General features: G+C 35.0%; 5 protein-coding genes and 1 non-coding gene across 11 annotated transcripts; all 6 read left to right on the top strand.

Moving 5' to 3' along the window:
• Positions 1–13,882: 13,882 nt before the first annotated feature.
• On the top strand, positions 13,883–17,994 carry LOC117904232. 4 transcript variants are annotated; one of them, XM_034816745.1, is made up of 6 exons: positions 13,883–14,276; positions 14,599–14,844; positions 15,335–15,416; positions 15,551–15,765; positions 15,880–15,996; positions 17,609–17,994. In XM_034816745.1, the coding sequence occupies exons 1-6, from the start codon at positions 13,912–13,914 to the stop codon at positions 17,679–17,681; spliced, it is 1,098 nt and encodes a 365-aa protein (XP_034672636.1). In that variant the 5' UTR covers positions 13,883–13,911; the 3' UTR covers positions 17,682–17,994. The 4 variants fall into 4 exon arrangements, with proteins under 4 accessions (XP_034672636.1, XP_034672639.1, XP_034672638.1 ...); XM_034816748.1 differs by having other exon boundaries at positions 13,884–14,276; positions 15,880–15,992; positions 17,630–17,994; XM_034816747.1 differs by having other exon boundaries at positions 13,884–14,276; positions 15,880–15,992.
• Positions 17,995–19,312: 1,318 nt separating this feature from the next.
• Positions 19,313–26,968, top strand: LOC117904697 (E3 ubiquitin-protein ligase SIS3). Of its 3 annotated transcripts, none has more exons than XM_034817443.1 (10): positions 19,313–19,588; positions 19,787–19,825; positions 20,294–20,360; positions 20,473–20,546; positions 23,279–23,417; positions 23,530–23,622; positions 23,827–23,877; positions 24,689–24,823; positions 25,239–25,352; positions 26,415–26,968. In XM_034817443.1, exons 1-10 carry the CDS (start codon positions 19,560–19,562, stop codon positions 26,817–26,819), a joined length of 1,146 nt encoding a protein of 381 aa, XP_034673334.1. In that variant the 5' UTR covers positions 19,313–19,559; the 3' UTR covers positions 26,820–26,968. The 3 variants fall into 3 exon arrangements, with proteins under 3 accessions (XP_034673334.1, XP_034673333.1, XP_034673335.1); XM_034817442.1 differs by having other exon boundaries at positions 19,318–19,588; positions 23,827–23,892; positions 24,704–24,823; XM_034817444.1 differs by lacking the exons at positions 19,787–19,825; positions 20,294–20,360; positions 20,473–20,546 and having other exon boundaries at positions 19,318–19,588; positions 23,827–23,892; positions 24,704–24,823.
• A 1,223-nt stretch (positions 26,969–28,191) lies between these two features.
• On the top strand, positions 28,192–40,754 carry LOC117904573 (protein EXECUTER 2, chloroplastic). The gene is made up of 11 exons (XM_034817249.1): positions 28,192–28,596; positions 29,414–29,530; positions 29,623–29,688; positions 34,938–35,044; positions 35,125–35,206; positions 36,707–37,405; positions 37,929–38,055; positions 38,144–38,313; positions 38,462–38,536; positions 40,050–40,142; positions 40,262–40,754. Exons 1-11 carry the CDS (start codon positions 28,264–28,266, stop codon positions 40,361–40,363), a joined length of 1,971 nt encoding a protein of 656 aa, XP_034673140.1. The 5' UTR covers positions 28,192–28,263; the 3' UTR covers positions 40,364–40,754.
• Positions 40,755–43,347: 2,593 nt separating this feature from the next.
• Positions 43,348–48,871, top strand: LOC117905051 (CASP-like protein 4A3). Its single transcript, XM_034817924.1, has 3 exons — positions 43,348–44,027; positions 46,814–46,949; positions 48,297–48,871. The coding sequence occupies exons 1-3, from the start codon at positions 43,414–43,416 to the stop codon at positions 48,489–48,491; spliced, it is 945 nt and encodes a 314-aa protein (XP_034673815.1). The 5' UTR covers positions 43,348–43,413; the 3' UTR covers positions 48,492–48,871.
• Positions 48,872–51,365: 2,494 nt separating this feature from the next.
• LOC117905169 (serine/threonine/tyrosine-protein kinase HT1-like) lies at positions 51,366–56,506 on the top strand. Its single transcript, XM_034818094.1, has 3 exons — positions 51,366–52,472; positions 53,814–54,269; positions 55,985–56,506. The coding sequence occupies exons 1-3, from the start codon at positions 52,104–52,106 to the stop codon at positions 56,234–56,236; spliced, it is 1,077 nt and encodes a 358-aa protein (XP_034673985.1). The 5' UTR covers positions 51,366–52,103; the 3' UTR covers positions 56,237–56,506.
• A 166-nt stretch (positions 56,507–56,672) lies between these two features.
• Positions 56,673–56,752, top strand: TRNAL-UAG. Its single transcript has one exon. It is a non-coding gene; the product is annotated as a tRNA-Leu (tRNA).
• The last annotated feature ends 13,871 nt before the right edge of the window (positions 56,753–70,623 follow it).

Genomic DNA, 70,623 nt, shown 5'->3' with positions numbered 1-70,623 from the left:
CCAAAGCCAAGGCATCTTTGGATGCATCCCTTTTAATTTAATTTTTTTTCCATAAAATTTTTCATTTCTTTTTAGTGGAGCGTGAAATTTTCCATTAGTGGTGGTGTGAATTTTTTTATACCATTTTTGTATCCCTTTTAATTTAAGATTAGACTGAAACTTTCATCAAGTAGTAACAGAAAAAAAAAAAAAACAATATTGATAAATTGTGTTACAATTTATATAAAGTTATTCAAGATTTACACTCCAATTAATTGTTGTGTGTGTGTGTGTGTGTATATATATTCTCGTCACTAGATTAAACAGGAAGTTGGTGTAGGTAATGATAACAATAAAGATGGGTCTTCTCGAAGAGTTAAAATCCAGATTATATTGTCCAACAGGATATCAAGCAAATGCGAAGAGCTCAAGGAGATAAAAACTTAATTACCTACAATGAAAATGCATTCATGGGTAACTATATTATATGATGGGTTTTGTTTTTGTAATTTGGTGATTTTGAGTAAATAGCAATGGTCCATATAATTTGTTTCAATGTCATAAACCAAAACCTTGCTAATCTTGGTAAAGAAAACTCAAGTTAGCCAAAATCTCAATGTGCCAAGACTCCATGTAGGTTATTTCCAAATTTCTTGTTTTGGCCATATTAGCTTCTTTCTTGTCTTATTGAAAACAATGATTTAATTTCCAATTGAATCATTAGAGAGTTTTATAAATATGACCAAAACAAAGAAAATAAAATCAATACACTCTGTATATTAGAAAACATGAAGGCAAAGAGGAACTTTCTTGAAACAGTGATAAAATATTATATATATATATATATATATATATATATATATGCATTCAATTAGTTTTTAAACTAGGGAAAGCCAACACAATTAAAGGTTCTTTTATACAAGAAATATTCTCTAAGAACTTGATTTTCTATTTCACTAAAAATTCAAATAAATGGTAGCAATACAGAAAGTCCTTATCACCCTTATGAAAATTGAGGAACATGCCATGCCTAAGTTGGACATTGAAATAATACATTACAGAATTCAAAAATCAAGTTCCTTTGATGGATTCCAAGTGCAGGTCCAATTGGCTTTTTTTTTTCTTCTTCTTGATTCCAAGTGCACATTATAGAGGGTTGACCCAATCTATACTACCATTGAAACCTAAATGACTAATGGAAGTGATACTTTCCCTATCTTGTGCCTCTTGCAAGAGTAAATTAGCAACCACAAAAGCTTTCTATGATTTTTTTTTTTTTTAGGCCTTAGATAGCAAAATTTACATTCTATATCTGCACCACAACCACATATAAATTCAGAGAGTTGAGAAAAAGAACATATAATTTCATCCCATAGCAAAATTGTCATAAGTCATTGAGAAAGAGAGTTGAGATAGACCATGCAAAATGCTTCATAGAGTATTTATCCAAGAAAAAAATATATGGGAAAGAATGTGATGCATAAATTCTTAAGTCCATCACTTTGTCATAAAATTTTTCAGTTTAATCCAAAAACATGGTATGTTGAAATATTTTTTGATAAACAAACACTTTATTAAAAGAGAAAAACAAAAAAGGCCCAACCAAAGTATACAAGTAGTGTAAGACAGCCACTAAACAACCAAGAAAAAAAAGGGATAAAACAAATAAACCTTCATCCCTTTAACTAGAAGCCAACCAAACGATAAAGTCTAATAACAACAAAAAAACTTTATAAATAAATAATATGGATAATATATAGGTGAATTGTGGTACCTTTACATTTATGAGTGATAAAAAACACACTATGGAATCCTTGAGTTGGTGTTGCACTATTAAATTGTTTGGAATGAACAACCTACAAAATATTGACAAAACATATCCTTTTTTCCCATTCCCTTTCAAAGAGAAACAACCTTATATTTCATTTCCAAGCAACTTAAAGGTTGAACCACATAAGGAAAAGATAGTACATAAATTCACAAAGGTAGTACTTGAGGTTCATAAAGGTAGTACCTAAAGTCCACTAAGGTAGTACCCAAGGCTCACTAAGGTAGTACCCAAGATCCACTAAGGTAGTACCCAAGGTTGAAACATCTAATACTTGAGGTTCGAAAGGGAAAAACCAATAGAAAATGAATGTCATGCTCAAATCTACCTTGGGTACTACCATAGTGAACCTTGGGTACTACCATAGTGAACCTTGGGTACTATATTAGTGAACCTTGGGTACTTCTTTAGTGAACCTTGGGTATTACCTTAGTAACCCTTAGGTACTACATTAGTGACCCTTAGGCTCACAAATGAAGTAATTAAGTCTCACAAATGAAGTTTCGAAGCTTCACACAAGTAATACCCAAGTTTAACTATGGTAATACCTAAGGTTGATTAAGGTAGTACATAAGGGTGATTAAGATAGTACCTAAGGTTCACTATGGTAGTACCTAAGGTTTTACTTACAAAGGCAATGAGTCTTCCTTCTTATATGTGTACTGAACCTAATCCAATAACAAAAGCATCACATATCACCACAAAAATCTTATCAAAATTGGGCATTGCAAGAACTAGTGTCATTATTTTAGTGTGTTTGAGCAAGTGAAAGGCTTGTTTTGCTTTAAAAGTCTAGTTAAAATTATCTCACTTAAGCATTATAGTTTGTAGCTAACTTATCTTTCCATAATTTTGAACAAATTGGTAATAATGACATTATTATATTGTAATTGGTTAGTTGATAGGACCCTTAGGTACTACCTTAATGTACCTAAGGTACTATCTTAGTGAACCTTAAGTGCTATCTTAATGCACCTTAGGTACGACCTTTGTGAACCTTAGGTATTACCTTAATGGAGCTTAGGTAGTTCGTTTGTGAACCTTAGGTAATTAGTTTATCAATCCTAGGTAGCACCTTGCTCAACCATAGCAGAATTTGTTTAGGAAAACATGGATTAGGTAGCATTAGTAAGATTTAGCAATACGTAACTTTGAAAAATTATTTTTTGTTTTTGTTTTAATTAAGTGTGTATAATATTCATGTAATCCTTAAGATTAATAAGAAAGTTTTTATATCCATTTTTTTATTATCTTCAACATATATTAGAGCATCTTATAAAACATGTGTGAACCTTACCCAATTATTGTTGCTTGTGAAAAGAAAAGAAGAATTGAATGATAACCAAAAAATCTAATATCATTGGTCTTTTGATTTATGAAGTTTAGTTTCCCCTCTATTTGAGGTGCCTTGGTTTCTTCCTTTGCAATTAAGGTGTCCTTCTAAGATGTCATGAGAGTTTTTAAGGGGCAAAGAGTTAAAGTTGATTTAAGGGAAGAAAACACACTTTTATGGGGCAAAGAGTTAAAGTTGATTTAAAGGAACATATATTTAATGCACAAAATTATAGTTGCATATAAAGAGTGTTATTTAGTACTAAAAAAAATATAATTCCAAGAAAATTATGAATTATTAGAGGTTATTACTTATAGGCCACATTATAGTTAGTAAGATTAGGATGTATCCCTAAACATAGACTTGGGAAAGGCCATAGAACTCACAATTTGAACGAGACCATCCTAGCTTCAAGTTTTCTCGGTCAAGCACCATCCAATATCCAATCATGAAGTTCTCTACATGGAAAATTTTCTTCTATTGTAATTCATATTTAAAAAAAAAAAAAAAAAAGTGGGATTAAATAGCAGATTTTGCAATGGATAAACAATGCACTTATGTCCAAGGTTCCAATATCTCCATCTATTGGTTGTATGGCTAAACAAAATCCAACAACTCCTTACACCATAAAATCTATCATATTAAGATTTTATCTGTAACAACAATCTATAACTAGTTTAATTACTCCTCCAAAACAACCGCAAAGGAGACATACATTTAAATATAAGAGATCAATTGTTTTACACTAAGTAAAACAATCATTGGTATTCAACCTAATCTATTGTACCAAGTTAGAAAAGGAATTTGTGGTTATTGATTCTTTAATTTGAATCAAGGAGATTGAATTATTATTATTATTTAAAAAAAAACTTAAATAGAGAATGGATATTACTTTCAAAATTAGGTAATGATGTAGTCCAACTCAAAAAATGGCATTGATTTGACTTTAAGAATTTCATAAATTGGCAAGACTAATGCTAGTTCACTAGTGAGACTATTAATCATTACTCCAAGACTAGTGTGATTGATCTTGGTTTAATTTTTTCCTTCTCAATCCTTGAGCACAATTTAGGGTTCATTCCACATATACCCTTAACTAGTCATTACATATATTGCCATATTTGATTAAACAAAACAAACAAAATGAATACACGACATATGGACCAAAGAATGGTTTAGCACTTCAAGCTCAGCTGAATAAAATCTAACAAAATCTAAAATTGTCACCTGATAGCTATGGACCATAAAAACATGGTTGTGAACCACAAAGTTGTTGTTTAGTGCAAACTTGAGCATCGTAGAGGGATTCTTTAACAACTCTTTTGAACTATTTAAGAAAAAACCACTTGAGTATTAGCATAGGAGGAAAAAGAAAGAGCAAAATAAAAGAACATAAAAAAAAAAAAAAAAAAAAACTTTAACTATGAGGATAGAACCTTCTAGTTTTCATGCCATGAAACTCACCTGGACTTCAGGCAAAAGCCAATCCCAAATTATTATAAAAAAATGCAGTTAAAAGAATTTCATCAACGATCTCCAAGCCTAGTTGTTGAGATAGGGATTGCACATCATTTTTGCCTAATGTAGGCCTATAGTTCCATCTAAACAATTAGAATGCCTTGGAAATCATACTAAGAATAGAGTGAAAAAATAAATAAATAAATAAGAAAAAGGAATGTACCCAATTCTACTCCCATAAAATACTTTGAGAAAATAAATTAATTAATTTTGGCTCCTAAGATGTTAAGGAAAATTAGAGTCCTTGATAAATTTCTTGACAACATCTTGAAATATTGGTTCTAAATGTTTTAGTAGTACAGTTTAAAAGATTTTGTACTGATTTTTTTTTTCCCAAGACCAATAAGGATTGATTTTTTAAAGGTAAATGACTTAAATTCCTTTGTTAGATGCAACATGAATTGTTCTTGGAATGTAGGAATAACCAATAAAATAAAAGATGCACATTCCTCTTTTGACCAAGTTCCAAAAAAATACTTTCTCCTATCGTCCTATGCTATCTAATTGAATTCAACTCAACAAAACCCTTAAAGATTGCAAGGATAGTTAAACATGAGCAAAAAGACAAAGAGGAATACAAGAGAGTTTAGATATTTTGATACACATCAGTAATATTAAGTTGTATCTAAAAACATAAAACAACAATAAAGATGAAGATTTGTTCAATCAGACATCTGAAGTCTTTGATATGCAAGAAGATAGTTTAACTGGCATCATATTTCTTTTCAAAATACAAGTGCCCTCATCATATGACCATTTCAACATAAGAAACAAGTACTATCCCATCAACTTCTACTAATAATATTGTCAATTACCTTATTAGAACATTAAGAATAGGTCAAATCCTTATTGGAGAAAGGAGGCTACATGAGAATGCTAATTTCCAAATCATACACAGGTAGCGCACTAGACACAAGTCACAGAGCAGGATAAGTACTTTCCATAATATGTCCTGCAAGTTCAGATTGAACCCTATTTTGAGACTAGAGAGAACCATGGTCCTAAATGTAAAACTCATCAAGACACAATTCAATTAAATTCAATTAGGTTGTTCTTATCATTGAAACTCTACATAGTTTAACACACAAACAGACTCATAAAGAGTGCAAACCTCATACCGAAGCAACAGAACAAAAAGACACATCATTCCAACATATTTAAAACCAAATTTCAAAATTTTGATATGTTGTTTCTAGTAATGCTAAAACATGATGTAATAACTTGACCAACAAGCGTTTGGGTATCAAATTATGAACACCAGGATTCCTTATACGATTCTCAACTCTCAATTTACAGAACTCAATGAGCATTATTCCATAGATGCTTTAAATTTAAGCATAAATTGCAAAATAAAGTAGGGTTTTGGCAAAGAAAGTACCCGATTAGTGTGAAGAAGAGGAGAAATTGAACAAGTTGTGGTCTAAGTTGCAGACAAACCTATAGACAGAGAAATAGAGAAAGAAGTGACATTGATCTACCCATGATTCATTTTCATCGTGATCCAAAATTCCTTTCCCATCTTCCACTCCTTGGTTGTAGGCCTCCTTGTCATAGGAAACAAAAGAGAGAGAGAGCATGCTAGTTGTAGGTGTGAGAGGTAGCAGAAGAGACATGGACGAAGGTAGGGAGAAAGAGAGACTCAAAGAAGTTAGGGTTTTTCTAGATTTGGGTTTTGAAATGGAGAAAAATAGATGGAGATTTTTTTTTTTTTTTTTTTTGGATTTCAGTATGTAGTGGAGAAGGTGAACAAGACAAATGTTTTAAGTTTTTTCGGTTTTTTTTTTTAATTCATATGTGGAGGTTGTTGACCTGTCAAGTAAGAGAGGGCATATTAGGCTTTAAAAAACACCTCAACCCATAGTGCATGAAACCCAAAATATTTTGGGTTTAACATTGTAAAATTAGAAATTGTAAAAGTGGGTTCTCATTTTCATGATATTTAGATATCATAAGCCTAAAAACCAAACTTTCCCAGGAAAATATTCTCAAGTAAGAAAAATTCTCTTCCATTCATTGTTTGACCATCTCAATTCTCCTTTATATAATATTCATATGTGTAGACCCCCCCCCCCCCCCCCCCCCCCCGAGGAGCTGGGAGCTCTTTTATTATTATTTTTTTTTGTGGCTTTCTAAAAGGCCTCTCAAGTGGTCTGCTCTCGGGTAGCTGGATAGGAGGGGGAGGCGGTCAGATTAGACGAAAGGCAGCTGGTGGTCAGGGATGCCAGGCTGCTAACGAGTGAATGATTACTACTCAAAAAGTGTTATTTGCTAGCTTCTAATTAATCCTTTTAAACACTTTTGAGTAGTAGTTAGTGCCTTTTAACCCAATTAGCATGTCAAGGCCCCTTTCAATCAATTCTAATCAAATTGTATAAGTTTTGGTGTTTTTGTTAGTATTTTGATCACCAAAGCATTATGAGATTGAGGAGAGTTATATGGAATCCTTGGCAAGCAATGGGAAGCTTAGAGGCATGAAGAATCAAAGCCTTGAAGCTCTTTTGCCATAAGCAAAGTGGAAATGCAAAGGGGAAGCAAAGAGAAATCAGCCGTGGAGCACTCTTGATGACAGTCACTGCAGCCACTTTTGGAGTACTTCCTGGAGTCCAAATTATGCATACAATATGTCATTTGAAAGCTTAGGAAGTCAACAATCCAATGCTTCAAACCGTGTGCAATTTGGATTTGAAATGAGGAAGTTACAGCCTTCGGAAGACAACTGCTCCAAGCTGAAGGAAGGAAGGCTTCAGAAAAGTGCTGCGAAATCACCATTTTTGTTGCAAAGTGATTTCGCAGCCTTTTTGCACAGTGCTATGGAGTTCCCCTGAAGCTTCACGCCGCGATGGAAGCCAAGCACCACAAGATGGAAGTCAACTTTGTGAAGGTGTTGAAGCAGCTGGTTGCTATGAAGAAATTTCGCAACCCTTCTTGTGCACCTGCGAAATTTCGTAGACCTCACTTTTCTCCTGCGAAGTGGTCCTGAGTACTTCCCGATATTTGTAACCGACACTTGGAGATATTTTTCATTAGATTTTTGTTGCCTAAATGCCTAAATTCTCCTTGTAGGTCACCAATGATAGATTTCCTTAGCTTTTAAGTTAGGAATTTGGCAAAATATCATGTAATAGCTGTAATTGTATTTTTGGTTTTAAAGAGAGCCCGAGGAGCCTATTCTGAGGGTGTTCTGGTTGTTGAACCTTTTGTAAGTTTCAAAAGAAAGAAATACAGAGAGCTTTAGCTCTTTTCTACCTTACCTTCTCACTTTGTATTTTAATATTTTTACCAAGTTATGCACTCTCTGAGGAGCTTTCCTCAGAGAATGAGTAGCTAAGCTTTTTAGTTCCTTGGAGTTAAGGTTGCCGGGAAAGGTTCCAAGTGCTTCAATCAGAAGCTTTGTGGTTTCAGCTATGAATGAAGAGTACGTGTGTCCCGTGAATGGTTTCTAATGTTTTTAGTTAACTTAAAACACCTTGGAGTCACCTGGGCCAACACTTGGTAAGGCAAGTGATCTCTAACCATGGAGATGCACTAGTTTACCCCTTGCGAGCCTTTGGTAGGTGACTTGAAGGTAGGATTTTCTAGAATAGCCAACACTTGGTAAGCTTTTGGACTCTTAGGAGACATCCATTAGTTACCTCTTGCGAGCTTTTGACGGGTAATCCAAGGTTAAAGATCACCTTGAATGGTAAAGGCTAATGAGAGGCTCAAACCATTGCAAGTTGCATCAGTGAGAGAATTAAAGCTGAAATCCAATTAAGGGATGCATTTGGGCAGCACCTGTTAGAGAATTGACTTTAAGTTAATTCTCTAATATGAGGAATTGAACCAAGTGACCGGAGCTATGCTTTTGCATGAGGAACCTCCCCTGTATACCTGAATCTCCAAGGAATGCTTTTCTTCTTAATTAATTTTCATCACTTGTTGTGTTGTTAATCTAAGTCCAAATCTTTCTCAACCAAAGTTTATGTTTTATTTCTTAAGCTAATCTTGAAATGAAACAGCACCAATTCACTTTGAATTGGTATCATTTTCAACTTGAGTACCCTTCCCAGTGGAACGATCCTAGAGCCACTATGCTATAGTAGCTTTGTATTTGCTACCCTAGTTCATGGTGTTATAGGTTATAAATATTGTTGATTACTCTCGCCATCAAGGAGCACCAGCTGGACATGAACCAGCTGAGACACCAATTAGGCATGAATCAGTGAACAGGAAAAAAACGAGTAGCGGCTTGTTGAAGAAGATAGAAACAGAGAAAAAAAAAAAGAAAGGAAAAATGAAGGAAAGAAAGAAACGATCCAGAGGACTGCACGGAAGGGGGACGGGGAGGAGTTTTGGGGGGAATCAAAGGAAAAAGAAAGGAAAGAAAATGAGGGAGACCAGGTAGAAGGAGCTTCCTCAGGCGTGGTAAGTTTCCCTTTCTCATTGCCCGCTTCACCATTTGAAGATATACACATGATATTTCGTTGTTTGCTGTGGATATCAATGGTCACAGGTTTGGTTTTGGGTTGAACCCTTCTGTATGCATGCTATGCTCTGTTCTCGTTTTTTTTATTTTCTATTTGGTACCCATCTCCGTTCATGTATGGCCGTTGTCATTCTCGTGTTCCTTGTTCCAGTTCCCATGCATGCCTTCATCCTCATGCTCCATTGGTGCACCTCATTGTCCATCTTTGGGATCTCATGGGTCTCTCACGTCACAAGCCCCCACTACCACCTTTTCTCTCACTTCCATTTCCTGTCAAACACCTCCTTGCCTATGCGTTCCCAGTGGTCTCCTCGTCGTCGCTGGTCGGCTCAATCCCGAGGTTGTTGGCTGGAATCCCAATGTCGTCGTCGTTGGAGGTCCGCTGTCGGAGTGCTAGCCGGAGATGGCAGCGGGATCATCCTCGGAGGAGTGGAGCCCGGATGACTGCTAGCTCCGTGGTGGCGTCGCGCCTCTGTGTCCGCTCGGAGAAGCCCCGTCTTCCATTGGATATCACCGACCGGCGCGCCGCCAAAGCGAAGGATGACCTCCCCACTGGCGTCGCCGTCGACAACAGCCAGATGCGGGAGCCCCCCCCCCCGCGCGAGTGCGCCAGGAAGGCTCGTCGCGGACAGCCTGCCGTTTCCTCAGTCGCCGCCGCCGCTTCCTCAGTTGTTGTCGTTTGTTTTGTCACCACGCGCCGCCGCCGCGAAGAGAGGGCGTGACGGAGTTGCAGCCAGGCGAGGCGAGCTGGTGAAGAAGATGACTCCCTGGACCCCCATGCTAGCCTTGGACTTGGGCTTGCTTTTAGAGCCAAGCTCAAACTCATGATCCAATTCCCCCTTTGGATTGCCCATGGTATTTTGGGCTTGTTTTCTTGGAGCCCAGCTGTTTCAATGAATTGACATGGGCCTGGGCTTGTAGATTGGGTTTATGAGGGAGATGGAACCCAAGCCCATTTAAGACCTTATTATCCTTGTTGTTATTATTACTTTAATTCTTGTTATTTTTTTATTAACCCAATTTTTAGAATATTATTGTTATTATTGCTAATTCATCTTTCAAAATCTTATCATTATTATTACTATCCTTATTAATTCAACTTTCAAAATCCATATTCTAGTGATTTAATATCATTATTATTATTATTAATTCAACTTTTAAAGCATTATTATTATTATTGATATTATTATAGTTAAAGAATATTATTATTATTATTGTTGGAGAATATTATTATTATTATAATTATTATTAGCGGATATTATCTTTATTAGTCATTATTATTGCTATTATTATTATCAATTGTTATTATTATTACCATTGTTATTATTATTATTTATCCAATTTTTCAAATTTTATTATTATTATTATTATTATTATTGTTAATTCAACTTTTTCAAAATCCTATTATTATTATTATCACCATGGTCATTATTATCATTAATTCAATTTCTCGAACCTTATTATTGTTATTATTATTATTATTATCATTTCTATTATTGTTATTATTATTGTTATTATTATTGGTTATCATTGTTACTATTATTATTATTGTTATTATCGTTGTTCTTATTTATCTTATTATTATTATCATCATAATCGGGTCGACTTTCAAAATCTTATTCTTATTTTTATTAATCCAACCTTTTAAAATCTTATCCTTAATCTTATTATTATTATTATTATTATTAATTCCCCTTTCAAAATCTCATTCTTATTTTTATTAATCAAACCTTTTAAAATCTTATCATTAATCTTATTATTATTATTATTAATTCCCCTTTCAAAATCTCATTCTTATTTTTATTAATCCAACCTTTTAAAATCTTATCATTAATCTTATTATTATTATTATTATTAATTCCCCTTTCAAAATCTCATTCTCATTTTTATTAATCAAACCTTTTAAAATCTTATCATTAATCTTATTATTATTATTATTAATTCCCCTTTCAAAATCTCATTCTTATTTTTATTAATCCAACCTTTTAAAATCTTATCATTAATCTTATTATTATTATTATTATTATTAATTCCCCTTTCAAAATCTCATTCTCATTTTTATTAATCCAACCTTTTAAAATCTTATCATTAATCTTATTATTATTATTATTATTATTATTATTAACTCCTTTTCAAAACCCATCTTAAAGGCCCGGAGCCTAAAAACCCCTTCTAAAAAAAAAACCTCCTAAGCCCATTTCCAAACCTCAACCCATTTTTGAAGCCTAAGGCCCATTCCCTAACTTCCTTCTAACCCTTTTTCAAAAGCCCAAGGCCCATTTCCAACCTTTATCCATTTTCAAAGCCTATTGTTATTATTATTAATGTTATTACCATTATTATTATTATTGTTAATCAAACTTTATTATTATTGTATTTATTATTATTACTAATTCAATTTTTTTAAAATCTTATTATTATCATTATTTTTAATTCAACTTTCATAATCCCATTGTTATTATTACTATTATTATTATTATCACCATTATCAATTCAACTTTTAAAATCTTATTATTATTATTACCATTATCAATTCAACTTTTAAAATCTTATTATTATTATTATTATCATTATTAAAAATCTATACTATAGCCGTTCAATTTCTTAAAGTTCATTTCTTATTATTGCTATTATTATTATTATTATTATCATTGTCCTTGTTATTAGTATTATTATTAAAAATCTATACTCTCTCTCCATTCAATTTCCTAATAATATTATTATTATATTTATTATTGTTATTATTAAAAATCTGTATCCTCACCATTTAATTTCCTAAAGTTCATTTCTTATTATTATTAAAAATCTATATTCTATCATTTCAATTTCCTGAAGTTTATTTATTGTTATTATTATCACAATTAATATTATTGTTATTATTACTATTATTAAGAATCTATATTCTCGCAGTTCAATTTCCCGAAGTTCACTCCTTGTTATTATTATTATTACAAATTCAATTTTCAAAATCCATACCCTTGTAGTTTAATTCCCTAAAGTTCACTTCTTATTTTCTCTGGCAAATTTCATTTTAATTATCGAAGCTCTAATATTTTAAATTTAATTCCCAAGACTCCAATTTTCCAATAAGCTCCAAGAATCCAATTTTCACTCGAATAGCTTTAATTCCATTTCGATTCCTAAATAATCATCTGTTCTTCTTGATTTTACATAAGCAATAGTGAATTCTTCTTAATCCTAAAACATGGAATTTGCGAGACTAGTCCATGAGTAATAAATTGGGCTTTGGAGGGGGCCCTATGTTCGATCTCTTTCGATTTGTCAACCGTGTGCTTAGTGTATTTTGCTTGAGCTTCGCTTTGCGCTCCGATATGCATGAGCTATATTTTGTGTTCATTAATTGTGCGCTGATCCTGTTTCTTGATAGCGCATTATGACTTGTGGCCGAGGTACGCATCCATTCCCATCCTAGTCAATCTCTATTGTGTGTTTTGATTCTCATATTGTGCATGATTTAGGTGGGTATCCATTGACTTTCTCGTTGATTGCCACGTCAGTTTCATTGTATTAGTAGAGACCCGACTTTAGGGACTTAGAGGGGTGCTATGGTCTTCATCGTACCTTCCCGATAAGTAACCTGACCCCCGAACCCGATCCGGTTTTTCACAGACCACCTTTTCCGAAATTAGGAGTCACACTTAGGGTTTTTCTTTCTTATTTTGTTTACCCTTTTAAAAATAAAACAAAAATAAGTGGCGACTCCAAGTCATTTTTAATCAATAAAAATCATTTTTCAAACAAAATCGAGCTCGCCATCGAGTGGGAAACGCATGAGCCGAAATGCGGGGTCCACAATCTTCGGTAGAATTCACGAGTGCAAGAATATGAATACTGGAATGAAAAGAAAGTGTGAATAGTGAGTGGAATAAAGTGAACTCTACCGAAGAATATGTTTCTAGTTTTATGACATGATTAATTTTATATCTCAACACTACATTTTAAAATTTATTTCATAAAAACTAATGATAGCTTTGAAAAAGAGAAAAAAAGAAGAAGAAGTTAAAAGACATGTTTAATAACCGTTTTTGAGAACAGTTTTTCGTTCTTCATGACAAACAAATAAAAAAGGACATTTGGTAATAATAACTATATTCTATTTTAGTTGTTTTTTTTTATTATTTTCACTCATTTTATAAGGACTATTTTAGAAAATAATTATACAAGTATGTTGAATGATTAAAAATAAAGCATGCGATATAAAAATTATTTTAAAAATATATTTTAAAATATTAAAAATAAGTTAAAAACATTTTACCTTATAAACATCATAAAGACAATTTAAAAAAATTATTCTCATAAATTATTTTTCAAAACTTTTTTAAAAAACAATTAGCAAATAGAGCCTAGAGCTTTGTTAATTTCCAAAACCAAGATAAATACAATGGGAAGTGTGCACCCATATTTAGCCTTATCAAACACTTGAAAGTATTACTTTAACATTTAAACCCTGGTTGCACCATTTTAAGTTCTGCTTATGCATTGCAACCCATAAAATATTTTACGGGAGTCGATTTTCAGCGTGATTATGGATCTGAACAGAGCCGAATCGAAATTCTTAGATTGAGAAGCATTTGACCAAATTTTACAAAAGTTGCATGCATTTATATTAAGAATCATATGAAAAGTATCCAACGTTTCTAAGTTATATATACCAGTAATCTAGTCACCATCATTTTTAGACCATGTACGTATCTGTTGGACTTGTAAACTGAAAAAGCTGTGGTTTAAATTAATTCATTGGAAAACCCCCCTCCACCATCTTCTACCATGTTGCATATCGAATTCAACAGCGCTCTGCTCTTCCACAGAAAGCACACAAACCCACAACAGATTTCAAGAATTCAGTTATCCTCGAATGGTTGGCGCCAAAAAAATCATAAAACAGTTGAAGAATTCAAAACCATGGTAATTTCTTCAAACCCATTAGCCCCAGAACTCCACATTTCCTCCCATCAACAACCCTACCCTTCTATTCCTTTCTCCACAGGCCCCAACAATGTCATCCTACCAATTAACCGCCGCCACCTCCTGGCTTCACTTTCTGTGGCCGTTGCCCCCTTCTTTACTTCTCAACCACCGGATGCAGGTGCTCGCGGCCTCTTCCAGATGCCTCCGGCTCGCCTCACTAATAGGTAATGGGGGCGAACCCCAGAAACTGTTCCTTTTTTGGGGTTTAGTGTCTCTTGGTAGGCTGAGAAAATCAAGGAAAAGAAAAGAAAATGGAAATTTTTTGGTGGTATGGGTTGTGGGGTTTTGATTTTTTCAAGAAACGAGAACATTATATCAGTTATATTCAAGGGTTTTATAACGCAACACTGAGCAATTAAGGTTTAAAATTTTGATTTGTTTTATTGTCCCACATCTTCTCAGCATCCAAACAGCACTATATTATCATTGTTTCTACTATAATTGTTGTTGAGGAATTTTTATTTTCGTGGTTGTTGGTGTGGAAAGGTACTATTTGGTCAGGGCTGGGGAATCGGAATTTGAAAGCATGGGGATAATTAACACGAATCCAGTTGCCAAGACCTCAGTGGATAGTGGGTTGTCGGAGAGAGGGAAGAAGCAGACAGTGAGGGCAGCTTTTGAATTGAAGGCCATGAAGGCTTGTGAAGGGAGCTGCTGGATATGGCCTTCTATTACCCAGAGAGCTTACCAGGCCGCAGAGATCATTGCTTCCGTAAACGGGGTCACCCGGAGGTGTGTGAATCTATATTGAATTGAACAAAAAAAGATGAGGGTTTTGGAGCTTATGTGTTTGGATATGAAACTATCGAGGTAGATAGTTCATTTGGGTGTGGCAGAAATGCAGTTGTCTGGGAGAAATCATGATTTTGGATCTTCCTTGTAACACTAATTGTCCCCAAGAAAGCAAAATCTCCATTCAATTGAGCCTAGTATTTATTTGGCTTATTTGAGTTGAGATTTTATCTTTGGGAATTAGAAAAAAAAAAAAGAAGAAAGGAAAATGTAAGACGAAATCATCTTTCTTGTTTTTTTATTTCTGTTTCCCTAGCAGCTAAATGGGGGCTGTGAATTTGAACTATTTCCTTGCTTAGTTTTTTATATTCAAGTTCTAATTTTAAGAGTAGTTTAGGAGGGTAACAGCATCGCAAGAATACGTCGCCTTAATTCATAACAGTCTATCCTTCAAACTTCTAACTTTGTTTGCTGTGTTCACTGGTTGCAGTTTCATAGTTCCAGAGTACAGCTTTCTGGATGCCCGTGGACTGGGAGCTTTTGAAGGCAAGAACTTGGAATCTGTTTCTGAAGTAAGATTTCCATCCTATCCTTTTGTAGGCATGTTGTGAAAATACATGGTTTATTAATATGGATTAGTTGTGTTTATATCCTTAAAATTCAGTATCCTTAACATTCCCTACTTGCTTGCATGAACATGCCTCAGGTGTATGCATCTGATAGTATTTCCCCGAGCATCAAGCCACCTCCAATTAATGATGGAACCCCAAATGAGAGTGTTGAAGATGTGTTTGTTCGTGTGACACAGCTGATGTCAATTCTTGAAACTCAGTACTCTGGGGACACGGTCATCATCGTCTCACCAGATTCTGACAACTTAACAGTCCTTCAAGCTGGTTTAGTTGGGCTTGATTTTCGAAGGTATGCGGGACCATAAAGAATGAATTAGTCTTCAAACATTTCAAGTTAGTTACCATGATATAGAACACAATAAACTTTTCTTTTGGTAATTTTACTTTGGTTTTTTTTTCACAGGCATAGGGATCTTTCTTTTGGTCCTGGTGAAGTCAGATTTGTCGACATCAATAGTATACCTACTTACAAGCAACCTGCATCTGCTGTATATAAGTGTCTAAATCCACCAAGCTGTAGGTGAATCCATTTTCTTCTTGAATTTAATGTATACCCTGAATTAGCCTCTAATTAATATTCGCATGGGGCATCTTCTTGATTGTACAGCAGTGGGTTCATTCCATCTAATCAGTAAGATTACTTCCTATGCTGGGAAGGAAGGAGCATCCTGTATATGTATGCATGTGGGACTTGTACCTAGCGGATGACTCCTCAAGAGAGTTTAAGAATACAATTTACCAAACCTTGAGAAGGAGCTAGACTTGTGTTATTATTTTGGCAGCAGAACTTCTCTAGATGTCTCATTTGGAAAGCCTCCATTTCAGAACAAACTTGAGGTCATGGATTTGGTAGCTTTAGGCTGTGGCTTCTTACCTGGGAGGAACTGGACATTCTACCTAGGCTCAGTGTGCCACTAGGTGATGGGGGAATTGCTCTCTAGGATCATATGAAGAGCATGAGTTTTAATAGATATTGGAAGGTGCCTTTTGGTTTGGGCTAGGGAGCCCAAAATTGAAAGCTTAATGTTCAATGCCAACCTGAGTTGCCAGTGGGTTTTCAGAAAAAGGGAACAAGCAGATGTTTACTGTGGCTTTTACATTGTAAGGTAATTGGTTAGGAAGGGAGAGTGCTAACATGGACACAATTGAAGGTGGGCAATTTTTACCTAATCAAAAGTTTAGGGTTTTCAATTTGGAGTTTTGGATTTCATGTTCTGTGGCATGAAATGGATTTTAGTGCTCTGTTTAGCTGCTGATAGGAAAACAAAATAAGTTAAAATTTTGAATCTTCTAGAGTTCATCATGTAGATAAAACAAAACCTTTCCCCTCCACCAACCTCAATAGAAAAGGTGGGTTCTTGAATCGATTTCTTCATTCTTGGAAGCTCTTATGTCAACTTTGACCATCTCATTTAAAAATCTGTTAGTGCCCAATAAGAGTAGGTCAAACCTTCTATGATATTCGCACACACCTCATGGGCCTGTTCTAAGGGTCAGCATTTGGATGACTGATATTAGGATTTAACTGACATTGTTGCATCCCAACAGAAACAAAACAGCATAAACCATCAGGCCTCAGAGGCTAAATCAACCTTTGTTTTCTTGTCTCTGCTACCCCTTTAAAGGGAAAATTTTTACTCGTTAGTTCAAAGCTTATTTTTTGGAATTTCTAGAGCTATTCTAACCTGGAAAGCAATCAGGGACGACAATGGTATTGCAAGTGTCTATGCAAGCAGTTCCCAGCTTGGCTTGCTGTGATTTATATCTATGTATGCATCCAACCAGCTATTTCTCTAAGGATCCAGGCACTTCACTTTGATGACAGAGCCCCCATGACTATTGGCACTAGTGTACCAAGACAATCCAGCTCTGACGTAGCATGCTCTGTTACTGCTATCCAACAAAGAAACTTTACTGAATAGTGCTTTCCACACTGCATTAGCCCATTACCAGCGTCAGATTAGGACATTGTATTGACCTTCATGGGTTTAAAGAAATCCATACATACTTTATATATAATATCAAACACATCTATATGCCTTGCAAATACTCAAATACGTGTCAAGATAATACTCTAACATGACAGATATCTCTAGGCCATGCATCAGCTAATCGGATTACTGGAGCCCCAGTGGCCACTTTTTTTTTTTTAGGTCAGCTGTGGAAGTATGTGTTGGCGTAGCATCAGAGGGCCAGCAAAGCTGACGGAATGTCCAAGGTCGGCAGATATAGATTGGGTGTCTTACATCATATGTTTTTATATTCTTATTGTTGAACTATCTAGATATATATGCCCTTTGCAGCTTCCAAAGTACTCTTGGAGGTAGTTTAGTTTAAGCCAACCCCCTTTTGAATGTGTGCTCTCTGAATAATAGTGTCGGGATAGGATCCGCATCCATCCAAGTATAAATTCATTTTCGGTCCACGTATATGACGGACAAAGGGCTATCTGGACCGTATCTATATTCATTGCGTAAAGTAATAAAGTGCGTAAAGTAATAAATGTTCTGAACCATTACGATAAAAGCGATCATGAACATAAACGTTTGACTTTACGTCCAAGAGTTGTTTTTCGTGTAGTCAATTATTAGTATTTAAAGCATTAAAAAAGTACATGAAATGTTGTAACTTTGTCAAAATAAATAGTTATTAAACATTAAATTCGAATATGACAAAAGTTTCTTAAAAAAGTCATAACTCGTTTCTTCCAAAAACTAACTTCAATTTTTTTTTAAAAAAAACTAACTTAAGTTTCGAAAGAATTTGCCTAGAAAACAATCTGAACACACCTTATTTTAAGTATACTCACCTTTCACTCATAGGAAGCTAGTAAAAAATGATATTGTTAAGCATGCACGAGCACTAGTTACAATCTTACTCACCAATATGCTAATTAAATAGAAAATTTCAATAACACAACCTTACTATCAATAATATGCTAATTAAACAAAAAAAATTTCAATAACAGAGCCTTACTATCAATGGGATTTAATTTTCATATTTATTTAAGGTTTTGTCTTTGATGGCCTTTTCAAATATCAATAATGGTACTTAAAAATCAAACCTAATTTGGAATAATCTTTCAATACAACTCTAGAGTGTACATTCATAGTTTAATTTTTTTTATTCAATTAATTCTTTTATAAAATATTAAAATATAATTATTTTAATTTTGATATCTAGATTTTTTATTATAGAGTAAATATATGCACAGAGTTACATGAAGTTATAATATTATTTTAAACACAAATACCTAAAAATGCTTAAAATTTTAAAATTTTTGTTTTATTTGTTTTTATTAAATTATTTTTTTTTATAAAATAATAAAAAATTATATATAATATTAACTTTATTACCTAGTGATCCACATAGCATTTTTCTTTTCTTTTAAGATACTGATTTATTTTTATGCACAAATGTCTTGTTTTATAAAAGTCAATAGGCAATTAGACATCCCACTGAATTTATTTATCTTAAATCAATCACCAATTTTCAAAATGATACACCTTTGTGTAAATTAATGATAAATTGCTTCTTATCTGGTAGTATTGCATGGAGATGTACATTGAAAAATCGTCCGGTAATTTTAAAAAATAAAAAGTTTCATGAAATGTCCCCCAGGTCAGCGAACCTAATTCCAACACGTCAGCAATGTCCTACGTGTCACCCACTTGCGTCCGTACAATGTCCGGGCAGACAAAAGCTGAGCCACACACGAACCCCGTGTGCGCCTTTTACAGCAAATTGGGCCCCGACCTCTGCACCTCTTCGTATCGTACCCAAGCCATTTTCCGTCACGTATAAGCCAACCCTTGTCTTAACGTCGTCAAGTAACGGCACCTCCTCCGTCTACACTCCGTTTAAGCCTCTGTCACCGCTCTTCACTCTCCCCACAGTTCTCCGTCTCTCGCTCTCTCTACTTTCTCTCCCTAACTCAACTGTTACATTTCTCGCACTGTCACAATCGAGATTTTGTAAAAAAAAGATTCGCGGACGATTCGGTTCTCTGAATCAAGCATTTGTTTCATGAAATGAGGATTAGATCTTGGGCACAGTCTAGGGTTTCGGAATAGTCCCTGCTCAATGGCTATCCGAGGAGTAGATTTCAAGTGGTGAGTTTTATTTTTTATATCCCTTTCCGTTTGTTTGTTGAGAAAGCGTGGGAAAACGAGAAGAAAAATTGAGTACTGACTTCTTGTGAGATTTTAAATTTTAAATTTTTTTGGTTGTTCCTGTAATTTTTCTGAAACCAGACGGTTGATTAGTGTGCCGAAATTTGAGGTAGTATCATTCCGTTTTGGTTCTTGCAGGTATGATGGGTTTTTCTTGTCGATGCTCGCTACTAGTGTGTATCCTTTGATAGTCATTTCCGAGGGTCTCGTTCACATATATATATTTTTTAAATTCTTTCAATTAGGTTTGATGACTCTGAATTGGGCACCAATTTGTTGCTTATTCTCAGTTTTTGTTAACATTTGTGTACGTTTTCGTAAGCCCATTGCTATAGAATATTTTAGGTCTTGAATTTTTTTGCCTCTATTGTGATTTGACATTAGGATCTCCTTTTACAATCTGTTCGTTTTACGAGAAAATGGAGGAAATGAAAAGAGTATAAGCGTTTCTAATATCCTGCTCTGCTGTCATTTTAGTTCAACAAAAATGGAAAATCTCAGAGAGAGCCAAATATTTGCATAGGCTAGGGTAGGGGGAGGGTTTTTCCCTCAGCTAGTGTAGTTTCTTTTGTTTTCCTAAATTTTCTTAACAACCACAGGAGGAATGAATATTTATGTATATTCTTTAACAATATTAACTATTAGAATAATTGTAGCAATCAATTGGAAGCGATACGATCTATGTACATATCCGTTGCATATATGGATCATGGTATGTTTCGATTCTGAATTTTAAGGATTGGAAAGTGATTTAATATTTATTTGTACTTCAGCTTGTTGAAAAAAAAAAAAAATTTCTTGTTCACATCTTGTTGTTGGTCCAGGTTGACTATACCACTGTGTTTGTTTTTCGGCTCTTGATGTTTGTAGATAATGGGCTTGCTGCTGGAATGGGTTTGTAAGGCCTCCTATCTTATTCCATTGAGCTTACTATTAAACATGAGATGAATATGTTATTCTGGTTTAGAGTTCATCACTCTCAGCTTCTACTTTCATGAAAAAAAGAGTCAGCCTTTGTTAACTATGTTGAGTAAACATAAATAATTAAGTTGTCAACTTTCTATACACTCGTGGTATTTTTTTTTTTTTTTGATAGGCAATACAGAAGAAAACATATATGAATAAGAAAAGCACCTGAATCAAATGTGCGACAAAGTACATGCAAAGCATATGTATGTCACCCAAATACAAACAGAAGGAGAAGGAAAAGAACAAAAAACAAACCCCCTCGCCCGTTGTCCTTACTTTGAACTGATCTAGTCTACAAAGCCGATCATGGTCATGGGAACTTCATCTATATACAATCTAACCCATTCCAAAAAAGTATTCATAAAAGAGAGTTTAATTGCTTGTTGTGTTTGCTCAGAATCTTCAAAGGCTCTTCTGTTTGTTTCCTTTCATAGCTTCCAGGACAGACACACAGGAGCAGTACTCTTAACTTTTTTCTGCTTCTTACCCACGATTTGCCAGATTAACAGAGTTCCTCTAACTGTTGAATGCATCACCCAAACCATGTATATACTTGTGGGGTGTGCGTGTGTGTATCAATAGTTATTGTTGGAAGGACATGAAATTCACATTTGTTGAACAATCCTTATACTGGAATGAGCTGCAAGCGAGTGATATGACAATCTAAATGATGGACTGTTCCACTTGAATCTATCCTCAATGCCACACTGCTTTAATCCTAATATCTAACAGTGATATTCCTGTAATTTGTGTTGTCTACTCATCTTTCTTTTTTATGTGCTTATTTCTATTAATGTAATAATGGAAATTGGAGACTATTGGTGTATTACTTAACATTGTCCCAAAGAAACCCAGAAATTTGGGCTATGTGGCTGAATTGACTTCATTTTATTATAAGAACTATGAACCAATCAGTACCTTTTTAGTTATAAAATGAATGTTGTTCTTTGGAAAAAAAAAAAGAAGAAGAAAAAAGGCAGGTCAGTAAGAACTGTGAACCAATCAGTACCTTTTTAGTTATAAAATTAATGTTTTACTTTGAAAGAAAAAAGAAAAAAGAAAAATGAAAAAAGGCATCCTGACCTGTAGGTGGAGTAAAGACTGCCTCCCCCTTATTTTGAACACTTGGGTCCTACTGCCTCAATGCACATAGCAGCAACCATCTGGAACCAGTCATCATTTTTGATGTTGGCTTTTCTTGATTTTTCACATGTATTTTTTCTCTCATCTGCAACCATAGATGGTATGAATACAGCGCCCCACCCGGGCCACCCCCTTCTTCTTCCTTCCCACTAAGTAGCCATGGTACTTTAGGAAATGTATCAAGCCTTTAACTAACAGGGTGTATGCCACTTTTGCCTGTGCTGTGTGGAAAATAATGTTGCAGAGGACCATGTGTTCAATAGAGAGAGACCTTCTGGTGTATGACATCTTGTACAGACCTAAGTTTGTGAGAACAATGAACGGGCTTTAGCACTTGAGATTTGGCCCAAGTGGTAAAGGGTTGAGGAGGGATGTTCTAGGTTCAAGTCCCAATGGGGACAAAAATATACCTATCAAAAGATTAAAAAAAAAAAAAAAACAAAAACAAAAACAATGAGTGGGTTCCATTTAATATCACCTAGTGGAGTTGCAGATTCCTTATATTAATGAAATCAAATAATCTAAAATCTTGTGGTTGTAAGGACTTCCACATATCTGGGAGTGTTTCTGATGAAGTCATGGCCTCCTTTTTAAGGTAGAACAATATTTGATTACTGAAGCTTATTGATCCAATCACTATGGTTACAGGGGAACTATGGTAATTTTGTTAGTATGGGTCCTTGCCATTTTCGTATTGCATCTTCCATTAACTAATGTTGAATGAGTTATTCCACTCTGCATTTTAATGCTTATAAATTCATAGAAAAAAGGAGATTTCTGATGATAAACTAGTCATCATTATATTAAACATGTGGGTTTTCCTATAAAACATTGGTGGAGAGAGTGATTGAACAAAAGTTTATCCAAAGAATAAGATTTTTGGATTTACTCCATGTTAAAATCGCGGGTTTCTTAAGAAGGAAAAGAACAATAGAGAAGACATGCTGCCTATGGTTTATGTTGACTAGAGAAGACAAAGAAAGTATGTGTTGAAGTGCTGGAAAAAAGGCATGTTTGCCTATGATATGACTGAAAAGGACCCCATATGTGCAGAATTTATGTAGCTGACTGGAACAGTTGAGATCAGGCTTTATGGGGTTTATGTTTTATTTGACATCTTTTCAGCTCTGTTTTTTATTCTGGAGGATTTGGTAAATTTTGTCTATCAATTTGGTCCAAGTCCATAAAGCATAAGAGGGGAAAAAAAATGAAATGCCTGGATGTTGCTCAACTGTAAGAGTAATTTGCAAAATGTGAGAGAAGTCATTCTTCTAGAGTCAACTTTGTTCTTCTTAATGAAATGTGAATTAAAATAAAAAAAAATAATTATAATTTCTTTCTTTGCATCTGTTTGATTGTCAATTTAAATGAGGTACATATGTTTTTCCTTAAATCTTTTTCTAGAGTGGCATTATTGGTTTTACTTGTTTCTTTGCTTTGTTCTTGAAGGGTGTTTGGTATAATCCTGAATTGCAAATGACGGATTGTTCTTTATTTTTCAATTTTATTTGCTTTTAGGGATTTTGGGTGGCAGCAGAGATATGCTCGCTTTTGTGGAAGAATAGTGGTTCTTTCCATTCTTTCTTTGCTACTTTATCCCTTTCTTTGGGCTTGGACTGTAATTGGTACTCTGTGGTTCACTAGGGCAAGAGACTGTGTAAGTTCTTCCTCGCATGTTTTTCTTGAGTGGCCATTGTTATTAATATTATTTGCATTTACCTATCAAAAAAGGGAAAAAAGATGGATGTAATGTGTTGGAATGCATACAGTTACCTGAAGAAGGTCAGAAATGGGGTTTCCTTATTTGGTTGCTTTTCAGCTATTGTGGACTCCTTTGCATTGCTTGCATGTCCATGGGGAAGGTTAGTTGGTGTTTTCTAGTCTTCCTGTATGGTATCACTAAATTCAATTCAATTTGCTCTTGGCATGTGAGAGTATTTCACTTCCGTCTCCTATTTAGTGCCATCCTTAATTTGGGCTACCTGCCAGAAATATAGTTCTAAGATGATTTGCTTGTGACAAGTTTTATGCCTTTTCATCTGTGTTTTTTGAACTTTTTTCTCCAGTGGTTTTCACGAAGACAAGCACACTTACTACGTGCTCAACAAGGGATTCCTGTTTCAGAATATGGGGTGAGTTCTAGATTTTCACTGAGCTCTGCAATGCTCGCTGGACCCTGAAGATATTGTTTTATACCATCATTTTCTTAAGGTTTTGGCAATTGATCCTTGGATTAAACATAGGATCCATATTAAGTTTAAAAAATTTGAAGTACTCTAGTTTTATGATTAATATCAAAATAGAGTAATTCTTTTATAATCATGCAAGCAATTCTGGTAGAATGAACATTAAGATATTGAAGAAGATAAAGAAAGAAGTTTGCACCCTTGATGTGTCAAACATTTTGAGTTTAGTCTACTTGTTAGAGTAAGGTCATGATGAAGTAAATATGTTTATACCCATGGCTAATCCTTCTGTAGACATATTGAGAGTTTTTTTACCCACTTAAATTTTGAAAATTTTCTTTTTGTGGTTTGGAAAGAAACTAGGACCATTTTAAGTGAACTCATATCAAGCTTCTTCTTCTTCTTCTTCATGGAAGTGTATCAGTATACATATCCAACAATTAGAGTGGAATAAACTTCTTAGACACCTCTACCTTTTGACTGTCGTTGAAGTGTTCCTTTGGGAAGTAAACCTTTATGTCATAATTATTGAACACTTGGTTCTTGGACTAAATATGAACACATTTTTCTGATATGAAAATCACTTTGATGTATTTCAATATGTTTTGTCTACATTTGAGTATTGACAACACTGCATGAAACTTTTTGTTTTCACTAAAATGGTTCCCAATTGTTTTACATTTTATTTTACATCAGTTTGCTGGTTCTTAAACTAGACATTTGCTGTGAATTTTTCCTTCATGTTTCAGAATATGGGGTTTTGGTGGACATGATCAGGGTACCAGATTGGGCTTTTGAAGCTGCAGGTCAGGAGATGAGAGGCATGGGTCAAGATGCTGCTGCATACCATCCTGGCCTTTACTTGACTCCAACTCAGGTAACTGTGAATATATTAACAGGGCTTAGAACTAGTCCCCCTTCTTTATTTTGGAGTATGTTTTTTTCTTTCCTATGGTTTGGGTATTTGCTCTGCAATATTTGATGTTAGGATCAGTCTGGCCCATGATTTGCAATTCTGTATTTTACTGGCAACTGGTAGCAATTTAAACAAACTCAGTGCTTGGACTGGCACTGCACTAGATATTGACAAGAAATTTGGGAGTGGCAATCCTAGAATGGTTGGATAATGATCAGACACAGGAAGTTAAGAGTCCTCCATACACCATGAATAGACAATGCTAATGGGGCATATGATGCTACTTTCTTTTATGATGGATTATTTACTATTCTCTTTTAGTGGTTAACACTTATCACTCTTATATGACTGGTCTTTTATTTAAATTGGAAAATAGAGGGAAGCAGTGGAGGCTCTTATTCAAGAACTTCCAAAGTTCAGGCTGAAGGCAGTTCCAACTGATTGCAGTGAATGTCCCATCTGCTTAGAAGAGTTCCATGTGGGAAATGAGGTAAAATATTTACCTAATTCATTGTGTAGTCATCTATGATTTACCAAAAAAGAAAATGTGGAATTTGGCAATATTTTTTAAAATAGTTATTGAAAATAGTTCTATGTTGTTTTCAATAATAAAATGAAATGTGGTGGCTATTTGGCAATATTTTTAAAATACGGTTTTTGGAAATAGTTGTAAAAACAATTCGTAGTTGTTTTCAAGAAGAAAATTCTGTTTGAGAACTTCAATTTGAAAACAGTTTTCTTGGCTTATTTTCTATCAAGGTACTACTATGTTATTATGTATAATACAAAAGTTTCCAAAGTATTTTTTATATTTTCAATTATTTTTTCTAACAGTCTACAATGAATCACTCGAGAAAACCTAAATTTATTCTTTAAAATAATCCTATTTTAAAAAACCTGTTTTTAGTTTAAAAAAAATTTGTCAAACCGTGTTTTTTTAACTTGGAAGGCTACTTTCAATTTTTTTATTTTTTCTAAAAAGTTATTTTCAAGAACAAATCCCAAACAAACCATTAAAGTTTATGTACTAATTTCAACTTTAATAGAAGGTTTTATACTGGTTGCAACCCCACACAAATTCTCTTTTGTCCGGGATGCTGGCTGAGCGAGATGCAGCTGCAAAAGTGATGCAGGTGGAGCTATTAAAGGAAGGAAAATTAGTGACACAAGGATATGTTTGGTTCTCGGAAAATTTGAGGGAAAATGTAAGGAAAATAAAATACAAAGGAAAAGTAGAAGGAAATAAGAAGTGAAGAAAAATAAAAAATAGGTTAAAAGTTGATAAATAGTTTTTATTTATCGCTTTAAATTCATTTTATTTATTTTAATTCATCGATATAAAGATTAAATAATTTAATAATATATAAATTTTTAACTAATTTTAATTTTTTTGATATTTTTTGTAAGGTAACCAAACATGAAAAAATTATTTTTTTCCTTAGTATTTTCTAAGTACCAAACATAACAAAAAAGAAAAGAAAAGAAAATCAGACTCAAAACTGCACTATTTTGATGGTATGCCACTACTGCATACTAACTTTTGATGATGCAGGTTCGTGGCCTTCCCTGTGCTCACAATTTCCATGTGGAATGCATTGATGAGTGGCTCCGGTTGAATGTGAAATGTCCTCGTTGCCGCTGCTCGGTCTTCCCAAACCTTGACCTTAGCGCGCTGACCAATTTTCGGGCCGATTCAGAAAGATCATCAGCTAGTGTGGTGACAGCCACTCGTTATGTGAGAGTCCAACCTCCCAGCCAGGGCTATATGTTGAGATTGCAGGGCTTTCTCCGCCCAGTCCGGACAGAAAATGCAGGGGTAGGCAACGATGCAGATAATGCTTTGGAAAATGCTGAGAATGGTGGTCTGCCAGTTGTAACGCATGATGCCACAAACACAGAACCAGCACCTTTTGATAATGGAGTGCTGGTTCATCACTCCACCCCACCTCAAAGTTAAGACTATTTCTTGAATTTTCTCTTACACATTTTATGTTGGCATCTAACTGCATGTACTGAGAGAAGACACCTGATGCTTATACTGGGTTTTCATTGTAATGAAAAGAATTTATTGATATGAAGGATCGTTTTTTTCATTTTTTTGGGCCAGCTAATGGAGTTCGGATTATTGCTGCTTTCATTTCCCCTGTCCCCTTATAATTGTTTAAAGTTTACAGCCATGTATCTCATGAACATGAACCCTATAAAGACAGTTCCATAAATATGAAGCATGTTTTGGTATAGAAGTCAGAGAAATATATATGATATCTCACACCATCGCTCAGGGCGATGGCGGTTCATTTGGTATGTACAGATGCGTTTAAAAGGCCTTAGAAGTCGTGAGGGTCTGAAGTGAGAGCCAATGGGCGAGAATGTGGGCTTAAATTATCGTATTTGGTTCTTGCAGAAAGGTGACAGAAACTACTTCCAAAGGGGGACCTTCAGGCAGGTATACATTTAAACCAATCTTTTTGCCTGATTGAAAATCATCCCATTTTGTGTGTTGATGCAGAAGTGAGGCATCCTTGGAACAATGGCATGTGGTTTAAAGAGAAGAAGAGAAGGTGGAAGTGGGACCTGGAGTTCGCGGTGGTTGTCATTTTAATCATGTTTTGTCCACTCCTTTGATACTGTAGATGATTCTATCAAGTGCGTTTGTACTTTGTTTGCACTTTGAAGCCAAGCTTTCTCCACTTGGATGATATTACTATTTTACTAACGTCAGAGTTTTTATATATAAATATCAAGATATTATTTGTGGTGTACCGTGTTAAAATTGGCCTCCACGTTGAATTTTACTAACTTTTCATTTTCACAACACGTGTACTGCGCTGCGCTTGGTCTCCAAGGGCTTACGGGTCACAAGGGCCAGCACATGACTTTATAGCTTTTAAAAATATTAGTTATAATAATTTCACCACCCTTTAAATACAAAGCCAATAATTTCATGGATTAATATTTTTAGGGTTAATTGAAATGTTTATCCTGTAGACTCGTATATTCATCTTTCTTTATTATTTTCCATTTTGATTTTAATTATGAATTGAGAATAATTATTTTTCAAATTTAATTTTATTATAAATATGAAAAAATCAATATATCATTAAAATTAACTGAAAATTTATATATTTTTAAAATTATTTAATTTCATTTAATAAGTGAATACATAATAATTTTTTTTTTAATTTTTTAAAAACCAAATATTATTTTAGTGAAGGATTTGAGCATTAACACTTTTTTTTTTTGCCTATCTCAGATTTTTCAAAACCAAACGTAACATTAATATATATGCCACTTTCATCTTTTATCAAGGCGCAAGTGTCACAGTGGTTGAATTATCCGGCGATTCTATCCATATATCAAAAGACGATAAAAGGAGGAGGAGAAAGAGAGAGGAGAGAGAGATGGCGCTGACAAATGCCTGGGGCATGGGGCACATAGCCTCCATGACTCAGTTCAGGCCTTCCAAGTCCTGTTCTGATGTCCTGTTATCTTCTAAGAGATCTTCGAATCTCAAGCTCGGCTTCTTCTTTGGTTGGGGTCTGGGTTGTTCTGTGTACCACAAGCCGGCGGATTTCAGGCCCCGCAAGAGTCCCAATCTGTGTTGCCGTTGCAGCAACAACCCCACCATTGCGAATAACGGGAATAGCAGCTCTTCTTCTGGATGGGATTGGAATCAATGGAGTCGGCATTTCTCTGAAATTGAGCAGGCTGAGAGCTTTGCTTCTGTTCTCAAGGTACCTTTTCTTTTCAATCCCTGTCTCTCTCTTTTTGTGAATCACTGATTCTGCGAAGTGGCTTCTTGATTGCGTGTGCCCAATTGCTGAATTCGCTGAAGTCTTGTGAGTATTTGAGGGTTATATATTGTTTCTTAACACACCCATTTCATGTTTCTCTCTTTATCTTTGGCTAAGTTACTTGTCATTCTTAATTTTTAAGTGGGTTCTTCTTTAATTGTGCCTAATTGCTGAATTTGATCGGATTCATCTTAGTATTTGAAAATTTGAACTGTTTCTATGATCGAACGGGTTGTTATCCTGATTGGGCTCTGAATACAGTGTAGCCGACTGCTGAATTTGGCTGAGTTTTTTTTTTTTTTTTTTTTTTGGCTTAATTATTTGAGACCCAGGGAACATTGAATCTTTACTCTTTTTTTTTAGCATAAAAAACAATTATTCGGTTTGGTTTTTGTTGGCTTGCCATCTTTTGAAAGCCAAAATAACTGACAAGATTGGATTCAATATTGTTTTTTTTTTTTTTTTTTGAATTACAAATTTTATTATGTGGCTCCATTGATGACTTATGTTAATGTTGGAGAATGTCACATGATGAGCCACAAAGAGCTGGTCAATTGATTGATTGATCTATTATTATTATTTTTTTAAATTTAATGATGAATTCCTGTATAATGAGTCACAATAATAGATTGAACTTAACTAAGATCCAGGTAGTTGAGATCTATCCCTGTTTCTTAGAGCTGGGTAAATGTTCCAATTTCAAACATGTATTAGTGACGGGCATGATTTTGTTTTCACTGGAGTCTATGCTTTACAGTTTCAACTAGAGGATGCAATTGAAAGGGAAGACTTTGAGGAAGCTGCCAAGTTGAAAATGGCCATTGCAGAGGCTATGTCAATGGATAGCGTTACTGAAATCATGTCTCAGTTGAAGGTTGGATTTGTATTTGGATCACTATTAGTAAGTATAGAACTGAATTTAGAACATTTTTGACTCTTGAGACATTTTTCATTTTTAACATGCAGAATGCAATAGATGAAGAGCGCTACCATGATGCTTCAAAGTTGTGTAGACATACAGCTAGTGGACTGGTAACTTTCTTAGCTACAATTGGTCAGTTATCTTTGAATCTTTGATTACCATGGATAAAAAGGGCAATAAGCTTTTCTTCAATGTTAGAATTAGTTACTAGTAAAAGAATATAGATTTCGTTACATGCAAAAGATTTCTTGTTAGCTGTAGCCAACAGATGGGGTTCTTTTTGTACTTATGCTTGGAGATAGGCAAATATTTTGACATCATCTTTCTTTTTTTCTTTTTTCCTTTTTTCCTTTTTTTTTGCATGTTTATGCCTAATTTACAATGAACCTATTTTGAGGCTATTTGTAAGACTTGAAGACATTTCATATTCACAAAAATCATAAAGTTAAGCAAGCAGAAGATTTCAGACTAGTGTTATCAAAGGCGATCTCCTGGGTTGCTTAGGCCACTAGGCCAGGTGGGGCAAATAAAAGCCACCTCTTAAAGGCCTAGGCAAGGCGGCTTAAAAGAGGCAACGCTTAGGCGATTGCCTTGGGATAAGGTGCAAGGCATAGAGGTGGTTGCTATCAACCATGAGTTAAGATTAAACATACTTAGATTGTAATTTAATTCGATCTAATATTAGATTAAATAAAGTATAAGATGAAATATTATGTTATTAATCATAGTGATAATGAAATAGAGGGCTATCAATCTAGTCTTGATGAAAGTGATAATAATTTTAATGTAGTGATGACTATGATGATGATGCCCAAAACTTTTCTAGGATATTTATTCTTTTATTTTGTTTTTTAGATGTCTGTAAAATTAGAATATGCATTTTGGATAGGATGAATTTCTCTAAACAATATGATGTTTCTTATGATGTGGGGTATAACATTTAATACTTTATTACTATTTTTTTAATTTTATAAGACACTATGAGGAGTGTAAAATTAATAGTATTGATTGTTGAAGACAACGCTTGTATTGATTAAGTATCGAATAGGCAAAAATATGTGTATATTTTTTATTGCCTTACTGTACTCATGTTATCGCCTTTTGCCTTAGGCTAAAAAGAGTCCTATCACCTTGACATCACCTTTTTCTTTTGACAACATTGTTCTAGACCTTTGTTAACTAGGAATGACCCGTGGATACTTTCTTGGATCAGCATGGAAAAAACCATGGCTTGCCTTAAAGTTTCATATTAACTGAAAGGTAAGAAGGAAGTAGAAGAAGATACTTCATTGTTTGAAATATCATCAGATGCTAGGAAAAAGTTCAGGAATTAGTGAGTCAAGACAAAACATGCTATCAATCATATGCAGAAACAAATTTATCTTCTGATGGATAGAATTGTGAAAATATGGATAGAAGAGTTCATTACTTACAAGGTATATTGCAAGCTAAGTCTTGGTAGGTTGTCTAAATATTGCAGGATCATATGCCAGTAGTCTTTGGAATTTTTCACTCCATGTGATGGCAAAGTTACAGTTCTTTGCAGACACAGATGAAAACTGAGATATGTTTTTAATTAAGAGAGAGAGAGGATACAATGAAAGACGGGAAATTCTTCGAAACAGAATGAAACTAACAAAGCAAGCTAATTCCCATTTTATTTACACCCTGTCTAAAGGTCAAATATTTTTTTTTATCAGAAAAAAAAAATGTATTCAATGTGATAATAAGCACATGAGAAGGATGAAGAATCCTCCCCAAAAATACAAAGACAAATAAAAAAATATATGACTGAACTCCTCTTCTATACTAAGGAGACCTCTGCATTGGAATACTAGATGTGAATATACAAATAAAGCATCTCATCACTTCATAGGGTTTATCTCATCTCCATCCAATAGAGACCTAATCAATGCTCCTCTCGTTGCTATCCATACCTTTTTGTTCTACACAATGAGTTCCAATTGAGCTAAACAGCATCGACAAGAGTGCCTTTGAAAGTAATGGTACAGGTTGCATAAAAAGGTGAATAGAAATGAATTAGGTCTAAGTGAGTTTCTGAAGTCCTTCACTTGTCCTAAAAAATCCTACCTTTTTGTTTTCACCACACATTTCAAATCAAGGTGAAGCAAGCTGTTTGCCAAAGGACTTTGCCTCTTTGGTACTCCCTAAACCCCTATAAGAGATAGTCAATAGGTCACATATACTACTTAGGGAAACCTAATCCAAATCAGCAAGATTGAATAATCTGTGTCATAGCCCCAAAATTAGCAGATAATGTAGAAAAAGATGATCAACCATCTTTGCATTCTCTATGCAAAAAATGCAATAGTCAGTGCTAAAGGTTTTGTAAGATCTTTCAACTATAACATGTCATTGGTGTTTACTTTCTTATGCGTCACTAGCCATGCAAAGACCTTAAACTAATATGGAGCTTTAGATTTCTGAAGAAATTTAGCTGAAGAGACAGGAGCTGGATTTGGTAGATCAGATAAGGCTAAGGGGAAAAAAGACTTTACTGAAGATAAGCCTGAAAAAGATAAAGGCTACTTGTTGCTATAGAATACTCCTCCAATCATATACGCTGGCTTTCTGGAAGACCTGCTGGCCTGTTGTTGGGGGGGAAGTGATGCAGGTCTTTGAGGAGCTCCACTCGCAGAATATGATCTTTCGAAGCCATAATGCAACCTTCTTAGTGCTGATCCCGAAGAAAGAGGGGGCTAGTGATGTGCAGGATTATAGACCAATCAGTCTAGTGGGGAGTCTTTATAAAATTATTGCTAAAGTTCTAGCAAATAGATTGAAAGGAGTAATGGGAAAATTGGTTTCGAATAGTCAGAATGCTTTTGTAGAAGGGAGGCAGATTTTGGACGCTGTTTTGGTGGCTAATGAGGCGATAGACTCGAGGAAGAGAAGTGTTGGGACAGGCTTAGTGTGCAAATTGGACATTGAGAAGGCTTATGACCACGTAAACTGGAGGTTCCTCATGTCAGTCTTGGAGAAGATGGGTTTTGGTCTAAAATGGCGTAAATGGATTTTTTGTTGCATATCGACTGTGAGAATGGCAGTGTTAGTAAATGGTACTCCCACAGATTTCTTCTCAACGTTTAGGGGTCTAAGGCAAGGTGATCCACTCTCACCTTATTTGTTTGTGCTGATCATGGAAGCGCTCAGTAGATTAATTTCAAGAGCTGAAGAGAATGGTTTTATTAGGGGCTTCAAGGCATCGGGAAGACGGGGAGAAGGGGTGTCAGTCTCCCACCTATTGTTTGCTGATGATACTCTCCTTTTTTGTGAGGATGATAGGGATCAGCTGATTTTTTGGAAGTGGGTTGTTATCTGCTTTGAAGTAGTTTCAGGTCTAAAAATTAATTTGCAGAAAAGCGAAATTATTCCAATTGGGGGAGTGGAAGAGGTGGATAGAGCTGCTGCAGTTTTCGGGTGTAAAGTGGGGAATCTCCCTACGAATTATCTAGGCTTACCTCTTGGAGCATCCCACAAGTCGTGTAGAGTTTGGGATGGGGTAGAAGAAAGATTCAAGAGAAAGTTGGCTATGTGGAAAAAACAATACCTCTCTAAGGGAGGTCGTCTTACCCTCATAAAGAGCACACTCTCAAATCTCCCTATCTACTTCATGTCTCTTTTTGTTATCCCAAGGAAGGTGAGACTCAGATTGGAAAAAATTCAAAGGGAGTTCTTGTGGGGAGATATGGAGGAAAGAAGGAAGATCCATTTGGTGAGGTGGGAGGTTATTTGTAAAGATAAGAGGCATGGAGGGTTGGGGTTAAGGTACTTGAAGGATTTCAATCATGCTTTGCTCGGAAAATGGCTATGGAGATTTCCTATAGAAAGGGAGAGTTTTTGGAGAAGAGTCATTGTTGGTAAATTTGGGGAGGTACAAGGTGGGTGGACCACTAGAGAGGTGAGAGAGTCTTATGGGACGGGCCTTTGGAAAGACATTAGGAAGGGTTGGGAGGATTTCTTTCTCAGAACTAGGATTCATATTGGAAATGGGAGACGAACCAGATTCTGGTGGGACATGTGGGTAGGAGATTCTAAGCTAAAGGATCTCTTCCCTTTGCTGTTTAGAATTGCAGCTAATGATTCTGCAATAGTGGTTGATCTGTGGGGAAGACAAGAAGGTGGAGGTGGGGGTTGGGAGGTGCACTTTAGAAGACCCTTTCAAGATTGGGAGTTAGAGGAGGTGAACCGCTTTTTGGGTTACATTTCTGCAGTAAGGGTGCAAGAAGGGGAGGATTTTCTGGTTTGGAAAATTGAGAGAAAAGGAACGTTTAAGGTAAATTCTTATTATAGGTCTTTGAAGGAAGACAATAGCCCTTTATTTCCAGAAAAGGAGGTTTGGGGTTCGTATGCCCCTTTAAGAACTTGTTTTTTTGCTTGGGAAGCAGTTTGGGGTAAAATTTCCACTATAGATATGCTAATGAGAAGGGGTTGGTCTATGGCTAATAGATGCAACCTGTGCAAAGAAAATGAGGAAACGGCGAACCACATCCTAATTCATTGTGGTAAGACAAGGGATCTTTGGAACTTATTGTTTTCTTCATTTGGGGTGGTGTGGGTGCTCCCGGATTTGGTGAGAAATTTGCTTCTTGAGTGGAAAATGAAAGGCATGGGGAAGAAAAGGAGTGTAGTTTGGAAAATGGCGCCTATTTGTCTGTTTTGGTGTATCTGGGGAGAGCGAAATCGAAGAACCTTCCTAGAGGAAGAGATGACAAATACGAGCTTGAGGAAACTTTTTCTTCGGTCCCTGCTTGAATGGTCTCAACAATTTGTGGACTTGGACTTGGACTATCTCTCTTTTCGGATTTTGTTGAGTGATAGGGTTGGTATTTAGCTAATCCTTATTAGACTTTATTTTTCTCTTGTTGCCTTGTTTTGGGCCTTCTTTGTATACAGCCTGTGTACTTAGGGAGCGCCCCCTGTTTTCTGGCGTTTTTTAATCTAATGGTTCTCTTTGTCTATCAAAAAAAAAGAATACTCCTCCAATCAAAGACGAGCAGGCTGCTTTAAGGGGGGTGCTACTGGGCCTGTAAATTTGGATCCAGTTTAATGATATTGTTCTCATTTACGAATTTTGAAACCTCAGTTTCACGAATCTTTGTTTGTGAAATGGATTGTTTGAAAGATGGTAGCAATTACTCTTGACGTGAAACCATTTTCCTAGTTCTCTGCCTTCTCAGCTGTTTTTTTGCATCTCTGAGTTCCTAAATAAGTGGATCATGTTTCACATTCATGCATGTTACTTAAGATGAACTTAATGTGACTTATTATTAGCTCAGTTTGATTATTATACTCATGGCATCCTCATGGAAAGCCTTTTTAACCCATTGATTTGCAGGTTGGGTGGTGGGTAGGCTGCTCTGCTGATTCTGATGATCCCTTCGGCAGATTAGTTCATATAACACCTGGAGTGGGAAGATTTGTTGGCAGGAGTTACAGTCCTAGGTAAAAAAAAAAAAAACAACTTCTGGTATCAATTGATTCCTGATATCCTGAGGAGCCTTACTGACTATTTTTTATTGCAGACAACTGGTTACTGCATCTGCAGGAACTCCACTGTTTGAAATTTTTGTGGTCAAAGATTCTGATGATAAGTACATTATGCAGGTGAAATTCAAATACCTTTTTTTATATCACAAATCATTTTTTTTTATTTAGTCAAGGTTGATACTTATGTTCAGTGATGACCAAGCTGCCTGCCTAACTCAGCTGCTACTGAGTTTGGCTAGACTCAGTTATCACAGATGCAGAGTCAGGATACTTTAACTGTTTGACTGACTTTTGTTTAGGAAAACCATTTTTTTAATTCAAAATATGCACACATATCTGCAACAAGGATGTGTATTAAGTCTTCATTCATACATTATTTCTTGTAGTTGCACTTTTCAAATTTTGGTAAATCTAGAGTATCCATTTGGTAGATCCAAATGTATGTTCGAATTCTCAATAATCAATGGCAAAAGGGATACCATAAATCTTATTTATGCAAAACTTCTCTATGGAATTTTCTCTGGAAGTTCCATTTATGATTGAAGGTGAAAACATTTTTTTGATTGTTCCACGATATGGTCCGCTCAAGAAAGGATCATATATTTTAGGCAAAGACTGGTATAGTGGTATGTAAAATGTTCTGCAGATCTGGAAAGTTTTTTAGGACTTGAAAGGACTGAATCTTCAGGCACCATTAATATAATACTAAACTAATGTTACCTGCATAGCTGGTTTTGATTTGAGACTTTGTTGAGTTGGTAGCATAGAATGGCCGTCAAGGTCCAAGCATCAAAAGTGCCAGTCCAGCCTTAGATTGATGTGAATATAACCGTTCAAGATCGTTCCAAACCCTTTTGGTGACAATGCCGTCTTAGAAGTGCAATGAGTATTATTATAATTATTTTTAAGTGTCCCCATCTAATTGGGGTTTCTAACTTTGATGTCCAAAGCAAAACAAACTTCTAGTTGGTTCTAACTCTGTACCAGGTTGTGGAGAGACCTGGTTAGCTTACATCCTGAAATTTTCAAGCAATTCTTTAGCACATAAAAATGACCTGTCTTAACATGTTCATCACTGGCCTGGTTTGAAATCTAGTTGGGTCTTGAAATTTAATGTTACCCTGGTCTGCCCCTTTGGGAGTTGGGTTCATGCCTTATGTGAAACTAGGCTGGATTTATCAGCACATTACTGGACCTGCTAGTCATTTAGTTTTCTTTAAGCCAAAGAATTTCATTGAACATCCTATTTTCCATTTCATAAGCTTGGACACGCAAAAAGATTTGGTTGTTTGTCAGAAAAAGCTTGATCATTTCTTTACTTTCCTTTTATTTTGTCTAATTATTTCTTAATTAAAGAGAGTTCTATTTTCCAACTTCTGTGTATTGCTCTTAGGTTTAAACTGTTGCATTGTCTCAGACCACACATGCAACAGATTGTCCAACAGTGAATACTCTATAGAGATGCTGAACTTTTCTTTTAATAATTATCTGGGCTGGGGTTTGCCCCATCTCCTTGCATCTCTTATGTGGAAAGTCTTGTTTTCTAGGGTCTTTCAAGGTTTCCAAATTCTTTATGCTGTTTATGCAAATTGCAGCTGATATTCTATCCTTTGACAGGTAGTATATTTGCAGCGAGCCAAGGGAAGTACAGTGAACCCTACAAGTTTGACATCCAGGCCCACAAAAGGCTCATCCTCTTCTGAAACTGAGACTGCATCTGTAGTAGACATTCAGGGGAATGAAGGTAAGACAGAGAAAAGAGAGGAGAAGGGCATAAGTATTGAGGGGGCAACTGAGGAAGGGATAAAAAGCGTGATAAATTTTCTCAAAGATAAAATTCCAGAATTGAAAGTCAAAGTCATGAAAATTAATGTTCCTGATGAAGTGATAGAGGATGGTGATTCTGTGAAGCAGTTCATGCAAGAAGATGATGAGAAGACACAATCTAGTGAGGATTCTGAAGATGAAGCTGATGACTTGGACAAGATTCAGCCAGATGAGGTTGCTCTGGGAGGAGGTAGTAACACAGCAGAAGATGGCCAGAATTTGGATATGAAGCTTTTTATTGGTGGGGTTTTGCATAATAAAGAGGATACATCTTCTAAGGATGATTACGTGCGTCAACCAGCTGAAATTAGAGACATGGAAAGAGATTCTTTTGTGCTACATGTTCCTGTGAGAAGTCAAGATCATGATATTGGAGAAAATAAGGTGTCCAAGGTCAAAGTGGCAGCAATAGCAGCTCAGGGCATTTCTGAACTCATGCCTTCTGAAGTGGCTAAAGCATTTTGGAGTGCTGATAAAGTTTCTCCAAAGGTAAGATAGAGATCTGACTCATTGAATATGGAAAATGAGATCTGGAGCTTTTGCGTGATCAGACTCCTATATATTTGCTTGCTGTTAGTGTTATCAATGAGCTTCTTGTGATGAGCATAAGGGGGATTACTTTGAGCTTAACAGACTTAATTTTGATTTTTTGATTTTTTTTTTGGGAAAACACCTCCCTTGTGCTTTTTTCTTTGAGTGATTTTATGATCAAAATAGGTATTATTCTACTTTCGACTGGTGTCCATGACAAAACATACTAAGGTTTTGATTATCTATTTCAACGTCAATGTTGGTCTAGCTGCTAATGGAAGGAATCGCTAATACTTCTTGGAATTATCATTTTTTTTTTTGTCGAGGTAAATTTTCATATTTTGGAAGAGGTTGATATTGAAACAAAGAATTTTGAGAATTTTATCAAAAGTTGAGTCCTTGGTCATGTGGGCTTCTTTACTTTTCTACTGCACTGGTATGCTTCTTGACAAAAAATTAATCAATACCTTTTTTGTCTTAGGTTTCTAGAGATGTACGTGAAATTGTCAAACTCGCTGTTAGTCAGGCACAGAAGCGGAATAGACTATCTGAGCATACAAGTTTTAGTCGGATTACCACTTCCAAAGGCAGCTTAGATCCATTTGATGGTGAGCTTGTTTCCCTTTCTTTTCTTTCTAATTTTCAATTCAAGTAATGAAGTCTCTTTGAAAATAAGATTTTATGGTTGAAGTATAGGCCTCTATGTCGGTGCATTTGGCCCTTATGGAACTGAGGTGGTACAACTAAGGTGTAAATTTGGCAACTGGAATGGAGGGGATGACAATGATAAGTCTTCAGATGTTGAGTTCTTTGAATATGTCGAGGCAGTGAAGCTAACAGGAGATCTTAATGTTCCTGCTGGGCAGGTTTATATCTTTATAATTTTTTTAGTTACACCATTCTGTTTATTATCTGCAATTATGTTTATTTCTTATGCATATAAATGGTATTTTTTCAATTAATTCAGCTTTTCTTGTTAGAAAATTCTAATTCATGTATGTTTTGATTCCTTAGGTGACCTTTCGTGCTAAAATTGGGAAAGGGAGTCGTATCCCCAATCGTGGAATGTATCCAGATGAGTTGGGCGTGGTAATTATGCCAGATACATTTGTGTGTGTGTGTGTGTGTGTCACATGTGCTCACGTGTAGTGCATCTCTCTCTCTCTCTCATACTAAGCACAAGAGGTATTTTCACCTCTAATTCGAAACCATCAGTAATCAACAAATATCAACTTTTCTAAACCTTTAATCTTGAATGGCTCTTAGGCTGTTTGGTTGGTAGTTGGTACTAAAGAATTGAGGATCCTTGGAAAGGTTTTAGAAGACTCTTGCCAGTGCTTCTCATGGCATACTAAGAAAATTTATACTACACTTGGACGGAATTTTAGACTTGTAACAAATGAAGGAAAATATTAACCTTTATCCGTGGGAAGTTATTTATAGGGGACTAGATACACATGCCTCATTCATCTTGTTTTGTGCATTAACCAATCTTAATAGCATACTAGCATTTACTGTCATCTTGCTTTATTATTTACAAATAGTAACAGCATACTAGCATTAGCCATCATATGCCTCGTTGAACAATGCTATACAAACCTCCGTAGGACAGTACTATTTTTCCTTTCTTAACCAGTGGACCTCATTTGCATTTCAAACATTGATAGCCTTTTACATGGAACTAGAAAACATATGTTCATTATAGTTTAATGTAGGTGTTATATTCATCTTATCCCTACAAAATGACATAGCTGAGTTGATGTGACCATTCTGTATTTATTTATTTATTTTTTTTCTTAATTTTTCATGTCCCAGTCTACAATTATATCTTTGTGCAACATCATGTGTTCCATATCTGTACTTGATTCACTTTGAAATAATGGTAACTGACCCACTTTGAAATAAATATGTAATAGATATATCATCTTAAGAAAATGTTGGGAGAAATTGATGATGAAAAAGGAATACATGCTTTCCTCTGTCAGACCCTCCTGTTGGTTATGTCTGTAGTTAAAGCTATCAATTTTACCCAAGAGTGTAATCTGCCTCATGTGCAACCTCCTCTTGCTTGCACATGGATTCATAAATGAGGGAAATAAAAGCGCAGTAAGGTTCAAACTCATGGCCTCTCGCGAGCAAGGCTTTGATACCAAGTTAAGTTTATGGATTGACTCAAAAGCTTAACTATTTGCTAATAAACTCACAATGTATATCAAAGGCTAAAAGCCTTAGCACCTGTATCCAACAGTCAGCGTGTTGGGTTCATATCCTTAAAATACCCATACTCATGATGTGTCCAATACAGGTAGTTCATGCTTTTTGAGTTCCAATTAACATGAATAAAAATGAATTTTCTTTTATGACTGGTTGCTTATTAGTTTTTGGAAATCAATAAATTAGACACTTGTTTATTTCTATGCTCTTGTTTCATTGCTTAATACACTCCTCTTCCAATATTTTTTCTTGTGCATTCAATTGAAATGAATGTTTATTTCAAAGTGGAAACGTGAATATTCATTACCTCTCCTTATTGGGTGCTTCCAAATCAGCTGCCTTGGATTTTCTGAACATGAGAACTTATTACAGAAGCTCTTTCATCCAGGTTGCAAGTTACAGCGGTCAAGGAAGAATAGCTGAATTTGGATTCCGCAATCCCCAATGGGTTGATGGTGAACTTCTCCAACTCAGTGGCAAGGTAATGAAACTATCTGGGATATTTGCTTAGATTCTATATAATACTATCTTTAGTTGTAAGTTACAAATTGAATTTTAGTTGCATTCAATTTGTTACCTGTGTAAAATATGTTCATTCAGGGCATGGGACCATATGTCCGAGGCGCAGATCTTGGTTTCCTTTATGTTGTTCCTGAGCAAAGTTTCCTTGTGCTGTTCAACCGTTTGAAACTACCCGAATGAGCCATGACCTATAATCTGTTTAACCTGACACCCCTTTGATTAGGCCGGACTTGGGAGTCTTTAGAGGCTGAGAAGAGAGGTTTTTTATATGGTGTTTTGAGGGAAGAAGGCAGTTTATCCTCACTACGAAGTTATCACTTTGTATGTATCATTATATGCCTTTATGGGAACCTTTCCCTTTTCCCTTTTCCCCACTTATTTGCTGAGATGTATATCAGTTTTGCTTCCTGACCAAGTATAGAGTGACTAGTGGTAATATAATGCTGTTTAAGGGTCATTTGCCGTGTGGTTGTAAGGTATTCCTTAGCTTCTTTGTTTACATTTTTTCTGTAATATTTGATGAGCCTGTTTCCACTTTTATTTTTTATACAAACTGAATTGCGTGCATGAACTCAACCCAGCAATCATGAATGGAAGATGCCCATATTGATGGTGTGTACTTTAAAGCATCAGAGGGTTTGCAATTTTATGAACAAATCATTGAACACATCATAAAAGATCATAGATATCACTGGACTGTTATACACTTGACAGCTGAAAGAATGAAATCCCAAAAGACGGAAAGCAAAATTTCTTATGGCTTTGTAAAAGCAGAAACCAAACTCTATTTGGGGTTTCTTTTTGTTATTCAAGGTGATAAAAGCCCATGATGTTGGAGAGAGAAAAGGCTTTGAGGTTTTTTACGTAGTGTTTGAGGAAAGAAGGCAGTTTTACCCTACTACCAAGCCATCTCTTTGTATGTATCATTATATGCCTTTGTAGGAACCTTTTCCCTTTTTCCTTTTTTCCCACTTATTTGCTGAGGTTTATTATCATTTTGCTTTGTGAACAAGCATAGAGTGACTAGTGATAAGTTGGTAATATAATGTTGTTTTAAGGGTTATTTGCCGAGTGGTTTTAGGGTATTCCTTGGCTTCATTCTTTCCATCTTTTGTAATGGGTGATGAGCCTGTTTCCACTTTCTGTATAAACTGAACTGAGAGCATAGACTCAGAATTTTGGCTCAAATTGCCCTATACCAAACAAGATATGGGTTTTCGGCATGTTTTAAAAAAAAACTATCGGTTTATTTATTTATTTTTAAATTAATTTGAAACCGTATTTTGAAAATGCAGTTTCTATACGAATGACAAATGATAGTTTGAAAATGAGGATTTTAAATTTGCATGAAAGCCATAGTTTCAAGATGCGGTTCTAAATATCTTTCTTTATTTTTAATTTTTTTTAAAAGCTAAAGAGCATTTTGAACACTTGTTTGGGAGGAGGGTCAAAATGTATATTTTAATAATCTATATATTAAGATCAAAGAAAAACCAATTGATTGTTGGTAAGTTTGTCAATGAGTTAAAGTCAATTGATTGGAAGCTGTCCATGTTGATGGTGTACTCCAAAGCATCAGAAGATTTGTAATCATATGAACAAATGATTGAATACAACATAAAAGCTCATAGATTTCAGTGGGCGGTTATACACTTTGAAAAGCTTAAAGAATGAAATTCCACAAGACAGAAATCAAAATCCCTTATGGCTTTGTAAAAGCAGAAACCAAACTCACTGAGGTTTCTTTTTGTTATTGGAGGTGGTAAAAGCCCATGATTTTGGAGAATGATGAGTGTCTGATGCCTTTAGGGCTTCTTTTTCTTTAAGCTGTACTTTCTTGGAACCCATAGGGGTGGTGGTAATGGTAATTAATGAAGGAAATCACTAATGTGGGTAGTGAGCAAGGAAGGTGTCCAATATTTGATTGGGTTGTATAGCTTTTATTGGTTCTTTCTTCTTTCTTTTGGTATATTCTCATGGACCTGGTGGGGGTGGTTGTGAGTCTTGTGACTTTGTGAAAGGCATCAATCATGTGGGCAATGGGCCCAACCCCCCCATTTCTTGATTGCTTCCTTAGCTGTGTTGTTTTTATGTGTATGAATGTTATCCATCCACACTTTTTAGTGCAGGAAGAATTTTGTTTGGCTGAAGAAAAGAAAAAGTTGGAGGAATCTGTCTTTATTTCACAAAGGAAAGCCTACCCTCAAAGAAACCCAAAAGCGCTTTATGTAAATGGAGTCCTCCTTTGATATTCTTATCTCTCTCTTCCTCTCCCCATGCAGCTTCCCACTGTCCCACATACCCAAATGCCATTCTTCTTTTCCAGCCTGCCAAATGCAATAATTAATTAAATGACCAATATCATTCATAAACTGTGGTTCCTTGCTCAATTCTAGAACCTTCCTCTTCTTATACATATAGTTAAAAAGTTTTCTCTGTCTCATGTTCCCATTGACCTAATGTATAATTGAATAATATTTTTCGGGATTTGGGATGGGATCGTGTTTATATTAACATGGTCGTTTTCAAATTCTTTTCTACAGGAATGTTTATTCCATATTTATAATAGTTTAAAATAAAAAGTTTATTAAAAAATTATCTTCAAAAATAAAAAGTTTATTCAAAATACATTTAAGTAATTTTTAAAATTTTTAAAATGATTTTTGAAAATTTCTAAACAAATTTTAATGAAAAAAAAAAACTTAAAAACTTCATAAACACTTTTTACTCTAATCCAATCAAAAGTACTCTCTTCCATGACCACCTCCTAACAGGCTTATACAATAGAGATCTTAAACGACATCGTTTTGAAATTGGCAAACTTAACCATAACGCTTTTGTTATGTCTTTTGTGAAGAATCTCGGTGTCTTCACTGCCTTTAGTGAGGGGGGGAGATTCTGTGTAAAGGTGAGCACACCAGTTTGGTGGGTGGATGAATAGGACATAGCCACGTCATCAAAATTCTAACAAATCGAATTCTTTCTACTATGTGGCAAATCGCTATTGGGTTGGCTTTTGTGACTACGGTATGGAGGAGGCTTTTATGCCGGATAGAATACACAGCCCTTTTCATAATAATATAAAAACCTTTTGCCACGTGGCAGTAGCCTTATATACTTATGTAATGTAAGGGACACAAAATTTAAAGTAGAAAACTTCGCTTTCATTCTTTTCCGAGTCTTCAAACAGAGCTTTTTCTCTCATTAAAATCCGTGAAATTGGAAGGAAAATGGAAAGCCGAGAAAACTACTCAATGAAATCAGTTTCCGAGAAATCGTTTTCCGACTCACGGTCTCAGTCTCTGATGGAGTCCCCTCACTCTCCCCTTCGATCAGAGTCTCCTTTCCGGTCAGACGAACCAGAACCGCCGGAGTGCTCGCCGGTGAACTCACCGGAAAAGCATCAGTCCAACTCCATGGTGCCGGTCGAGAAGTGTTCTCCGCACTCGCCCCACCGATCTTCCCTTCAAGGGTTGCCAGGGCAGCATAATCCGACGGCTTTGCCTCGGGAGCATGCCAAGTCGCCCCTATCATCAGTGGTGACGTTTAACCGCGCTGTAAGGGATGAGATGCCGGCGGTGGTGACCAAAGTCGATCCCAGTGGTGGCCGGGACGGTTTCACCGGAGGCGGAGGAAGGGTAGAGGACGGCGGTAGGGAGCGGCGACCGCCGGGCGCAGTGACGTCGATAGTTCGGAGATCCAGAAGAGAGGATACGGTGAAGAGAGCTGAGCTAGGGTTTAGGGTTTGTGAGGTGGTGTTTTGCTTGATTTCCTTTTCGGTCATGGCTGCAGACAAGACCCAGGGTTGGAGTGGTGATTCTTTTGATCGCTACAAGGAGTACAGGTTTCACTCTCTACTGATTCTGTGTGGTTTATTTCAAGGTCCAATCAAATGCTCAAATGTGTTCTATTATGTGTTTTTCCCGTTAAGTATAATTGAACTATTGAATTTTTGGAAAAGCCCAAAAGATGTTGCTTTGAACCGGCTTGTAAAACTTTTTCATCCCCTTTGATTTGCTGCAGTGGGATTCAACTTTAAATCTATTTCATTTTAATTTTACAGGTGATATATTTTTAGTGCGTAACTTTGGAATCAAACCTAGACAATAAAAACAAATCTGGGCGGATGTTTTGTTTATACTTAAATGTAAAATTATCCTAGATAAGCAATCAGTCCTGCCAATTTTAAATGATTTATGTCTAAAGCATCTATCCACAGTTGTAATTTAGTAACACTCTGCCCTTAATGAATTGCATCATCATAGGACCTCTTCTAGTACCAGACTTGTGAATCTAGTCAATTCATCCATGATTAGGCTAAATAAGGGACTTAAGTTAACTATGATACAAGCCCATTGTGGCTTCACTTTTCATCTTTCTGCAGCTGTTGTGGATTCACAGTATTTATCCTTTATCAGGTCCGTGTATGTAATTGATACCCGTTTCTTTTGCAAAATGCACCCTGTTATTGTTGTGAGATCACTATTTTTCTGAATTCATTATATGTTTTGCAACTTTGAATATCTCATTCTTATATTCAGTTAATAGAAAATTTTGCTGGCATACAGTAGTTATTTTTGATAACTAATGCACTACTCGTTCAATCTGGATGCTCCATCATGCCCATACATTTCTAGGGATCCAATTGAAATATTATTCTGTTTTGGAGCTTTTCTCATCTTCAACCATAGGTGACCTGATTCTTCAGGGAAAAATGTTTTCCCTTTTACCCTGCTCTCACCATAGCTATGAAATTGTTCTAACCATGGTACATAGGGATTTTATTTTTTATTTTATTTTTTATTTTTTACTTTTTTATGATAGGTAACCATGGCACATGATATTGATAGTAGGTCTTTCACCATCTTAATTTTCCCACTTCACATGCACTCTCTTTATCTTCAATTTTAACTCACGCTGTTTAGTTACCAATTTCCTAAAACTTTGCTATTAGGATATGGGCCCACAATGTATGTCATGCTCTAACACTCCTTTAACATATGGCCCCATACCCATCAGGTGCAGCACAAACGACAATAGCTGCAGTGATCAAAGATAATTAGACAAGTAAGTAGATAAGGGGAAGACTTGAACTAGAGACCTCCAATTAACCAAAGCTCTAATACCAAGTTTAGTTACCAATTTTCTTAAAATTTTAAGTTGACTTGAACTCGAGATCTCTAATAAATTAGAGTTCTAATACCATGTTGAGTTACCAATTTTTTTAAAAGTTTAAGCTGTTAGGATTTGGCCCCATAATATATATTAATTTTGGGCTTGTTAATCATTTCCAACTCTTTTTCACACTTATCCCTTTCAGAACCTTATTCCTTTTTATTTTCTTTCCAGGTTTTTGTTGACATGAAATTTTGTAGTACCATTTGTTTAAACTTCATGATTCCATATATTTTCAAAAAAATACATTTTTTTATGATATTTAGGAGAAAGTACATTCTTTTATGTTTATTCATTTATGTGCAAACATCTTATGGTTTTGACAAGGTGCTCATTTAAGCAAACAAATTAACTGGATACATTACTGTAGATATCCCTTCCACTGGTGTCAACAGTTCTAATTATCGGCTTGATAGGTCCATTATTTGATTAAATAGGCCTCATTTCAGCCTTGTTTGGATTGGCTCCTTGGAAGCTAAAAGTCATTTCTTTCAAGCTTGATAAAAGCTTTTATACATGTCTAGGTGATTTCAATCAAAGTATTTTTTAATCTAAAAAGAGTTAAACTTTAACATGGAAATAAGGATAATGTTGTTTCTCATAGAACTCCTTTTTTAACTTCCATGGTATCAAGATTGCCTTTTTAAATCATGGCTTAAGCTTCTAACTAGAGCCAAAAGCATAACACTATTACAAATGATGTCTTCTTCTCTTTTTGTTTCTTTTCCTTCCTGATAAGGAAAAATAAATGAGCAAAGATGCATTTTAGGAAGGACAACCTCCAAATGATTTTGCTATTGGATAAGGCATATTTCTGTATCAATTATATCCTTCCCTATTTTATAGCCTGGAACAATATCATGTCTATCTTAATCTCTAGTGGGTTTGTATAGATGATTGATTTGAACAACTATAGATTCCATTTTGGATAGTTGTGATATAATGGTTCATTCTCCTAATTCTACAAGAAGCTTCTAACTTTGAGAGTGTAAATTGCTGCTTTTGCATCTCCTTCAATCCAGATGTTCCTTTTATGCTGATATTTGGCAAAACCTTTTTGTGCCTGTAAGAAAATATAGCAAAAACTTCTTGCAATCTGGGGCACAATTTTTTGATCCAATCAATTTGCTCCTACCTAGTGTGGATGAGATTTTCTTTGGTCTCTCATGTGCACACCCTGCAAAACATAATTTTTATGAGTGGTGGTAATTATTCTTATCTTTAAATCAGCAGTACATTCTGTCTTGTTGCTTTTTCTGCTATGCTAGCATTGAAATTTTGACCAAAATAATCAACTGATATTGCTTCACTCAATCTCTATTATCTACTGAAGCATCACCAGCATCAGTTTGTGTGGAAATATATTCGTTCAAATACAAACATAGTGCATTTATCATTCTTTTTTTTCCCTTTCCTTGGAGAGATTTTGTGACATGATGGCTTTATTGATGGCAGGTATTGTTTATCTATGACGGTTATTGCATTTGTGTATTCGGGGTTCCAGGCATGTGATCTTGCATACCATTTAGTCACACAGAAACATATGTTCTCCAACCGCTCCCGTTATCATCTCAATTTCTTCATGGATCAGGTAAGTTATTAAATTTCCTATCTTTTTGCCATTTTGAATTTTGGTGATATGCATACCTAACATGCTTTGTTTTCTATATGTATGCAACTCTATTGTACGATAATTCAGCTTTATTAGTGAACTCGTTGGTTGTGTCTCCTTGTGGTTTAGGGTTCTATAGTGCCATCTCTAGTGAATGACAGAGCAGGCAACAAGGTTCACCAAAAGAACATGAATCACCTGACGGTTATTTGGTGAAAAGATTGGGTTTCATGCTTGTGCTCCACTTTACCCAGTTGGTACATCATGTCCACCGAATGGAAGTTAATCTTATGATTTTTTTTTTTTTTTTAAACCAGGACATCTGATTGAATCACACCATTTGAGTTGTTGACAACTGTTGCTCATGACTGCAAGTTTGCATTGTCTGATGCGTCAATTTGTCTGTTTGGGGTCTAGGAAAATGCATGGTCCAATGATAATTATCATGTTAGTGGCTCAAGTCTTGGTTGGTTTAGCTGATGAGCCAAGATAGAGCTTTCCTACATGGGTCCAAGCGGTTAGACTTTTAGAAATGCATACTGATAAAGTAACAGATTATATGTACAATTCTACACCCTTTGCATTTAATAAGCTTGTGTTCTACCGGAGGTGCTAAGATTAGCACGGACCAAGTATGGCCTTTTTGCCAAGTTTGGACAAATCATATTTGCACATTTCCCAGGCCTGGCCCAATATGGTGTCAGCATCTATCTTGCCAAGTTTGCCAACATAGAGCTTTCCTACATGGGTCCACGCGGTTAGACTTTTAGACATGCATACTGAGAAGTAACAGATTAGAGGCTGTACAATTCCACATCCTTTGCATTTAATAAGCATTATTCTACCAGAGGTGCCAAACTGAGAGTAGCCTTATTGCCAAGTTTGGATGTATTATGTATGCATATTCCCAAGGCCTGGCCCAATAAGGTGAACCCTAGGGCCGTGACCTTTCTAATTGGATGGCCCTGAAGACCACATGCTGACCAATTATCACCAGGACTGATAATAAAATGTGAACTGGACTGGACACCATTCTCAGGCTTTTCTTTAACATCAAGAGTCTGCCCCTTTGTTTTGTAATTAAGTTATTAACGCTAAGCATGCTAGAAAAGCTTTTAGTACACATTTTAAATTGCTATTGGTTCGGGGGCAGTGCAAAAGTTCCAGTAAACCCTTTTTTAAAGAACATCCAGTTAGCATCAGACTTGATCGAATAAATGTTGTGGGCCTGGCCTTTAAGGCTCAATATCTGGTAGTGTTTTGTATGAAATTCTAAAACTTGTTTACTAACCGGAAGTCCCTGTGCATTGTTGATTCAACTGGCAGGTTCTGGCGTATCTGCTTATGTCAGCATCATCATCGGCAGCCACCCGGGTTGATGACTGGCAATCAAACTGGGGGAAAGATGAGTTCACAGAGATGGCTAGTGCATCAATTGGGATGTCCTTCCTAGCCTTTGTTGCCTTTGCCTTCAGCTCCCTCATCTCCGGTTACAATCTCTGTAATCGCAACCCTGCTTGATCTTGAACCAGGTGATAAAATGGTGAAGTGAAGTAAACGGGTGTTCATGCAAATCAATTCTTATGTTGCGTACACTGTACAAAGACAAGATGATAGATTCAATAGCAAGCTTTTTTCTTCTTACAAAAGTTTTTAGATAGAAGAAAACGTTAGTTTCACAAAAATTAGATTATGATACCCAGCAACGATGCACCTTGTTTCCCATCTCATTGCCCTAAAATGATGCATTGGTGAGTTGGACCCTATGCCATTTTACGTTCCCTTCCTATGTAAAGCATGAAAAATAATTGATTTTCTAGCCATATACCCCAAGCCAAGGGTGGCGTTCGGTCTGAATTTATGTGAAATCTAAATAAATATTATTATAAAAGTGTCATTCAGACTTCAAATGAAAGGAATTTTTTTTATTTTTTTTATTTTTTTATTCTCTTACCATGACTGAATTTAACAGTCAGGGTGCCCAGTTCAAGGTTTTTATTTTTTTAAATTGTATACTATACGGAACTGACTATTGGTCTTTTAGTTATCGCCTTCATTGACTGTGTTCAACGAGTGCAGTCCCAAACTAACGAGTCTTTTTTTTTTTTTTTTTTTTTTTTTAAATGAGATTATTTATTTTATAGGTAGTGAATCATGGTGGTGGAGGATCCATGTGCACCCGTACTGACAACTTTTTGCCAGCTTTTAGACTTTGTTGGGATTGTTTGTCATTGGGACATGCAAAACTTGGTCCACCCCTAAATAATATATGAACTCTTCCCCATTTTTTATTTCTGTCAAATTCTTTCATTTCCTCCAAAAAGGAAAAAAAGAAAAATAAAATCCTTTACCTTTCCTTCTAACTCCTAACCAACATGCCCCATCGTTTCTCTCCAAGAGCGATCATAGAACTACATAAAATTTTTAGGAGTAAAATGCCCTGATTTTTCATTTTTGGACTATATTTTCTATCTTAATAGTCACTTTATTAACTTGTTTACCATTTCATTAATGATAGGCAGACCTAATATTTTTAAAAAAATATTAAATTGATCTAATTGGACCCACTCACATGGGTGATGTGTGAAGCAATGATAGGACCCAAAAGTTTCATCTTCCTCCTCCCATGAACTCACAAAGGCATGCACGTGCTTTCCCCATCAGCCATGTTAGGGTGATGTTCAAATTTGAAGTAAATGACAAATATTCTCTAACAAACCACCTCCCCTGTAGCCAACCACCTCCCATTTATTATCCCATTCTTTATATGTATATATATATATTTTTTGTGCTTCACAAATGTTGGTTGCAGAAGGCATTGCCACAGTGCCACTACCATCACACAACTATTATACATGATAATCATCATTATAAGCTCCACCTTACTTTCATCATTATATCATCACCAAACTATTAGGTTTAACACTTACCTCTCACCTACACCCCCCATCTGGTCACCATTATCCTTATTTAAAAAAAAAGGATAATGTACAGCTATATATTTCAAGAATATATTCTCGTCTATCTACTTATATCAAGATAAGCTCTGGCTTATCCCAAAATATAAAGCTAGAAGTGATATAATCTTTTGAAAAAGTGGGTTGACGGATGAAATAAATGGGTTTAATTTTTCACTTTTACTAAAGCGGATGATGCGGGGGGGAAACTTTGGGTTTTGGAGTTTTGAGGTAATCTTTTAGTGTAATTTATAGTGATTAATTGGGAGTGAGTAGAGGGACTAAGATCCTAGTTGCTACAGTGGACAGTGGGCAGTGGGGCACGGGTCATATTAAGAAACGCCAAGTCTAATCATGCTACGCTCCAACAAAACGCGTGCCCAACAGTGCTTCCTGGCTCAGCCCCACGCCCCTTTAGATGCGTGGCCGCCCCTCCTCTTTCCTATGCCTGCCATCATTTGTTATTTTGATTTCGCGTAAATTTGCTGGTATTTAAAAGATTAACTATTTATTCGCAGTTTTAGGATTGTAAGTCTTTTATTCTAAATTAGGAAATTATAAAGTCCAATTAATGGGTGGTAGAAGAACGGAAACTGAGCACATGGGGTCGCAGAAAGGCCGGGAGGAAGGCGCGGAGCGCGTGAGGAGGCGGGGGTGAAGAGGATAAAGGGGAGAAGGTGAGCTTGGAGGGTAGTGAATAGAGGAAGTGAGTAAGGGACCGTATACGGAAGGACCATACGGCTGTCCGACACGCCCACGGATACTTCACTGTGCCCTGGTCCCACCTCCTCCTCTTCTCCCGTTTCCCCAACTCCTACTTTCCCACTTTCCCATTCCCCCCTCTAGCATCCTTTTTCTGTTGAACACGTCCCTTCCCCACTCATGTACTAAACTAGCCTCCTTGTTATTTGACCATGTTACCCCTCAACCTTAGTCATATTTAAGCTTAATCATCTGAGTTACTTTAAAGCAATACACGTTGATCAAGCATTGAAAAGAATGTAAAATAAAACAAGAATTATAAGGACTGCTTAAAATCCTTTGGGTTTACACCCTCCGTGTCAGCTTTGAGGGCTCTTAAGTAGTAATTGTACTTAAAAATTTCAAATTTTGTTTCAGAAATGTTTTCAAGAACAATTTTTTTATATAAGATGTTGAAAATTATTTTTTTAATGTTTTATAAAATTAAATATTGTTTACAAATTTGGGACGTTGTTAATCTAGTATTGTACCTTTAGCGTACCAGTAGGCGAGGTACACCAACAGAGGGGGGTATTCCAGTCAATTCAAGCATGGCCAAGGGAGACGAGGAAAACGGAATGGGATGGCATTCCAGAAATAACAAGCGAGTGCAAGGGCAAAATGGGAATGGAAATGGGAGGAAGTCATGGTCACTGAGACCCAGTTTGTCTCCTCACATGTAGATGCTCGCACGTTATGAATGTTTTAGTAGAGAGAGAGAGAGACTAGTGGGAGAAGGAAGCGCCAGCTCCTGCCAATCCATATGCCCTCACTCCTCACCAGAAAAATACCCATCTTCTCTGCTCCAACCCCCTCTTTCTCATTTCTCTCTGCAACAGCCATGGTGGATTCTTTTATGTTCCAACTACCACGATCTCTGCTCTTTTGAGTTGCGACTTCTGGCTCTAAAATGATAGTGTTTTTCCATTTTTGTTTTTGTCCCCAGTGAGTTCTGAAGATGAGATTTGAAGGACAGTGTTAGTGGGTTTTGGTGGGAATGCGGATTTGGTGGACCTAACGCTACTGCTGTTTTGTTTTGCGGTAGAAGGATTGCAGTTTTGACGAGGAACGAGGTGATTTTTGGTCGTGAATGGAGAAACAGACGAATTTGAGGCGGAGGGTTTGATGGAGGAAGCTGTGTTTTCTGAGATTCTGATATGATCCTTGAGTCGGTATGGAATGGGATTGTTTGGATTCTTGCTATGGGGGTGTAAAGATTGAGAAATGTTGAGAAAATGTAGGTGGGTTGGGAAAAAGTCTAGTCGGCCTTTTTCTGGAATCCGAATCTTTGCATGGAATTTGGGGTTTATAGAATCGACATTAGAGTTAGGCTGCATCTAAATTACATACTCGTACTGAATTTTAGCGCTTTTGGAATCAGCATAGGTTCAAGAAGTTGAGATTTGATGATATTTCTATTTATTGGTTTTGATTCATGAAGAATTTCCAGTGGTTTAAAAAAATTTCCAATAATGGGATTATTGGAAAATCCGAGGGAAGGCTTTCCCTGGGTGAATATAGGCGAGCAGTTTCATGGTCCAAGTATTTGGTGTCATCTGGTGCTGAGATAAAAGAAGAGGAGGAGGGAGAGTGGAGCGCGGATATGTCTCAGCTGTTCATAGGGTGTAAATTCGCTTCGGGCCGGCACAGTAGGATTTATAGAGGGATATACAAGCAGAGGGATGTGGCGATTAAGCTCATAAGCCAGCCCGAGGAAGACGAGAGCCTGGCTAATTTGCTTGAGAAGCAGTTTACTTCGGAAGTTGCTTTGCTGTTTCGCCTGCGGCATCCTAATATCATCACTGTAAGCTCTATGTCCTGTAATGCTTGATTTCATTGTGGCCCAGTACTTACATACCTTTATATTACATGCACTACAGTCTTTTTTAATTGGTTTTGTCACGTTTATCATTTGAAATAACTGTACTATAAATTAAAATACCCAACAAAATTGCAGCCAGAGTTCGGAATTTCAGTCTACTTATGATCCTATTGATGAAATTTTAGTCAATATATTGTGAATATCTGTGTGAATTTTTCTATATTGCTGCTGTTAGGTGATGAAATCCCGGTGAATACACCTCTTAGGATGGTTGAAAATGGATAAGGATTCTCTCATATGGATCAGAAATCCATTGCACATTGGTGGGGATCCTCTTCTGTAGAAATGGTTGAGTAGTGACCCACACTGATTTTACTTTGTATCATAAGTATGCCCTTAATTTCCTTTGTAGCAATTAGCATTTATATGTGTTGTTGAGCCTCTCCATCACACATTAATTAAACCCAATTATAACATAATAAATATTGTACTTTTCTCTTCTTGCTTTAACCTTATAAAGCATTTTTCATCTAATTGCCCATGTGCTTATCTTTTCTCCTTTTGTTTTATTTTTTGTTTTTTGGTCATTTTTGCTTTGTTTTTAATCTAATCTTTCCAAGAATTAAAAAATCCTGTCACTTGAATAATAAAAGTAAAAGAGATGCACTATATCATATGTTAGGTTTATGTGGCAAGAAAATTTATCAATGTAATTTTTCATATTGTAATATTAGGGTTTGCTGATTTCTTTATCTGGTGTTTGATCAAATGGTACACCTAAAATTAACTTGAATCTGCATCGCTTTTGTAATCTTTACTATTGGCCAATTTTATGGCTCACTGTGGAAGAATGCAGGTACTGTAGGCAATGATAGAGGATTTGGATTCCATGGGTGAGAGTTGTTTATGTTCTTTGGAATGTTGTAATGGATCCTTATGTTTTGCCAGTACTTTTGCTGTTGGAGGTGTTGCTGTTTGTTTCTTTGACTTTGTTTGTATTATGAATTTATTTCTAATCTGAATGTGCATGTCTAATAAGCAATAAGCTTCTGTCATGCTGAACAGAACTTTTTGTATGGTGATTATGCCCAAAGCAATTGACTTGGTAATTATTGTCAGACTTATGGAGGTTTTGAATTAATTAATTCCTGGTAATTATTGTCAGACTTATGGAGGTTGTGAATTAATTAATTCACTGCCCATTATTGGAGTCTTTTTGTCCAGAACAAAGCTCCAATCAGTCACAAACTTTTAACAGCTAATCTCTACTATGATTTGGTCATTTCTCTGACCACCGTATATCTTTCTACTTTCTTCATGCAGTTTGTTGCAGCATGTAAGAAACCTCCTGTGTTCTGTATAATCACCGAGTACTTGGCTGGGGGCTCCCTGAGAAAATTCCTCCATCAGCAGGAGCCACATTCAGTTCCATACGACCTGGTACTGAAATTTTCCCTAGACATTGCATGTGGGATGCAGTATCTTCATTCTCAGGGGATACTCCATAGGGATCTCAAATCAGAAAATCTACTACTTGGGGAAGATATGTGTGTGAAGGTGGCAGATTTTGGTATCTCATGCTTGGAGACTCAATGTGGCAGTGCAAAGGGATTTACAGGAACTTACCGTTGGATGGCTCCGGAAATGATCAAAGAAAAACACCATACAAAGAAAGTTGATGTTTACAGTTTTGGCATAGTCCTATGGGAGCTTTTAACTGCATTGATACCATTTGACAATATGACTCCAGAACAGGCTGCTTTTGCAGTCTCCCAAAAGGTATTCACCTGGTAATATTTGATATGCACTTTAGTTTTTATTGAATAGAAATCCCACTTTCTCATGTGAGAGTCTCTTATGATCAATGCATTCAGTATGTATTTATATCGGACATGTAATTTCTCTCGTATGTCTGGGGCTGCTAAATAAATTGAAAAAGTTGCATTTAACAATTATGGTGCCTTATAATATAAAGCTAGTTTTCCAAGGACTGATCAAGTTGTTTGTGAAGGCTGTTGACAGTAAATCTAGGATGTATGAATGTCCTCCCAATATTTGGTGAGGAAATGACTTTTAATACCTTTAAATATGCAAACTAGCATACCAAATACTTAACATGAAAGGAACTTGACTTCTACTACCCTTGATTAGGCAAAAGAGAAAAGGTGAACAATATGTGAAGTGAGAGCCCTCTGCATCTTAACATCCAACCCAAATCACGGTTCTTTAGCATCATAAATAGAAATATGAGCATTGAGTCTTCTTGAGGGTATGGCACCTTACTTAGGCAGAGATATCTTTTCTTTTTAGCAAATGGTAGGCCTTACTCAGGCATTGATGTCCTGAAGCTGTTAATGCTTAGGTTAGTACAGAATGTTGTGTTCAGGCTGGGCCTAGAAGTGGAGTATGAAAATACTACAAATTGCATGCAGAAGCAATTTTGATCTAGTTTTGCAAAAACATGGGAACCAAGAATGCTAGATTTTGTATCCAAAATTTTCCTCTGTACCCTTGTTTGTTAGATCACTTAGTTCAGAGGCATCTCATGTTTACCAGTTTCTAATCCAAGAAAAATATTTTTAAGTGAAGCTTCTTTCCTAATTTCTTGCAAAAATAGGCTTGCTATGTACACCATGTGCTATGGTTTCTAAATTTTCCTTTATTAAAATATAGTCTGTTGGATCCAATAATCATGGTATCCTTTTTAAGAATTATTCTCAGAGATGCATCTAAGGTCTGAATCTTGCAAATATACATGAAGAATATGAGTGACAGTTGTTGATATACTTGTTCCTTGAGCCATAGCCTTTATGGTTGGGACCTCCTTTTGGGGGCCATTTTTATGTGTGCAAGATAAATTGTCACAAAAAAGGAAGAGTGTATAGAAACAAACTTGTGTTATTTTCACATTTCAAAATATAGATAGCGTTATCATTGTGCTTCTAGTATTGAAAATTTGATGCATTCATAATAATGCCTAAATTTCTCTTTCCGCATATAATGGTTATCTGATGTTTACTTATTTAAATAGAAACTTTCAGCATGTTCTGTTCTGTTTTCATTTTCTTCTTCTTTCTTTCTTTCTCACTCATTCATGGAAAAGCTGTTAAACATATATAACCTTTGTTGCCTCATGTGCACTTGATAGATCAAATTTTAAGCATTGATGAACACATAAGATGTTTTCTCAAATATCCATGTTAGACTCTTCCAATAAGATCTCTACTTGCTATTAGAAAGCTGCAAGAGTTATTCCACATCTGTTATTGCCCGTTTTTTGGATTGTGATTGTTAATGTCTTTACTTCCAAGAATATACATGTTAGCCTTCCATTAATTATCAGTATGAGTTAATTTTGAATTTTTTTTTTGTCTGAAGTGAATAGTTAGTTCTGAGACAAGGATACATTTCTCAGCATCTCCAAGTAATTTTCCATATAAAAATGCAAAATTCATTAATTTCTTATGTTGTGTATCCTTCTGAGTGTTGTGCAGAATGCAAGGCCACCATTTTACCCTGCATGCCCTATGGCATTTCGTCACCTCATCAGCAGATGCTGGTCAAGCAGCGCAGACAAGCGTCCCCATTTTGATGAGATTGTTTCGATTCTTGAAAGTTATTCAGAGTCTTTTAAGCAAGATCCGGATTTTTTCTCATCCTACAAACCATCCGATGATCGTGCTTTTTTGAGATACTTACCAAAGTGTATTGCTGCCCGAAGATCTTCTGCTTCTTTGGAAGCCTAAGTACCATTCTGAAATTATGTGTGATGCCAAGTGTACCATATTCTTTTTTTTTTCTTTTTTCCTTTTTGGAGTGTAGGTTTATATGTTGAATTATGATTATGGACTTTCTCATGCTTCTTTTTTCAGAAATTTTGAAACAGAAACAATTCTTGGTTGGTATGCTAATGATGACATACTAGCCTCTTCTGTACTTTGTTTTCCTTCTGCAGTATGGTAGCATGAAGGTTGGAATTTATGAAAAGACTTCTATTATCTGAATTAATCTATCAATCATGTTCCATCCCCTTGTGCTGATACAATTTAATGGGTCTTGCTTTGCTTTTAGTTTTTTCTCCCCTTATTTCAAATTCACAGGAAACCTAGACCTTTGGCGATGGTCATTTATGTCACTAGTTTTTCTTAGGTTTATCAAAAAATGGTAGTTTATCATGCGTGAGACAGTTTGGCCGAGTGGTCTAAGGCGCCAGATTTAGGCTCTGGTCCGAAAGGGCGTGGGTTCAAATCCCACAGCTGTCACAATTTTAAAAAACAAAACAAATTTTGGCAAAAAAAGAAGTCATACATGATACATCCTATTCAGAGGGGTGTGTATGGCCATTAGATAGTGAAGGGATTGACCTTTAAGTAGACGATGGAGGCATGACTCTTCTCGTGTTACTGGTGGTTGTTCATTGGCTAAAGGAAGTACATGCTTATGGTTGTGATGGGGAAAGTTATGACTCGTGTCTTTCACCCAAGTATTGACATTTATATTCATTGATCAGCTCAAGAAGTGCTTGTATTGGCAGAAATTTGATAGTATGAGGGTCAATTTTAATTTAGGGTTTCACTTTGGCACATGGTGACAGTTGGTCTGAGTTTGATATTTTGTTCCCAACCGGGTGAAAGGTTAGATAAGGTGGCATTCTATCAAATACAACCCCCTTCCTTCTCTTGATCTTCCAAGCATAAACAATTAGGTGGTATATGACAATTACGCCATGTCTGATATGCATGAATCAGGAGTGAGTGAACATCTCATTATATTTTTTCATCAATCTCATGTTTGAAAAACCAAAGTGATTATGGAAATATAATCAAGAATGATTACAAATAAAATGAAATCTTACTTACAAGTGAGGTTTCAATTCATCTTTAATTGGAAGTATTTTGATTCTCTTATACAAATTATTTTTGAAAGCACAATATATTTTTATTTTTTTGTATTTTGATTTTATAAAAATAGTTGTAATTCAATTTATATAATATAAACTTAATTTAATTCAAGTTTTATTAAATAATATAAACTCCACTTAATTCAAGTTTTATTACAAAAATAATTTTGCAATTACAAATAAATTTTAAAATAAATAGTTTTTAATAAAATATGAATATTAATATTATAATAAAGTCATAAATTATACATGCACGCACAAATTTTATAAATGGTCTTGCAATGTAAGCAAAAACAATAGCAAAAATAATGATAACAAAATATTTATCAAAATTAAAAATATTAGGGTTCAATCTCAAAAATAATATTTTTTACAAAAAAAAAATATATATTTTCCCTTTGATTCTTTCTCTTTGACCACACCTTGAAGAACGACGACGACGTTTTCTTGATTTCAAAGATCAATTGAGGGTCACAAGTGACTTATTCCTGAATGAACTATTTGAATGGCGAAGAACTCGTGTAACAGTTTTTTTGTTGTTTATATAACTTGCAGGGAGATTTGATGAAACTTTTTCTTTTGTTGTGAAGTGATGAAGCTTTTTCTTTTGTTATGAAGCTTCTTTTCCTCGCCTTTGGATTTTCTCCAATTTCTCAATTTTTGATTTCTAAATTTCTCTCTCCTTTTGATCCCATGTTCTTGAAAGAAGACACCTCTAGGTAAAAATAGGGAATTTGAATTTCAAATTCCTGAAGTTTAATTATTTAATTCAATGGATTTAGTTCCTTGATTTTAGCAAATTTTCTTATCTTAGAGGTTTTACCAACGAGATAATAAAAATAATAATAATTTTCTTATTATTATTTTATAGTTGGAGATTAGTTTCTTTATTTTTTTGGGAAACTTATCCATATCTTCTTTTTTTATTCATTTTGAAAACCAGATTAGTGGTAATTTAATCCACTGAAATTTTTACGTCTACAAATGTCTCCACTTCAAGATGCATCACGTATATGCATTTTCATGTGGAAAGGTGAGTCTTGAATTTTTTTTTTTTTGAAGAAATATTTTAATATGAAGTTTTATTTTTAAAATATCTCTTTCCCACTTTTTTCCAAACTCCACTTCGTTTTTCTTTTTTATTTTACATTTTGAATCCTCTTCTAATTCATTTTCCTTCTTGCTTTACACTTTGAATCCTCTTTCAATTTATCATCCCTGTATACATTTTTTTTTATAAAGGGGACAATAGTTAAAAAACCCAATTTGAACTTTTTCAGAGAATTCTTTCAATCTTTGGACGTTCTTCGACCAACTTAAGGAACCTAACTTGAATTCTTTCAGAAAATTCTTTCAAATTTTAGGTGATCTCTAACCCAATTTTAAGAAACTTGGCTTAAATTCACCATGAGAAGTCTTCACCTTTTCAAACCTCTATGTTTTTATTTTATTTTTTATTTATGTGCATATATATATAACTCACCATGGGGATGTAGAGATCACGTTGTGGAGTGACCATGCCATGAAGATCATGTCGTGGAGAGGAGTCAATAGTGACCGAATACAAAAGCATGTTTGTGGCATGCGTGGGGTTGTGAAGCAACAACAACCAACATACATATATATAAATATATATGAATGGCTAATAGTGGATGATGGCCTTATATATATATATATGGGAAGTGACCTCCCTATTTATTATTTATTTATTTATTTATTTATAAGAAAGGAAAAGACTTATCTTTCTCAAATGCGTGTCGACTTTTATCATTTGTAGAGACAAATTTGATTTCAGGCAATTTTTTTTTTATAAAAAATTACCTTAATACTTGATGGATAATTTTTAATAAATTTAAATATCCATTAAAAAAATTGAATATTTAAAGTTTGATCCTCATGTAATCAAGTCGTAGCCCTGTTGCGAAGTAGTATCGTATTTTCTACACTTATGTGCTAAAGTCTTCACCGATGCAAATTGGCTTGACCTGAATACATAGTCGTGTTCAAGTTTTAACATTTAATTAAAACCAAAATAATATTTGGTGTCTGTGCAAACAAGTTATGACCTTGATGTTACGTGGTGTTGTATTTTCAACACTTAATACGACTTAAGTGTTAAAGTCTTCACTCATGCGAATTGGTTTGACTTAAATGCATAGTGGTGTCTAAAAATTTAGACCCATATTTTATTCATCTCTCTCTACCTTTTTTTTTTTTTTGTAGGATGACGTTCTTCAAATGTTTCAAGGAGAAGACTGTGACCATTCTTAAGGATGATAGTGAAGATTTTGAGGAGGAAACTACCTTATTAGTGCATAAGTCACTTACTGACTTTCAATCTCTGTCAGTGTCACTGACAAATGATCCATTACACATTTTTTCTTGGTCCCGAGTTGCATCTTGCAAGCTTACAAATATCAGCAATTCAAAACTCAATAAGATGAAACTTGTTTCTGATGTTATACTGTTGAATTCTTCTCACCTAGCTACTACTAAAGTTCATAATGAATTTAAATTGTTAGGTTCTCATGTTCATGACGTAAAGGCCAAATAGGGAAGCTCCTTCAGTCAAGTTAGCCTCTTAGGTGTCATTTTGGTACAAAGGCTCCAGGAAGTATGCAAAACTCCCCAAATAAGAGTACAAGGAATAAAACACAGAGGCCTAAGGAGACTCATAACCCTTCCGGGGATATTAATCATATTAAATCTCGTACTCAATCGGAGATGAAAGTTTTTTACAACCTTGGCGTGGTCGAGGCAAATGTTAAGGAAATTTACTTGGTTGTTTTCCTGGCATGTTGGTTATGCAAGTTCATTCTTCATTGGGGAGGTTTCAATTTGATTCTTCTTGGAGTCTTCAAGATAGCTAGCAGAATGGCTCAAGGTGAGACATTTAGCCTTATTGTTCTGGTGTTGGCAAGCATTTATAATGACTTAAATGAAATTGCATGTTCTTCGAAGCCTAGGACTAATGCATCTATTTTCCATATTCATTATTTATACAGATGGTTAGGTGAATATTTCGATACCCATTTCATTTCTCCTTCTTGGAACCATCCCCCATAGATGACTTATTACACTGATGAGTTTTCTGCTAAGTGTTTAGAAGATTCACAAGCTTAGGCTTTAATAATGTCTTGTAAAGGCGTAAAACTAGACCACTTGGCATTGCGACACAAAAAGCATGTGTACTGAACTAATAATGAATCCATTAGTGCTGCCAAAGCTTCTTATCTCATAAGTCTTCGCTCTAGCTATTTATCTTTGTGACAAGGTAACCATTGGGTGATCCAACTATATTATCCTCATCGGTTTTCTAGGCAGTTTAGGTATCGTCAAGACCTTCCAGGGAGTTTGCCAGAGATTTTTTGCACTGGAACTTTAGAGACGGTGTATCAACATTGGAAGTCATGCACTAGGCTTGGTACCTACTCTAAAGTTACTACACCATATTATCATAGTCTTGAAGAGTTTTCAGTCTCCAAGGCTTATGCAAATTGGTGGATCAAAGTGTGCAATCCTGATAAGGAAATTCTTACTACTGCTTGTATGAAGTCCCTTCATAATTCTTCTTAGTAAATACCCTCAAAGTCTTTAGAGAGTAGAATGCGTAAGGTCGAATCAAGTGTTTCTACTAATGGGAACATTAGGGACAATGTTGAGAAAGATTTTGATGATTTACCTGATGATTCAAGAGCTTCTTCTAAGCACTCAATGGGTGGTCATCAAACTAATACCTCCACACACTTGGAGCATGAGAAAACTATTTTCAATGGTGGTGGTGGTCATTGTCACAAGACTTTTAAGCAACATAACAATGCACAGGGTCTTCATGTATCAAACAACAACTCTGAAGATACAAGTGAATGTCACTTCAAACGTCAAAATATTAGACCCAACCCTGTGTACTATGATGTGGCTAACTCTCATCCTCTTGATCCAGATGTCTTTTTTGCTAACATTCCAGCTTTTACTCAATCGATGGAACTTGCTAGTGAAGATGTATTATTATTATTAACTTATTTGTTGATGAAGGAGATGAGTCATTTCCTAAGGATCAATTCGAAAGTGTTGTTGCGACTAGGGAGTATCACCTTATCATCCCATTAGAAATACAACATATGATGAATTGACACTTTTAGTAGTTGCAGGTTTAATTGTTGAACAACAATCTTCATGCCCTATTGCTGAGGCTCTTTCTACTTTCATTCATACATTCGACGTCAAACAAATCATTCTTAATGACAAATGCCAAACAACACTTATAATAGGAGAAAGTATTAAGAAGATGATTATCAAAACTTCCAATGAGTGTTTCCCATTATTGAGAGGAAAAAATGATGAGCTTTTCAATGTTATCGTAAATACTAGAGTGAACCCTTCACTATTAAAGTCTCAAATTGAGAAGTACATGGTAAGTGTATATTGCCTCGATACAGTACAACGCACCCATTCTATGAAGATATGTTCATAAGTACAAAGCGAACGTTTAGCTATTGTTGCGTCTCAAATTGTGGATGCTCTAAACTCTAAGGGTGTACAAGCGAACCGTCGTCAATTATTAAAGGTTGACTTAGCTACTCTTAATTCTAAACATGAAACACTTAAGAAGGAATTGAAGCAATTAGGTATATAAAAAGAACACTTTCATAACTCAATCTTGGAGATCAATGAGAATATAGTCAATAAACAAAATGATATTTCTTGTTTGAGGAGAGAACATGTCACTATTGCCCAAACCCTTGTGCTTATCGATGTTGATGTCAAAACCTTAGAGACACTTCAAGAAGCCTTAAGGACTCAACGTGACTAGCTTGCATGCTTGGTGTGGATGTGACCATTGTATCTTCTTGCTTAGTTTTAGCTTTCATTTTTTTTTTTCCTTTATTCATTTTTTTATTAAGATGTAATAAAGTCTAGTATTTTTTTTAGCCAAAATTATTAATAAAAATGAGACTTTTTTTTTTTTTTTGGTAGTGAATGAACTTGGGTAGTTTCCCCAAGTTTCCTACGTACCCTTCAAAGAGAGTGGATCAAGTCAAACGTAGTTTCATTTTTTTTTCTTATGCTTTAACTTTATCCAAGACTAAAACAAATAATTAATCTTACAAGCATATGTCCTAACTTTTGTCTAAGTTGCCTTTTCAGGTTTTCAACTTAACAAACTTTTTTTTTTTTTGGTGTGCCATACGCAATTTAAGCTCATGTAAGCCAGGAACGTCACTTGTCTTGAATTTGATTGAAGGATGATAAATTCATGTCCTTGGAACAAAGTTTAATCGAGAGTCAAAGACGACTTATTCTCAACCAACCTTGTGAAGACCTTTCTTAAGCATTTTGGAGAACAAAAGAAGTCTTTGAAATTCGTCTTGATTTTCTTCAACCTTAAAAATGGATGAATGACACTTTTGTATTGTGTTTGATATTCTTCCATGAGCTTATTGAAGAATGAGTCGAGCTTGGACTTGATTTTAATTCAAGGATGGTAAACACGTCTTCTTAGAGCAAAATTTAATTAAGGGTCAATGATGACTTGATCTCAAGTAAACTTATCAACAATTTCCTCAAGTGTTTTGAAAAACCGAAAAACCTAACCTTGTCTCTTTAGCTTTGAAGGTGGATGAATGACACTTTTATTTGTGTTCGATATTCTTCCACGAGCTTGTTGAAGAATGTTTGGAGTTTGATTTTGAATTTTGAAACTTCATTTTTGGATTTAGTTTCTGGGTTACATCTCCCTTTTGAGAATGTCTCATACTGAAAGAAAAGAACACTTGTATTTAGAGAAATTGGATATTTTAGTTTAGAATCTCCAAATTTGACTTCTTTAATACAAAGAGCTTGTTCATCAATTTAAGAAGTTTGCCAAGAAATATAATTTTTTTTTTTTGGCATAAGTTTGGCATTTTTTTAATACTACAATTTAAGCTCTTGTAGGATATGAGCAATATACAATTTAGACTCATGCTTTAAGGAGCATCACTAGAATGTCGAGGTTTGAAAACAAATTATGGTAAAATTTGATGTCACGCTCTCTTCATCGTCACTAGTGAAGGTGATAGTTGCACAACATGTCACACAATTGTGGCATTTGTCTTCAAATCGTTTTGCTCCATTTATTTTTGCAACATAAAGTGATGGATGTTTAAGTGTTTGGATCAATACAATTCGTGTTTTTTCAAGAATCTTTAGCATTTCATGGATACTAAAGAGCGAGAATAAGCACTATAGGTTTGCTACTACCTCATCCTCTTTCTTGGTTTTTCTTGACTTCGCACCAAGAGCTCTTTCTTCATCTTTAATTGGCCTATCTTCTTTTGAAGTCTCATGACAAAAGACCATATGAGTTGATGTCATCATCCCTCCATCAAAGAACTCTGGAGAGAAGTATTCTCTTAAGGTAACAGAGTGATGAGCTTTTGTACCAATAGGTCATCAACTTGTACAATCTCTTATTTCCTTTTGGGTTTCTTTTCTTCTTTATTTTTAAGATAGCAACGAATATTTTGCTTATATTGTTCATTCCTAGGAAGATTTGGGTATAGATGAAATTCTTGTTTCTGTGAGGTCTTCTTCGTGTCACCAATGTCCAACATTTTTCGCTATACGACATTGATTCATTATTAAAGCATAAGTGACTCATGGTGTCCTAACATGATACTTGTATTTTCTTTGGTTTCGATGACTCACATTGGATAGTATCGACGCATGTCCCCAATGTCTTAGGTGGAACATGTAACAGAACATGATCGAATGACCCAAATGTGACTGTAACATGATTTGACTTTACTATTTCATCTAAATCCAGATAAATTCTTTCTTACTTTACAAGTCTTCCAACATGCTAGGCACATCAGAGTTAGAAAAATGATACTTATTCTCTTATAATTCCTTCAAGGTGAACCGGCACTTCTCATTTTCCTGGGTTAGTCCAACCTCTTTTACTTCATTTTTTTTTAATCTCATGTTGAGATTTTGATAGGTGTCATATTTACCATCATTGATTCCTGGATGCGTTTTATTGAAGTCTTATCACTTGTTTTCCCATCATGTCACTCTCTTTTCTAGTCAACGATAAGATTTTTTTTAGCATCATGGTTGGCTATACTGAGCTCCATGTCATGTGCTCGAGTAGCTAACTCTTCAAAAGTGTGAGGTCGTATTCCTTAAATGATGTATGGAAGACCTCAATGCATTCCTTGTATGCACATCTCCATAGCTGACACATCAGATAATCTATCTTTGCAGTCCAGGCTTAAGGAATGCCAACAATTGATGTAGCCTACAATTGGCTCGTCTTTCTATTGCTTAGTATTAGTGAGTTCCATCATGCTTACAGTTCGTTGAATGCTATAGAAACAATTGAGAAATTCATGTTCCATTTTGTCATAACTATCGCTACACTCAAATGCAAGGTATATGTACCAATAAAAAACATTCTCTTAGAGAGAACAGACGGATTGTTTGACTAATAAGTCACCATCTATACCTGCATTATTACAAGTTTCAATGAAATGGGCAACATGTTGTTTTGGATTTTCCTTCCCATCAAATGATTGAAACTTTGGAGGTTGATAACCCACAAGCATACATAGGTGATCAATCCTCTTCTTGTAAGGTTTAGAGTACATGAGTGCACTCTGTGAGGGTCCACCATACTACGCTCTATTAGTGTTAGTTATAATGTCTTGAGGTAGCTAGATAGATAATGATGCCACCGAGGTAGATTCTGTCATTTGTCTCTCGGCTTGCACTGTCCTAGACGCATGTGGTACATCATCTAGAGGAGATGCAACATTCGGAAGGTGGTTGAGTCTTTGACTTGACTCACGCATATTTTGTACTTGTACTTCAACCTTGTTTATGAGGAAAAATATCTGCATATCCTTCTCCTCGACCATCTTGGTGAGTTTGGCGATGGCGCGAGCCATCTCTGCTAATTGTTCCTATACGGATGTAGTGCCAGTTTTCATTACCAACATAGTCATTGAGAAGGGATAAGTAAAAAAGTCGGAACAATTAGAGTAGTTTTCCTCCTTTGACATTCTAGTTGGCGATCCTGAGTGTGAGCCAGTGCTGGAGTTGGCATCGGTAATAGAGTAAGGAGATTTATTCCCAAAGTCCTTTAATGTTGAAGGGAGTTTTCTCTTGCTACGAGGACTATGGCACTTTGCCCCCAGATAGGCCAAAGTGATGAATGGTTAGTGCTCATCAAGCATTCTTACTGGTTTTAGTGAACAAGTAAACTCACTTGTTAGTTTTGTTGAGAGTGAAAATATTGATTTTGCTTTGCTACAAGTCATGGGGCCCAAAGCAGTGTTGTGTGTTGATTGCACAATGACGATATTGTCATTGCCCTTATTGACATGCACAACTTGAGATATGTCTCCCAGAGCTATATTTCCATTATTCTTTATACATTCCCAACACTCTTAGCATACCAATTTTGATCAAGTTTGCTTGTAATGGTTAATTGTTTCCCCTCAAGTTGTTAAGAAGTTCATTAAAGAGCACATGGGTATTGTGGTAGTTGACTGCATCCCTCAAATTATTAGAGAGTTCACTAGAAGTACATGAGTCCTATGTCATAGACGTAAAGAGGAGTGTTGGTGCTAACCAGTGTGAAACCCTTGAGAAAAGGTAGTGTCTAGCTTGGGTAAAATGGTGTACTCATTTTCTCATATTTAATGAATTGCTCTATGATTGGTTAACTTTTGGTTTTTACATATACAAAGTTTCTAATAGACTCTATAGGCACTTTCCACTCACATTATATATATAACAATCCACCATATTTGATAAAAATAATTATCCCCTATTAAGAAGCCTATATGGAATTCTTTTTAAAGACACAAGAAGAACATATTTGCAATTTAGTTGAACCTAATTGGGGACGTTCGTTGAAGTTGGATGGAACTTGTGAATCCACTAGAGAAATAAAGCTTAAACAAGAATAGGATAAACTTGGTAATGAATGTAGTAAATCAAACGTCAAAGCTTTTTATAGCTTATTTAATAGTGTGTTAGTCTTAATAACTTTCATAGCCTTGTGACATGAAAACGTGCTAAAAAGCCTAAGATATTCTTTTTGTTCCTCATGAGAACATTACTGTTATGAAGTTGTCCAAGATACAAATGCTAATTACAAAGTTTGAGGGTATTCAAATATAGGAAAATGAATCATTTTGTGAATTCTATATTGAATTGAATGATATTGTCAACTCTAGTTTCAATCTAAAGAAGAAGATTCCTAAATCTAAGGTGGTAAAAAGCAATTCTTAAATATCTTCTTGAGGGGTTCAACCTAAAGTAACTACCATATAGGAATTAAAACAAATTGATTTTATACGAGTTGGTGAACTTATAGGGTCTTTTCAAACTCATTAAATGTGTCACCCCAATTTTAGGAGGCCTAAGGGTGTAGCTTTAAAAACTTATATGAATGAAAGGAATGAGTTTGTAGAATCTTCTAATCAATGCCCAAATTTTGTTGAGCTATCTTTGTTTTCCAAAAGTTTAAAAATATTATGAAAGCTCACAAAATATTTTTTTTCAAAAAAAAAAAGGCTAAAAAAAGAAAATGATCTCAAAATAAACAAAATGAAAAAAGAAAAAAGTTCATTTAAAAATACAAAAATCGAATGTTTTAATTATGGTAGAGTAAGACATGATTACTGACTATCCTAGCCTTAGGAATATAAAAAAGGCTATGCAAGTGACATTGAGTGATTCTAAGTCCGATGATTATGGGTAGTAGGACTCATATGAAAGTAAAGTTGATAACAATGTTAATTTTGTTGCATTTGTTGCATTGGTAACTAATTCTAATTATAATCTTTTGCATGAATTGAACCCTAATGATGAAAGAGAATTCGATTTTGAAAATACTCATGTAGCCAATGATGCATTATATGAGGAAAGCAAAAAAAAATGTAAAAGTAAATAGAAAGACATTAAAAAAAATTATTATAATTTGAAAGTTGAAAATGCCAATCTATTAAATAAACTTGTCACCTTAAAATAAAAAATAAAATAAAATAAAATCTTATTAATAAGATGAAATTCCTTTAGGCTAAACATAACTTTGCATTAAGTGATAAAAATAAAGTCTTAACACATGGGATTGAAAAGATGAGAAAAGATATGACTAATACTAATGAAATATTTCATCCAATGTTCAAAATCCAAAACAAAAATCTATCGATGACAAACAAGGCATAGACATTAGCAAGGTTGAGACTCTCACTAGTGAGAAAATAATCTTTGTGAAGGTTGATGAGGATGTTTCTTTTGTGGAAGCATCAATATTTGTTATGTTTGGTAGCCTCTTATTATGTGATCAACTAACATATTCTAGCTTTCTAAGAGTATATGTAAAATTCCATTAAAAGAATTACTACGACAACAGTTTTCATGATCACATATCCTTAAGATCACCCAAGGAAACACATTGTCTCAAATTTATGAGATATCATGGTATCTATCTTAAGAAAACCTATTACCACTTGCCATTTTCAACCATTTTATAGGAGATCTAACAAACATCTAGGCTGCCTATCGATTGAATGGTAAGAATTATGTAAAGTGGTCTCAACTAGTTCATTTGTTTTTAAAGGAAGAGGCAAGTTGAGTCATCTGAATGGTACTGGACTAAGTAAAAAAGATCTTAAATTCGAGGCATGGGATGAAGAAGATCCAATGGTAATGTCCTAGTTATAAAACAACATGGTGTTGAAGATTGGCAACACTTGTATGTTTCTTGGCATGACTAAGGAAGTCTAGGATTGTGTTTGTGAGACATATTCGAAGATAAATGATGTTGCATAAATTTATGAGATCAAAATGAAGATGTTAGTTACAAAATAGGGTACTCATTTATGTCACTAGTTTTTCTTAACTTTATTAAAAAATGCTAACTTGTCATGCATCAGATAGTTTGGCCGAGTAGTCTAAGGTTCCAAATTTAGGCTTTGGTCTGAAAGGGCATGGGTTCAAATTCCATAACTGTCAATTTTATTTTTTAATTTATTTTTTAAAGAAAAAAAAATTCATACATCTTATTTAGAGTGGTGTATGGCCATTAGATAGTGAAGTAAAGGGGAAAGAATTGATATGTTGGGAGGTAGTTAGATTGATTTATAAGCAGACTATTAGATAGTGTGTTGGGAGATAGTTAGATTAATTTTTAAGTAGACTATTAGATAGTGAAGTAAATGGGAGAGAATTGATATGTTGGGAGGCAGACTCTTTATCTTACTAGTGGTTACTCATTAGTTAAAAGAAGTATATGCTTATTGTTGGGTGAGGAAGTTATAATTCATGTCTTTTACCAAGTATTGACGTTTATATTCATTGATCTACTCAAAAAGTGCTTATATTGGCATAAATTTGATATTTTAAGGGTCAATTTTAGTTTAGGTTTTCATTTGTTTCCCTAAAACGGTTAGTGTGCATGGTTCACTTAAGCACATGGTGACAATTGGTTTGAGTTTGACATTTTGTTTCTAACTAGGAGAAAGATTAGATAAGGTGGCATTCTATCAAATACACTCATCTTCCATGTCTTGCTCTTTCAAGCATAGACAATTAGGCCATGTTTGATATCAAGAATGAGGAGTAAGAATGACATCTCATTCATTTTCTCATTTATTCCCATGTTTGGATAACTCAAATAGTTAGAAGAATGTAATAAAAAATGATTTCAAAGAAAATGAAATTCCACTTGTAGGAGGCATTTCAATTTATTCCTAGTAGAAGGCATTTTGATTCCCTTATACAAATTATTTTTAAAAATGCAATTCAAAAGTTTAAAAACCAATTTTTCTTTTTAGATAAATTGTTTTTAAAAATAATTTTCACATTATAATAAAATCATAAATTATATGTTTTTATAAATATTATAAAAATATGGATATTAACATCATATAAAAGCATAACTAATTTATTTTGTTAAAAATAAATAATAATAATAATTCAAAATTAATAATTGCTAATAGTATTTTACAATGAATGAATTTAAAAACAAATAATGTTTAATTTTTTAAGGTATAAAGAAGCAAAAAATTTCATAATAAGCATACATTTTGTACTCAATCATAAACATGGTATTATGAAATATTTTATTTAACCTATAATTAATTAATTAGATTTTTAATTTCTAATTATTTAAAAAAAATTAATTCATTAAAGAATCTAAAGCATTAATTATATCTATTAATTTTTATGTCATTATATATATTCTTTGATTTTCAAACTATTTTTAAAAATATTAATATTATTAATAAATTCAATACAAAGTCTTGTTTGATTTGAAATTCATTTCTCTAGTGAAAAAAAAATCGGAAAAATGGTTCCCAATTTTGTTTTGTTTTTATAAAATTGTTTTTAAAGAATAACAATCAAACAATTGTATAAATTTTTAAAAACAATTCTATTTTTAAATCATATGTCAAAATAGGTTTTATTATTTAGTGGGGAAAAAAAACTCTCAAGGATTTTTTTAAATGAAAAAAAAAACAATTTAAACTATATGTACAAGTATTATTATTATAGTCAACTATTTTTTTTCTTTTATTCTCATTCCCATTGTTACCTAATATTGGAATGAAAACATCTAATCATTCTAACTTTATATTCCTTTATGCATCCAAACACAAAAATAAAAATCACTAAGAGTTCATTTGACAATGATTTTAAGAGGTGTTTCTAACCTTTTTAATATTTAAAAATTTGCATCATTTAAGTGTTAGAAATGTTAGAAACGTTTTCTAAAATCACTACCAAATGCACTCTAAATGTATTCCTATTTAAGGAGAAAATTTCATCGCATACATTCAATGGTTGGGATGAGGAGTGATGGATACCCAATTGGATATCTTAGTATTTTCCTATTCACAATACATCATCTCAACATTGATGATTTCCTTTTTTTGTTAGACATTCAACTCCAACCCTTTATAAGTAGCATTCAATATAATCTCACTTTATGGAGATTTTTAACCTGATATCAATTTGTTCTATTTCAAGCATAATATACGAAAATTAAATAATTAATTAACTTAAAAAAATTATTAGTTTACATTCACTAAATAAAAACTTGGAGCCAATATGAAATTATCATAATTATAATATGAAGGCAGTATAACATGTCATATCTAAGCATGTTTATCACATTCGACCAACATACATGTTATCTAAAAATATAGTTGTAATACATAAAATATGAAGAAAAAT

This window comes from Vitis riparia, chromosome 17 (genome assembly GCF_004353265.1).
Source record: "Vitis riparia cultivar Riparia Gloire de Montpellier isolate 1030 chromosome 17, EGFV_Vit.rip_1.0, whole genome shotgun sequence".
NCBI classification, from domain to species: Eukaryota; Viridiplantae; Streptophyta; class Magnoliopsida; order Vitales; family Vitaceae; genus Vitis; species Vitis riparia.
The sequence above is the reverse complement of the archived record's forward strand: the minus strand, read 5'-3'. Positions and strand labels throughout refer to the sequence as shown.

What these genes read in the sequence shown, in the direction of transcription:
- LOC117904232 (XM_034816745.1), top strand. Translation starts at nt 13,912, where the DNA reads ATGTTGCATATCGAATTCAACAGCGCTCTGCTCTTCCACAGAAAGCAC. An exon ending in ACTTGGAATCTGTTTCTGAA is followed by an intron (nt 15,417 to 15,550) that starts GTAAGATTTCCA and finishes AACATGCCTCAG; the next exon opens with GTGTATGCATCTGATAGTAT. An exon ending in GTTGGGCTTGATTTTCGAAG is followed by an intron (nt 15,766 to 15,879) that starts GTATGCGGGACC and finishes TTTTTTTCACAG; the next exon opens with GCATAGGGATCTTTCTTTTG.
- LOC117904697 (XM_034817443.1), top strand. Translation starts at nt 19,560, where the DNA reads ATGGCTATCCGAGGAGTAGATTTCAAGTG. An exon ending in TCGATGCTCGCTACTAGTGT is followed by an intron (nt 19,826 to 20,293) that starts GTATCCTTTGAT and finishes ATTAACTATTAG; the next exon opens with AATAATTGTAGCAATCAATT. An exon ending in CGTTGCATATATGGATCATG is followed by an intron (nt 20,361 to 20,472) that starts GTATGTTTCGAT and finishes TTGTTGGTCCAG; the next exon opens with GTTGACTATACCACTGTGTT.
- LOC117904573 (XM_034817249.1), top strand. Translation starts at nt 28,264, where the DNA reads ATGGCGCTGACAAATGCCTGGGGCATGGGGCACATAGCCTCCATGACT. An exon ending in AAATCATGTCTCAGTTGAAG is followed by an intron (nt 29,531 to 29,622) that starts GTTGGATTTGTA and finishes TTTAACATGCAG; the next exon opens with AATGCAATAGATGAAGAGCG. An exon ending in ATGATAAGTACATTATGCAG is followed by an intron (nt 35,207 to 36,706) that starts GTGAAATTCAAA and finishes ATCCTTTGACAG; the next exon opens with GTAGTATATTTGCAGCGAGC.
- LOC117905051 (XM_034817924.1), top strand. Translation starts at nt 43,414, where the DNA reads ATGGAAAGCCGAGAAAACTACTCAATGAAATCAGTTTCCGAGAAATCG. An exon ending in GATCGCTACAAGGAGTACAG is followed by an intron (nt 44,028 to 46,813) that starts GTTTCACTCTCT and finishes TATTGATGGCAG; the next exon opens with GTATTGTTTATCTATGACGG. An exon ending in TCAATTTCTTCATGGATCAG is followed by an intron (nt 46,950 to 48,296) that starts GTAAGTTATTAA and finishes TTCAACTGGCAG; the next exon opens with GTTCTGGCGTATCTGCTTAT.
- LOC117905169 (XM_034818094.1), top strand. Translation starts at nt 52,104, where the DNA reads ATGAAGAATTTCCAGTGGTTTAAAAAAATTTCCAATAATGGGATTATT. An exon ending in GGCATCCTAATATCATCACT is followed by an intron (nt 52,473 to 53,813) that starts GTAAGCTCTATG and finishes TTCTTCATGCAG; the next exon opens with TTTGTTGCAGCATGTAAGAA. An exon ending in CTTTTGCAGTCTCCCAAAAG is followed by an intron (nt 54,270 to 55,984) that starts GTATTCACCTGG and finishes AGTGTTGTGCAG; the next exon opens with AATGCAAGGCCACCATTTTA.